The sequence below is a fragment of the Nicotiana attenuata genome, chromosome 12 (assembly GCF_001879085.1).
Source record: "Nicotiana attenuata strain UT chromosome 12, NIATTr2, whole genome shotgun sequence".
Taxonomy (NCBI): Eukaryota; Viridiplantae; Streptophyta; class Magnoliopsida; order Solanales; family Solanaceae; genus Nicotiana; species Nicotiana attenuata.
This window is the reverse complement of record NC_032000.1, coordinates 6,634,886-6,706,974: the sequence shown is the minus strand read 5'-3', so window position 1 is coordinate 6,706,974 and position 72,089 is coordinate 6,634,886. Positions and strand designations below refer to the sequence as shown.

At 35.4% G+C, this 72,089-nt stretch overlaps 6 protein-coding genes and 1 pseudogene across 16 annotated transcripts in view; 3 read left to right on the top strand and 4 right to left on the bottom strand.

Moving 5' to 3' along the window:
• Positions 21,932-30,389, top strand: LOC109235225. Of its 4 annotated transcripts, XR_002069339.1 has the most exons (14): positions 21,932-22,297; positions 23,120-23,264; positions 23,741-23,904; positions 24,244-24,423; positions 25,387-25,462; positions 25,969-26,046; positions 26,358-26,443; positions 26,985-27,058; positions 27,333-27,378; positions 28,254-28,363; positions 28,500-28,674; positions 29,104-29,203; positions 29,484-29,627; positions 29,767-29,857. XR_002069339.1 is itself a non-coding variant. In XM_019401259.1 (12 exons), exons 1-12 carry the CDS (start codon positions 22,031-22,033, stop codon positions 29,959-29,961), a joined length of 1,569 nt encoding a protein of 522 aa, XP_019256804.1. In that variant the 5' UTR covers positions 21,932-22,030; the 3' UTR covers positions 29,962-30,389. The 4 variants fall into 4 exon arrangements, 2 of the variants coding, with proteins under 2 accessions (XP_019256804.1, XP_019256803.1); XR_002069340.1 differs by lacking the exon at positions 29,104-29,203 and having other exon boundaries at positions 29,484-29,603; positions 29,767-30,389; XM_019401259.1 differs by lacking the exons at positions 29,104-29,203; positions 29,484-29,627 and having other exon boundaries at positions 26,385-26,443; positions 29,767-30,389.
• LOC109235226 lies at positions 31,069-33,693 on the top strand. Its single transcript, XM_019401260.1, has 2 exons — positions 31,069-31,701; positions 32,946-33,693. The coding sequence occupies exons 1-2, from the start codon at positions 31,123-31,125 to the stop codon at positions 33,585-33,587; spliced, it is 1,221 nt and encodes a 406-aa protein (XP_019256805.1). The 5' UTR covers positions 31,069-31,122; the 3' UTR covers positions 33,588-33,693.
• Positions 38,403-45,990, top strand: LOC109235224. The gene is made up of 2 exons (XM_019401257.1): positions 38,403-39,064; positions 45,136-45,990. The coding sequence occupies exons 1-2, from the start codon at positions 38,474-38,476 to the stop codon at positions 45,778-45,780; spliced, it is 1,236 nt and encodes a 411-aa protein (XP_019256802.1). The 5' UTR covers positions 38,403-38,473; the 3' UTR covers positions 45,781-45,990.
• Positions 46,448-50,532, bottom strand: LOC109235223 (probable leucine-rich repeat receptor-like protein kinase At1g68400). The gene is made up of 2 exons (XM_019401256.1): positions 49,079-50,532; positions 46,448-47,336 (listed from the first exon to the last, which is right to left on the bottom strand). Exons 1-2 carry the CDS (start codon positions 50,409-50,411, stop codon positions 46,666-46,668), a joined length of 2,004 nt encoding a protein of 667 aa, XP_019256801.1. The 5' UTR covers positions 50,412-50,532; the 3' UTR covers positions 46,448-46,665.
• LOC109235844 (rust resistance kinase Lr10-like) lies at positions 57,891-61,564 on the bottom strand. Its single transcript, XM_019402093.1, has 3 exons — positions 60,838-61,564; positions 59,244-59,318; positions 57,891-59,047 (listed from the first exon to the last, which is right to left on the bottom strand). The coding sequence occupies exons 1-3, from the start codon at positions 61,562-61,564 to the stop codon at positions 57,891-57,893; spliced, it is 1,959 nt and encodes a 652-aa protein (XP_019257638.1).
• LOC109236156 lies at positions 66,709-71,375 on the bottom strand (annotated as a pseudogene).
• Positions 71,891-72,089, bottom strand: part of LOC109235222 (probable protein phosphatase 2C 15) — a 5,068-nt gene continuing 4,869 nt past the window's right edge. For all 8 annotated transcript variants that reach the window (XM_019401255.1, XM_019401252.1, XM_019401249.1 and 5 more), the window contains one exon: positions 71,891-72,089. This exon is cut by the window's right edge and continues 320 nt beyond it. The gene's annotated coding sequence lies outside the window, so the exon portion shown is untranslated.

Here is a 72,089-nt window from a genome sequence, read left to right as displayed (position 1 = left end):
TGACCCATCTCTTATCAAAATAGAATAGAATTGGTGTGAGGACTCAAAAAGATTATTCCCTCCGGTCCACAATAAGTGACTAAAGTACCGTTACTTAAACACTTACTTTTCTTCTCAAATAGGAGGAGTAAATGACTTTTTAGGATACGTACGTAAGGGTAATTTTGGAAAAATAAATTAAATTTATTCGTGATTATATAAATAAACACTTATTTTGAATCAAAATAAAAATAAAACAAATTTGTCACTATATGTTAGTCCCTCTGTTTCAGTTTATGTGAACCTATTTCCTTTTTGGTCTGTTCCAAAAGAATGACCCCTTTCTAAATTTAGAAACAATTTAGCTTAAACTTTCAATTCTACCCTTAATAAAAAGCTTTTATAGCCACACAAATACTCTGGACTCTTTTTTGGCTTGTTTAGAACCATAAATTCTAAAAAATTTATTTTTTTTAAACTTCGTATCCAGACAAATAAATTCACATAAATTGAAACGGGAAGTAGTAATTTATTTTGGGGGTGAAAGCAAGCCGAAAGGCAGAAAGAGTCGAGCACATAGCGAGCACACACACGGAAAAGCCGTGCCAAATTTTGGCTGGCATGTGTCGTCACAAGTCTCAATTGCCCCGTCAAATGAAGGTCCTTTTTTCTCGCGCCTACTTTTTGGACCGCCTCTTAAATGTCTACTCGGGCAGATGATTAATTGACCTTGGACACCTAACCGATTTAATAGTGCTTTTTTTTTTTTTAATTTGAGTGAATTGGACTCAAAGTATTTCAATAGGTTAATATTTGTTTTATAATGTTGGTGTTTGGGGTTATTTGCGCATATCTCGATTAATTTCATCGAATAGTATTTGCTATCTTTCATCAATATAAGTATTACTGTAACTTTATCTACCAAAATTTTAATATATGAAAAGCAATTACCTAGAGTATTTATCTACGTCAGAATATGAATCTAAAATCACAAAATTCTTAACTCACTTTATTAATTACTAGACCACATTCTTAGGTGTAAGTATTTTAGTAGATTATATATTAGATATTTTATTTAATTCCTGACAAATATATACTGACTTAAATTATTTTATTATAATCTCTAATAATTTGAATATATCGAATTTTCATTTCATGCGAAAAAAATATTACTTTTTCTTTGCAAAAGCTAAAATCAAAAGAAAAAAAAACAAATATAATTAATTTTTGTTTTCTTTTAAGTAAAAATCGAACCAAACCAAACCAATTGTATTACTCTTAGCCTACACTTTTTTTTGTTTCCAGCCAATATTTGACACAGGTGTTGGAGTCCTGACTAATTTATTTGCATCAGGTAAAGTCTATTAAAGGGGGAGCGCTCCCACTAATATTTCCTTTTTTTTTTGTTTTCAAAATTCGAACTTGAAACCGTAGTTGAATTGGGAGGGATCTTATCCATCCCGTTAACCCCTGGTGATTCACACATTAAATCAAGACTTTGAAACAATTAACTGAAAACATATGAAAAGTTTGAGCATCTAACCCAAAAAAATAATTAAAATAATAATGAAGTTGTCCAAAAAGTTGTAAATTCATTTGACAACTCTTAAATGTTACTTCTAAATCCTAATCATGTATTGGGCAAGTCTTTGCTTACGCTCTACCATTTTATTAAAATGGAATTATTAGTTCCATAATGAAAACTTGTTCGATATAAAATTAAATATGAGTTGTTGTGTAACAATAGTTATCTTATACTGTATCAAGTTACAATTATGGATGACTTCCCAATTGAGAAGCGACTAATTGTCTTAGACAAATTCCATTAGTCGCTGGACTTTTATGTAATGCTAGTTGGAAAAGAAAATGTTTTCTTATTTGGCTGTGAAGACATCTTATTGCACAAAACTAGTTACATTTATATTAGGCTGGATATGGTGCAGGAGCTTACCGAGGACATGTTCCTGTATAGGAGGATGTGGAGGTCGAGAATTAGGGTAGAAAACTAATAGATAGTTGAGCGTTTTTGCTCGTTCTTTTTCAGACTGATAGCAGTAGTATTAATATGGTATCTCTTTTACTCGTAGATTGTTATCTTTACCTACTGTTTGATACCCTTAAAATCGGATAACCAATTAAACTTATAAGTGATTTTAAGGATACGTAATTTCACCTAGCACCGGTTGATAAATATGATGATTAATAGTAGAAATTAACAGCAAAGTAAAGCAAACCAGTATTGAAATGTGATTCAACCCTCGAACTAGGTCGCTCTCGAACAGATAGAGTTATGAAATAAACTGATGAACAAGAGAGTATAAGAGAAAAAGAGTATTGTAATGCTTTGATATGCGAGAATGAGTCCCTTACAAAATGATTAGGACCCTCTTTATATAGTAGAAGAATCCTATTTATGGCATAATTTTAATTATAGAAGCAAATCCCATGATAGGCTAAATAACCGGTCCTGACTTGATACGTGCCAAGATTTCCGCCACGATCCTTTCCCAATTACGGATATCTCGGTCTTCTATTATTCGGCCTAGCTGGCTCCCCTCGGTCTGCATCTTTTTTGGTCTCGATATTGGTCAACCTCGAGCTTAGTTGGTCTCAGGGTCTCGATAACTTAACCCCGCGCCATAGTTTGATCTAAATCGGAGCCAAACCGCGACCTATCATGCTCCAGCCTTGGTCAGTCGAACAAAAAGAACAAGCCCGATTTTGACCGTATACAGATAGTCCCCTTATTTCTTGGAGAGTAAAGACAAGAAACGATTTGAGCCCTCGATCTTCAACTCGATACATCATGACGTAAGCAACTAATTTAACCCAAACGTCTTGTAGGTACAGTTTCCCAGGCATTTAATGCGTACCAGTCGGCGGTCGACCATTACCGGCAATGAACTGTCGCTGAAAAGTTATAAATACCCCCTCCTTCTATGGCTTTTGAACTTGTTGTCTTTTTGTTAATCTACGTAAGGGTCAAAGCGCCTTAGTATAAAATTATGAAGTTGTATTTGAAGGTCCAAGGTTCGAGACGGTGAGGACCGATAGCAAGTACTGCCCTTGACCGTTTCTGATCGGTAATCCATGAGTGAATGTTCGAACTTGAATTAGAGTAGCCCTTGGGCTTAACAGTCGAGTGAGGATTTGCACGAACTCGAAATTAAAATAGCCCTTAGGCTTTATGGTCGAGTGAGGACTTGCTCGAACTCGAAGTAAAAGTATCCCTTAGGCTTTATGGTCGAGTGAGGACTTGCTCGAACTCAAAGTAAAAGTAGCCCTTAGGCTTTATGGTCGAGCGAGGACTTGCTCGAACTCGAAGTAAAAGTAGCCCTTAGGCTTTATGATCGAGTGAGGACTTGCTCGAACTCGAAGTAAAAGTAGCATTTAGGCTTTATGATCGAGTGAGGACTTGCTCGAACTCGAAGTAAAAGTAGCCCTTCGGCTTTATGGTCGAGTGATGACTTGCTTGAACTCGAGATAAGGTAGCCCTTGGGCTTGATAGGTAGTCCCCGAGTGAGAATTTTCTCGAACTCGGGTTAAGCTAGCCCTTGGATTTTTTGCTCGAAGACGAAGTGAAGTTAGACCTTAGGCTTTATGGTCGAGTGAGTACTTGTTCGAACTCGATATAAGGTAGCCCTTGGGCTTGATAGGTAGTCCCCGAGTGAGAATTTTCTTGAACTCGGGTTAAACTAGCCCTTGGGCTTTTTAGTCGAGTGAGGACTTGCTCGAACTCGAAGTGAAGTTAGCCCTTAGGTCTTTGTATTTGGCCGATCTGGCCTTTAATTTGTAGAACGATCGTTTTAACATATATAAGGCTCTCTACCCTTTTTGGTTATTAAGAATTTTTTCCTTTGCTTTGTCATTCATGTTCGCAAAGGTTGTAATGCCTTAGCATGAAATAGGGAATCGTTCGAGAGTTCGAACAATTTCTTACTCTTTAGAGTTTTACAAGGCTTGATATTATCGAAGCCTTTTATGATTTCGCCGAAAGGTAGTCCCTTTAATCGGTTTATTAAAGAATTCGAAGGCTTGTTTTGTCACGGAATTCGGACGTCTCCGAGCTGTGTTAATTTGGCGTAGCATTTTTAGTTAGGGATGTGCCCCTTGGGCTTATGTTCCCGTTTTACTCCGAGCTTGACCGAAGTGTCAGTCCTCGAGCGGGGCGACCGTAGCCTATAAAAATCGAGAGTTGCCTAAAAGGTCTTGTGATCTCGAAGTTTAAATGATTCGATCTCGTTTATTTTTCGGACGGCAGTCCCCGAGCATAGGGGTAATTATCCGAACTCTGTTTATGATCGGCCCTTGAGCCTGTTTACATAATAGATCAAGAGTATGAAATTGTCAAGTATAAAAACTTTTTCTTTGACACCGATTCGTGGTCGGCCTTCGATTCTAAGTTAGCACGATCCGCTATTGCCTCATTAAAAACCTTGCCGTAAAACCTAGTCGGTACAGAAACGGTTCAAGGGAAAAAGAGTGCAACGCGTGCTTTAAGATCCAAGCTTCATGCCGCTCCTTATCGACAACCTGCAAGTGTTAGTCGAAAAATAGAAAGAATTGAAATGGGGTCGTACCTTCATTTGGATTCGGATGTTTAATGTGACCTTCCTCAGTACCAAGTCCCCGTGAACTTTGACCTCGATCATTTCTCCTCCCATTCCATGCGGAATTTCGCCCAGATCCACTGTCTCTACGGTCTCCATTATATGGTTGATATCAATCTCTATTTAACCTCGGTTCTCGGTCGATATCTCTCTTGATTCTATCTACGGGCCTCATAGGATAAATGGACCCTGTAGGGGCCCCCAATTGATCATCCTCGATCCTGATCTTTGACTGATACCGACTATGTACATCGGCCCAAGTGACAGTTGGATACTCGATCAAACTTTGCTTCAATTGCTCTGAAGCTACGGAACTCCGAACATTGAGACCTTGAGTAAAAGCTTGGACAGCCCAATCGACGGTGACCAGTGGCAAATCCATTCGTTCCATTTGGAATCGAGATACGAATTCCCTGAGCATCTCGTCGTCTTTCTGTCTTACCTTGAAGAGGTCCGACTTTCTGGTAGCGACCTTAATGGCTCCGGCGTGTACCTTTACAAAAGAATCTGCAAGCATAGCAAATGAATCAATAGAGTTATGTGGTAAATTACAGTACCATATCATAGCACACTTCGATAGAGTTTCTCCAAATTTCTTTAGCAATACAGATTCAATTTCGTCATCTCCAAGTCATTTCTCTTAAAGGCATACGTGTACCAAGTAACATGCTCATTCGGATCAGTTGTCCCGTTATACTTAGGAATCTCGGGCATATGGAACTTTTTGGGAATTAGCTTCGGAGCCGCACTTGGGGTGAAAGGTTTTTGTACAAACGTTTTAGAATCTAGTCCTTTCAATATTGGTGGTGCCCCCGGGATTTGGTCAACCATGGAGTTATTGGTTTCCACCTCCTTATCATTTTCCTCGATCTTCCTTTCCCCTGCCTCGATACGCTTCGTCAACTCGTCGAGCATTTTTAGGATAGCGGGATTTGTCTCTGATTCCTTCTCATTCGTTTTTCTTGAAGCTGACTCGACCCTGTGCACGACTTCTTGGGATCTCGAGTTCGACCATGCTCGGTGCACGATTCTGATTTTGGAGTTGCGCTGTTGCAGCTTGTTGAGTCTTCAACATTTCGAATATCATTCGAAGGCTAATTCCACCTTCTTCACTGCTCTGTGCATTCTGATCGGCTGTGCGAGCATCTCTGCGGACGTTATTTTCAGGATGGACGCCCAAATTTCCATTACTGGCAACATGGGAGCTGACGTCAACTAGGTCCACGGCCGGAGCTCCATCTGGGTTGACTGGAGGTACTCTGTTTCCTGGGGCGGCTATATTTTCGTTCTCGCCATGAAGACCAAGGCCATTATCTTTGTGTATGGGTGCTACTTGGAGTTTGACATGTTGATCCTGGAATCAAAGACACTTTAAAGAACAAGCGTAAAATAATGTGTGTTATGAAAATTGTACCAGACAATCACAATTATCCGTAACCCCACGGTGAGCGCCAAACTGTTTACCCTTAAAATTGGATAATAATTAAACTTATAAGTGATTTTAAGGATACGTAATTTCACCTAGCACCAGCTGATAAATATGATGATTAATAGTAGAAATTAATAGCAAAGTAAAGCAAACAGTATTGAAATGTAATTCAGCCCTCGAGCTAGGTCGCCCTCAAACCGATAGAGTTATGAAATAAACTGTTTAACAAGAGAGTATATGAGAAAAAGAGTATTGTATTGCTTTGATATGTGAGAATGGGTCCCTTACAAAATGAATAGGACCCTCTTTATATAGTAAATGAGTCATATTTATGGTATAATTCTAATTATTGAAGCAAATCCCATGATAGGCTAAATAACCGATCCTGACTTGATACATGCCGAGATTTCCGCCATGATCCTTACCCAATCACGGATATCTCTGCCTTCTGTTATTCGACCTAGCTGGCTCCCCTCGATCTCCGTCCTATTTGGTCTCGATCTTGGTCGACCTCGAGCTTAGTCGATCTCAGGGTCTCGATAACTTAACCCCGCGAGGAATAATACTTGATTAAGACAGCTAGTTAATGTTATCTTAAGTTCATACTTTTAAGGGGAAAACGTATTAGGCTTTCTAGAGTCAAAAGGAGCCATTGGTTCGGTACTTTAATTATTACACTTTTGTAAATTGAAACCAGAATGGATGTACATGTCACACTAACACTACAATCTATCTAAAATTGGCATTAATCTTTCCAATGCTAAATTGTTAAATTTAAAGTTAGAAACTAACACCCTCGAATACACCTACACGAGTTGAGAAGTCGTGAAGCATTTCATTTCAAAGCACAAAAAGTAGTTAACAGATTTTTGCAGACAACGACAACCACACCTCAACACTAAATTAGTTGATATCGCCTATATAAATATTCATTATTGTATAATAGATTCATAAGTATTTAAAAAATATTTAGTATTTTTAATACAAAATTAGAGTTTTTAATATAAAGGTAAGAAAACTTTTTAGATATATAAATAAAATAATAATTTGACTTACTTAAAAATGTGTATATGAATAGTTTTCCATATTTTACTCCTTCATTAAAAAATTTCTCTCTTCCTTAATTTATCCAAGTCAATTTTTTTTTTCCAATCTCTTCATATTTCAGAAAATCCTATATATTTTTTGTGTTTCTCTTTGAGATTCTTACTCACTTCTTTCTCCAAATTTTCATTACTCATCTACTTTCATCAAGATTTCTCTAGTTCAAGTGCTCGGCAATATTTTAAGCTTCCGATGGTTATATACTTCTACTGCTTTGTAAAATCTTATCTAAGATTAATAATATCTCAAGAAAGATTAAATAAGTTGGCTATATTATCAATTGAGCAAGAATTATTAGAGAAAATCGATTATAAAAAAATATATGAACAACTTTATATTAAAAAAGGTTAGAAGAATAAACTTCAAATAGAAATATATTTTATAATTTTCTTTAAAATTTTAGGCCTCATACTAAATTTTGGTTTTAGGCCCAGTATGTACTTGAGGCGTCCCTGATTGTGAGGTATTTTAAATCAATTAAAATAGCTTTTTTGATGTGATTTTACGTCTACATTTTTTCCTTTTAACACCTTCCATCATCATGTTTCACATTTGAGAACTCGTGCATCTTCCATAACACGTGGTTGTATCATCTCAAGCATATTCTTTCATTTTATTCTCTATATACTATACTTGCATTTTTTGTTGGATGTGATAAAAAAATTACATCTTAAATTCTTTTTGCAACCATTAAATAATACATCTGAATGTGATAAATATAATGTAATAAGACTCCCAGAATCAAAGACTCATTGAGGAAATGGCAAGATGCACAACTCTAAACCTATAAGCCGGAGAATAATTGACGTCGATCATTGTCAATACAATTAAGAGCTACCAGTTCAATAACTTCTAAAATTTTATATCCATCCTTAAATAAATAGTAGTATGATGTGTGGCAATAATTTCATAGTTTCGTACATTATTTGTATTGCATTTTATATGTTTTAATGATAAATTACACTTTATTTGGGCGTAATAGAGTTTATCTTATGTGTAGGTGAATTGAAGATGAAAGTAGAACAAAAGGGATACTAAAACGTTGAAAGCGTGCTCGAGAACAGTGAAAAGGAGAAAGCTGGCGATGCTAAGCCTTAAGCAGGCTTTATACCTGGCGAGGCCAGGCAAAGGCCAGCTTAACCAGGCGTTAGACCTGGCGAGGCCCGGCAAAGGCCAGGTCCACCAGGCGTTATGCCTGGCGACACCAGGCCTGGGGCAAGATCCATTCCGAGCTTTGAAGGCTTATTTCCTCTCCTGGTTTGACTAGGACTTGGCCTACACATTTAGGGCTTTTCCTACACATATAAATAGACCTAAAAACATCACTTTTAAGGAGGAGACTGACATTAGACCAGAGATTTCGACCAAAGGAGGCAAGAACACATTAGGAGCAAGGTGGAGAATTCTTCGACGAGTTTTTCACTTCCTTCTTCCTATTTTCCATTATTGGTTATGAATTCTAGTAGAGTAGTTTAGCATACTATTATGAATAGCTAATTTGTTATCTAGGGTTTTATGGAACCTATTGGAAGGTGATTTTCCTGTTACGTTAATATAGATTTGCTGTAGCTTTTTCTCTATTTGTTCAACTACGTTTATATTGTGGTTGGTTGAAGAGATCTCAATTGACTGTGCCTATTTAGTGTGTATTACTCGGGAGAGAGTGCATATTTAGGTTGTTGTTGAACAACATCACTCCTAACGTATATGAAGGATCAATACGGAGGGTTTAAAGGTGGGATTAGGGATAACGAAACATTGGTGCGATCCGAGTGAGCCATGCTTAATGCTAGCTAGCGTAATTCGGGAGAATATGTCTAGTAAATTGTGGTAGAGAAAACTTAGGCAAATTTATTAAAAATGTAGCGGAAAGGATTTTGACAATAGGGGAAATCAGAACTCTAGACCTCCTTAATCTTGTCTCTAACCCTTAATATCTTTAGTTGTTAATTTACTATTTTAATTTATTAGTTAATTAGTTAAACACAAGAATCTTAATATCTATAAGTTAGGAATTGTTCGAGCTTGTCTTCTTGGTGATAGTGAACAATTGTAGCTAAACCTTAGTTCTCTGTGGGATTTGACTCCGGACTTTAGACCGAATTATATTTGCAACGACCACTTATTCCTTTTAGGACTAGAGTTGGGCGTGATCAAATTTTGGCGTCGTTACCGGGGAACTAACGGTGTAGTTGTAGGCGTACATATTGTTAGGTTTCAAGTTTGAACTTTTATTTTTTTATTTTTTAATTTTGTTTTATTCTGCTTGTTGATTTGAGAAATATGACATCTTGGAATTATGGGAGTTTAGGTGTTGGTAATTCTACTATTGATCCTCGTATATATTGTGGAGGAAACCACCCAGGGAAAAATTATCAAAATATTCCCGAGAGCGAGTTATGTGCACCAACTTAATCTTATGCGTGGAATGTGTGTGATATGTGTGGTGGTCAAGATGGTCACTTTCATGGTTGTGCTTATATTTCTTATCTTCCCCCAACCCCTTACTTTGATGGTTCTTCTTTTTCTTGTGAAGTTAATAGGAACAAAGTACCCAGGGATGATGACCTGAAAGAGATCAAGATATGCTAAAGCGCCTTGTGGAACAATATGATGAGACACAACTGCGGGTACAAAGGCAAGATGCAACTATTCGCAACTTGTAGGCTCAAGTGAGTCAACCAGTTGAAGCTTTTAATGCTCAATATATCAATATTATGAATAATATCCTGGAGCAGTGTGCACTAGAGATGGAAATTGAGGTGCCAATGGAGGGGTCCAAAGTAGAACCCCAACACTCTAACCAGCTAGAATTTGAGGATGCCGATGTTGAAGAAGTAATACTAGAGTCAACCAGGGACGTTGAATATACAAATTTAGTTGACTCTAGTGTGATTGGTGTTGTTTAAAAATCTTGAAGTTCATGTATTTGAGCGCATTGGACCTCATTCCAAACACTTCTCTACATTATGTTCAGATGGTGAAATGAAAACTGAGCTGTATGAGCCAATGCAAGAGTCAAAGGAAGAGCATGATCATAGAGTAGAATCAACACTTGGGGCCCAATTCATAAGTTAAAAAAGGAGGCAGAAAGTGATTTGCGTCGTGCCGCGACGTTAAATCAAGCGCATGTTGGGAGGCAACCCACCTTTACTGCTTTCTTTTATTTATTTATTTATTATTTTTAATTGTATTATTTTTGTAGTGTCAATTTTTTATTTTCTAGGAGCATGGAAAGCAAATTTATTGGAAGGATGCAACAGCAAACCAGATGGTTGGAACTAAGTGTAACGTACCCGCACGAAGGACCAAACTCGAGAGAAGTCTGAGTACCCCATGAGTTGCTAGTGCTTCGGCCTTTGGCCTACCAGGAAGTTTCTTTTAATCTCTTATTAGCTATGGTGTGCATTGGGGACAAGCACAATTTTAAGTGTGGGGTGAGGAGATTGTTTGGGTGACTTTCTATACTATTTTAGTTGTGTTAGTTTAATTAATTAATTTTTTGTTTCTTGAGGGATTTAAGTCTAAAAAAAGATTTTCTTGGTAGGTAGTGTAGTAATTCCCCTTTGGTTTTTCTTTGTGTCGCGGTTATTTTCTAAGAGTTTTGCTTGAACCAGGTAGTAATTTTTCCTTTTATCTTTTTCTTTGTTATTTTTAGAGTAGAATAGAATTAGAAAATAAATGGAGGAAGAAAGATGAGATTCCTATGCGCCCTTGACTTGTTTGATAGTAGCATATTTATGCTTTGGCATGTGTAGTATCTTCCCTATGAACTAAAATTGCTTATGACGCCTTGGTTATTTGGATAGCATGTTTTGTGATGCCTACGTCTCATTTTCTTGACTTATGTTCACCTTGTGCTTAATGATTAATATCTTGTGGCTCTGTGAATACTTGCATTAGTTTGATAATCGGAATGAGACCGTCCTTAGTGAATCGTGTGCCACATGTAGTGAGATTTTGTGTATTTCATGCATTGTACTTGTGTCTAGAACTTGTCCGGTATGTGAGTTGAAGCGAAATTTTAGGTGAAGCTCGGTGTGAAAAATAATTTTAATCTTTCTTTGATGTCTTTTCGAGCGTTATCGCTATAACAAGTAAAATTTGTCCCTAGATAACCCTTTTGATCCTATAGACTTTTATTTGGCACCCACATTACAAGCCTATACCCTTTTTGTTCTTAATTGATATTTTTGATCCTTTTACCTCTTAAAGCACGTTAATTGTGAAATGAGCGCGAAGTAAGAAGAGACTAAGTGTTGGGTGACTTTTGAGGGGAACCAATGAAAGGAAGAAAGGCTCACTTGTTCTGTAAAGTAATACATTACTAGCGAAAACTACAAGGAAAAAAAAGAGAGAGAGAAAGAAAAATCTGGAAAAAAAAAGAAGAAAAAATAGAGATTAATAAATTGTTGTCTTATTCTTGCTAGTGGATATGAATTAAAGTAGTGCTTACGGAAGAAAAGTACGTTGTTAGGGATAATTTTGTGTGTGAAATTGTAGGGGATTGAGGAATTTGCGTGTCACGACCCAAATTCCACACTAGGTCGTGATGGCGCCCAACACCGTGGTTAGCGAGTTTTTCAATTACTGTATTAAACGTTCCTAACATTTACCTTAACTTATATTCAAAACAGTCTATAATGGACAATTTCATAACAATATAAATACAAACCAAAATGATAGTCTAGTAATGTGTGTGCCAGGAACTAGTGTCACAAGTACTAGGGCAACTAGTAGACTATACAAAAGAATGTAGCTATCCTACTCTTTGAAACAGGATAGACAGTAATAACAAAAGAAGAGACTCTGGTATGCTGCTGCATGGCTCGGAGGGGCAGCTCACCGTGGAATCTCGGTCAAATCAAGAACGTGTGTCGGACTGGTAGCTAGATGTACCTGCCTCAGATCCTGTACATTTAAGTACAGAACCGTAGTATGAGTACATAAACAACATGTACCCAGCAAGTATCCAATCTAGCCTCGAAGAAGTAGTGACGAGGGGTCGACTTGAAATTACTAAGGTCAATATCAATAATATATAAGGTTTACACTAAGCATGGATGGTATGTAGATAATGACATATTCAGAACAAGGAGCAATAATTAATATATATATATATATATATATATATATATATCGAATTCAGTCGCGTCATGCAATAACTTACATTTCAAGGCATTTAAACAGAGTAAATCACGGTGAATTCCACATAAATATCATGCGCACATTATGCCGAGGTCGTACAGCCCGATCCACCATAATAATTGTGCTCTGCTAGAGGGTCGAATGACACGAAACATAGATGCATCTATTTTTACCTAGGTGATCAGCCCGATCCACATATAGCAATTATTATCAAGAAGGCACATAAAGGCGCATTTATAGTCAAATAAGTTCATACAAGTTCTCAAGTAAGTGCGTACATTCATTTATATTTATTGCAATCCCTAACATGTCCTAAATGATCTTAGTAGCAAGCAAGAACGTAAGCAATAGCAAGTATGGCATGATACAGGTCCTAAACTACCCAGACAATTAGCATAATAATTGCTACGCACGGACTCTCGTCACCATGTACGTACGTAGCCTCCACAGACAATCACATACATTTATTTGATTCACATTGGGGTTTATTTCTCTCTTACGAAATTAGAAAGGAGACTCCCCTTGCCCAAAGCTTACTTCCAATATCAAGAACGCGCTCAAACCCTCGATTCGGAGTCGAACGATCCACAACTAATCAAACGGGGTAAGAACTATTCAATACAAACTCAAGAGTTCATATTCTAACTATTAAAGCAATTTCCCAACCCTAAACACAAGTTTCCTAAAATCCATCCCCGGGCCCACGTGCCTATATTCCGGAAATTCTCGAGGGAAGTTGTTACACATAACCTAAGGATTAAGAATATATAATTTTTACTTCATTCCATAATAAATTTTGTGGTAAAATCTTATTTTTATCAAAACCTTAGGTTTTACTCTAATTCCATGATTTCTACAAATCTTTAGGTGTTAATCTACTCAAAAACCAAGTATTAAACTCATAGTATGTGGGAGTAACTTACCTCACAATTGCTAGGTTGAAATCCCCTCTTGGAAGCTCCCAAATCGCCCAAACAATGAGTGAAATGTGTCAAAATGACACATTTTCGTATTAAATGAAGGCACTGCCTTCAGCGATTTTCGCACCTGCGGTTAGGGGACCGCATCTGCGGTCTCGCTTCTGCGAGGAAGTGTCCGTATCTGCAAACTTTGCTTGGGCTGGTTGGGAGCTACATCTGCGGTCTGGGCCGCTTCTGCGAAAAAGGAGCCGCTTCTGCGGTTACTGGGCTCCCTCCCTGCGTCCACATCTGCGATGGATGGACCGCTTTTGCGGTCTCGCACCTGCGGCTGTTCAACCGCAGGTGCGGTTATGACGGCAAATTGTAGCTTAAGCTCTTTTCCAAGTTTTCTAACTCAACTCGAGCCTCGTCCGATTGACGCTTGGGGCCTCGCCCGAACATATCGACAAGTTTGAAATCATAAAACGGACTCGCACGAACTCTCGGAACGCCCGAAATAACGTTAAATCTACGAATCACCCCCTAAAACCAATTGGATCAAACTTATGAACTTCAAGTTCTTCAATTCGCATCCAATGTGACGAAACACACTTATACTGCTCGGATTGACACCAAATTTTGCGTGCAAGTCTTAAATGACAATATGGAACTATTCCCGGCCTAGAAATTTGTTCGAACCTCGATAACACCAAAACCCGCTCCAAACCAAATATTTAAGAACTTGGAAATCCTTAAGGAATCAACTTTCACTATTAGACGCCAAAACGCTCCCGGGTCATCCAAAACCCGATCTGGGCATACGTCCAAATCCGAAATCATCATACGAACCTGTTGGAACGGTCAAATCTGAATTCCGAGGTCGTTTGCTCAAAATATTGACCGAAGTCAAACTTGGCCTTTTAAGCCAACCTTAAGGAACCAAGTGTTCCAATTTCAACTCAAACTCTTCCAAATCCTAACCCAACCATCCCCGCAAGTCATAAATCAGTAAAAGTAAGTACGGAAAGTCTTATTTAGGGAAACGGGGTTTTAGAAAGCAAAACGAGCAGTCGGGTCGTTACATTATGCATAAAGATTATTAAGTGATGTGTAAAGTGCTTAGGAGGGTGAACCACTATTCCTAAATATACCCTACCCGTTCCTTAGCCCACATCACAACCTTGAAAAAGTCCTAATGATTTTAGATCGAGTGAGCTTACATTAGTAGAGATTTACATTATGGGCAAGCCTATGGTACCAATTGCATGAATGTGACTTCTTTTGTGAGAGTGAGCGGTATTCTTTGATATATATGAGTCCTTAAAATATATTTAAGCATTTGATTTGAATATGTGGATTCAACTTACTCTCTTATTCTTATGGTGGGGGAACATGATTTCTCGAGGGATAGGTAATATTATTAGACTCCTCTCTATGATGTTGGGTGTTCAAGCCATAAGTGCATTGTGACATTGAGTTGGTTTTGAGGCTAGGATTGTTAGGAGCATATTGTCTTTGTTGTGAATATTCGTGAAGTATGGCATAAGAAAAGGGAAGTGTATGTGATTGCATATGCTAGAGTTTAATTGTTGCTATAAACCATGGTCATTGGTGTGGTGTGCCTCAATTGTGTAAAAACAAAGTGCTCAAGGTTGTGTCTATCAGTGTAGTTTGATTGCTCGAGGACGAGCAATGTTTAAGTGTGTGTGGTATTGATGTGTGGCTATAATTCCATAGTTTCGCACATTATTTGCCTTGAATTTTATTTGTTTTAATGAGAAATTATACTTTATTCGCTTAATAGAGTTTATTTTATGTGTAGGTAAATTGAAGATGAAAGTAGAGCAAAAGGATACTTAAACGTTGAAAGCGTGCTCGAGAACAGTAAAAACGAGAAAGCTGGCGACGCCAGGCCTTAAGCAGGCTTTATACCTGGCGAGGCCAGGCAAACGCCAGCTTAACCGGGCGTTAGACTTGGCGAGGCCAGGCAAAAGGCCAGGTCCATCAGGCGTTATGCCTGGCGATGCCGGGCCTGGGGCAAGATCCATTCCGAGCTTTGAAGGCTTATTTCGTCTCCTGGTTTGACTAAGACTTGGCCTACACGTTTAGGTCTTTGCCTACACATATTAATAGACCTAAAAACACCACTTTTAAGGAGGAGACTGACATTAGAATAGAGATTTCGACCGAAGGAGGCAAGAACACATTAGGAGCAAGGCGGATAATTCTTCGACGAGTTTTTCACTTTCTTCCTATTTTTCATTATTGGTTATGAATTATAGTATTGTAGTTTTGAATACTAGTATGAATAGCTAATTTCTTATCTAGTGTATTGACGGAACCTATTGGAAGATGATTTTCTTGTTACGTTAATATAGATTTGCTGTAGCTTTTTCTCTATTTATTCAACTATGTTTATATTGTGGTTGGTTGAAGAGCTCTCAATCGAAGTGCATATTTCGTGTGTATTACTTAGGAGAGAGTGCATATTTAGGTAGTTGTTGAACAACATCACTCCTAACGTATATGAGGGATCAATACGGAGTGTTTAAAGATGGGATTAGGGATAACGAAACCTTAGTGCGATCCGAGTGAGCCATGCTTAATGCCCGCTAGCGTAATTTGGGAGAATATGTCTAGTAAATTGTGGTAGTTACTCGGGAGAGAATTACTACACTCAGAGAGATCATGATCGGTATAGAAAACTTAGGCAAATTTATAGAAAATGTAGCGGAAAGGATTCCGACAATAGGGGTAATCAGAACTCTATACCTCCTTAATCTTGTCTCTGACCCTTAGTATCTTTAGTTGTTAATTTACTATTTTAATTTGTAAGTTAATTAGCTAAACACAAGAATCTTAATATCTATAATTTAGGAATTGTTCAAGCTTGTCTTCTTGGTGATAGTGAACAGTTGTAGCTAAACCTTAGTTCTCTATGGGATTCGACTCCGGACTTTTTGACCGGAATATATTTGCAGCGACCGCTTATCCTTTTTAGGACTAGAGTTGGGCGTGATCATAGTAGTAATTAATTTGGGCACTGTCCTGCTATTTGAAAAACTAATAATCTAGCTATGTGTGTCAAATAAGGTGGTTGTGTCGATTTTGGCTGAATCAATAAATAGGCGGGTCAAAATATACTTGGGTTGAGATAAGTTAGGTCGAGATAGACTAGAATTTGGGTCATAGCCCAATCCGCCCAACTTTCATTAAGCTTTAATTAATGTGTATTCTTTTCTTATGAATCGTTTAATTATTAAATACGATTTTTTTCTTTTGTTATGGTCATATATAACATATCAAACAAGAAATTAAAGACTTATTTTAAAGATATTTTAGCAAAGTTACTCATGGATCAATTTTGGCTAAAAATCATCCCAATTTTAAATAGGCTGAAATGTACTGAGTTAAGATTGATCGAGTTTAACAAATGGACGAAGTCAATATTCTGCCCATTCTTGGACAGGTTAAATTGGTTTGGACTCTAATTGTCACCCCTACATATATGCACACAAAATTACATGGAAGCAGGAGCATTGCTCCGAGATAGTTCATTAATTGTTTCCACCTGACAACGATTAATTTACAGTTTAGAATTTGCCTTGTGAACATAGTTCCCAGAATGTCTGTTCAAACTGATTCATTGACAAACACAGGAGGAACTGTCAAAATTCTACCTATAGGCTATAGCTATCTTTTACGTGATTTTGATCATGCAAACAATTTTTTTCTTTTGTATATCATTGAATCAAATCAAGTTAAAGGATATTATTCTAGCCTTTGCTATTTAATTTTATCTATTACACGTCGTTGATATGGTTAATAGAGTCAAGATTTGATTAAGACAACTAAATAAAGTACTATATTGTAGTTAATATTTTAATTTGTATGAATGTTAGGTTTTATTCCCAAAAGCAGCCACGATTTTCGATACATTTGGTTATATTTTTGTTACTTGCTACAAAAATGGATTATACATGTCACATTATCACTACATTTTATCTATAATAATAGTACTTCCTTTGTGATAACAACATTTGCTTATAAGGATAGTGTTGCTTTAAAGTGCTAATTAACTAGTTAAATTAAAAGCACCACCATCTAATACAATATTAGCGCAAAAAATATATTAAAAGTCATTGTATTTACGTGAATTTCATACCAAATATTATAATCCGCTCCCCCTAAGCCCTCATTTGACACTTGTAATTTAATAATTTAGATATATTTTTGTTTTCAGGATCGATCTAAACAACTTTTGAGAAATAAATTAAGAAAAACTTATGTTTTACTTATGTATTTAGACATTTGAGTTTACAAGTGGTGAAGTATTGCAGCTCAAACAAGAAAATTATAGAATTGTATAATGTTCGCCAATAGAATATATAGAGCACTTTTTAGTACCTTTATTTTCTTATTTTTCATAATATTGGCCTAAAAATAATTTAAATAGAGATATATGTTCATTGCGGATTCATATAGTTCATCCCAACTTGTTTAGGAACTGAGATGTAGTCATTATTGTTTGCTATTTTTACAAGTATTAATTCAGATGCCATGCATAATAATAATAATAATAATAAGCAAAAATAAAGAAGAGAATGTCAATTCATGTCCTCAAACTCATATATCTCTTCTGTCTAATCAAATCATGAATTGAAATAAAAAATTTATTTTACAAAAGTCACTTTAATTAGTTGAATGGTGACAAATGACTTAACCAGTGACCAAAGTACGCACTCCCAAATATTTGAATATAGCTGGCGTGTGGTAAACTTGAGCTTTCCCCACTTCTTCATTTAATTAAGTTATTTTAATTTAATTTCCACTTAATTCATTTTTAATTAACCTACCTTAATACCACTCTTGTCATTTTCCTTATTCATACTTTTCACGAAATTGGAGATAGATAATTACATCCACTACCATATTTGAGTTTGTTTAAAATTGATTCATTTTATCTATAAAGAGTAACACAAATTAGGAAATTTTGCTTCCACTATTCTACCTTTCTAAGCTCGTACTTTTTTTATTTATTTATTGGCACTTGCATTATATTGTTGAAGTAGAAGGTTAGCATTATTTTGCAAATACTTTCTGAAAATAGTGTTAGTGTTAGTTTTTTTTTCTCTCGCTTGGTATCCGGTAACCAAATTGGGGCCTCACTAAATTCAGATTCGCGTCGAAAAGTCCCACATTGAGGTAAAACGTTTACTAACAAAAACGACTCCATACCTAAGGCTCAAAATCGAAATCTCTCGTTAAGGACCACTCCAACATAACCCTTATTAGTTTGCTTAAATTCGGAATTTTGAAAACGATGTAATAATTAGAGCAAAGTTCAAAATTACATGACCAAATAATTTTTCTAATATAATGAATTTCACGCCAAAAAATGATAGGAAGTAATTGTTGATATGAGAAAAGAATTATAAATATGTCATATTTTAGATCGTCTTAAAAAAATAATTAACTTTGAGGAGGAATTAAGAAAAAAGATGAATTAAAGCATTAAAGGTTCAATTCATGTGCATGAACTTCTAAGCTCAAAATCCTTAAGAGGACAATTCAACCTTTAATTTTTATAAAAATAAGGTGTAATTCATGCTCTTTTCAAATATAGTCGAATATGGATCTTTGAATCTTTTTGTAATCTCCTTAAATTAACAAAAAAGAAAAGAAACTATATTTGCCTCCACCAGTTAAGTACTGTTTTTATACCGTTAGCAATGGCATTCACACCTAACCTGAAATTGTTTGTCTTAGGAATAAGGCTTAAGATATGCTTTAATCCTTCAATTTGCACGGAAATTCCTTTAATCTCACATCTTGAGCCTACTCAAATCATTAATTTAAATAAATAAATGTATTGTTACACAAATCAAAGTGGCTTTAATTGAGTGGTGCCAAATGACTTAGCCATTGCTTAAGTGCTAACTCCTAACATTTTTAAATAGCAAACGTGTAGTAAGCTTGTCTGTTTCCCACTCAATTCTTAGATTAAATATGAAATAAAAAATAATAAACTGAGTGATTTTCTCTCCCACATAGTTCATTCATATTGTGGCCACTAATATCTCTTAAAATCACTCTTATCCTTTTCCTACTTTTATTTTATCCATTCTTTCCATCTTTTTTTTTTAGTATGGAATGAATTTATAGAAAATCATTTATAAAAGATCATTTTAAAAAGAGCTTTAATTTTTTAAAGTGTATATATACAGATAGATATAAATGGAATTAAAAAAAAATGAAGTGTTAAATCTAAGTGCATTCACTTCTAATTTAGTACACCACCAAAAGATATGGTGTAACGGATGTGGCTGTTGCCTTTACCAAAAGTCTCGGGTTCGAGCCGTGGGTATGGAAAAAGCCTTAGTAGGGAGCTTTTCTCCCCAAATGAGGCCCTACGTAGCGCGAATCCGGATATAGTCGGTCTCTAATACGGGTAACGGACATCGAGTAGGAAAAAAAAACTTCTAATTTAGTACATAACCTAAATAAGAGGACAATTCAATGTTCAAAAAGAAAATAAAATATACTATAAAGCATGCTTTCTTGTCAAATTAGTTGAAAGAGGAATCTTGAAACTTTTTGATGATAATCTCTTTTAATTAATTAATATATAAGTAGTAAGTTTATCTCCACCAACTAATTCTGCAATTGTTATACCATTTAAAAATGGTATCCACACCAACCTTGGAGATTTTTTAATCTTTTAGAGTCAAGGATTCTTCAATTATTCATACTAAATGTCAAAGAAAAATGTAACTAGCTATTTAGCTAGGTGGAAATCTAGAAAGGCATTAATGAAACCAAACATATAGAGTGAAGTTTTATTTAATTTGGGTATTTTTTAAATTTTAATTTTTATAATCATCAGCTATCCAAATACTACCTACTGACTCATCGACTAATCCAGAATCGCGTCGCCTAAAAGGAAAAATCACTCCTTAATATGAATTCGCTTAACATAAGACACAAACTTTGTATTTCAAAAGTAAAACAATCTTTTCCTCAAACTTTCAACTTCAAATGATCAATTCTCCTTTCTTGAATTGATCCAAAGTCCAAACAAACAAATTTTGATACAAAATTCCTCCATTTTATAGAAACTTTCCACATTTTTGTCATGATCAAGCACTATTAGCAGTAACTTGTTTTTCTTTTTATGCATTATCATAAAGACTAATAAAAGTGTATAATCTTTTATATTTTCTCTTATCTATAGAAAAAGCATAAATAGAGTCAAAACATTTTCCAGAACTGTCCAAGCAAAGGAAGGTGAAAGTAGAATATATATGGATATCCTTTTACACCACTAAGGGGACACAATTATTGGACATTGTAGATCCCATAAGAGAATTATCACTGCAAAAATGTGAACTTTCTATTGAAGGATAGTGGACTTTGAGTATTTGCAAATCTAGAATGTAAGAAAGACTTGTCCAAAAGAAGCTATTGTACCACGAAAGAGCGTGGTCGAATGGTAAAGGTTCCTCCAATTCTAATCAGACATATTGTATTCTAGCATTGAAAATGATATTTCTTTTGGTACGGATTGCTAGACTTGTCCAGAAGAAGCTATTGTACCACGAAGGAGCGTGGTTGAATGGTAAAGATTCCTCCTATCTTAACCAGATGTATCATATTCGAGCTCTGGAAATGAAATTTTCTTTGGTAGAAATTGCTAAATCCTCTAATTGTAAAGTTTTTATAACGCGAATTTGAATTAATCAAGCCAGTCGGACACCCGATGGTTAACAAAATATTCCCAAGGATTTTGCTGGAGATGAGAAGGCACTCATTTGGTTCTGATTATTTTGTAAAATATCCTATAGGAGTATAGAATTGCAAAACTTTGTATTTATTTGTAACTTTTCAATCTAGAAATGTAACTTCATTCGATTCTGACCAAACCTTTCTTATCTCATTTCGCTAACTCCTACCGAATCCTACAAAGATTTTTTTTTTCTTCTTTTCTTCAAAAGATAGTCTTTTATTGAAAGATAATTTTGTAAATATGAAACAACCCCTTCTTAGACAAGTGAGGGTTGCACAGTCAGTAAAAGCACCTTCGCCCACGACCGTTAGGTCTTGGGTTCGAGTCACGCTGGAGGGGAAGTATAGAAACACTATAGATACTCCTAATTTGGGAGGAAATCAATACCTTCTGAGAAATTCAAAAATAACTAGATTTACAAGTGGTCATTCAAAAATTGCCACAATTTTAAAAGTAATCGAAATTTAGCCACTTTTCATGTAAAGATAAATCTGTACGAAAACACTGTTCAAAATCCGGAAAAATACTCCTGTATAATACACGGGTCCAGCATAATATACTGGAGATTGGAGCACCGATGCTGGAAGTTCATACATGGGTGCACTGATCTCCAGTATATTATGCTGGAACTTTCCGTGTTGCAGCAAAATAGTGGCTATTTTTCAATGACTTTGCAAACGCTGACTATTTTTTAATGACCAGTTCGGAAACTGGCTAGCCCGTGCTATTTTTACCTTTTAGAAATATCTTTCAAAACTTTATAATTTTGGGGCTAGTATATTTGGGCTGGGTTTAATCTCTACACGTCGAGCAAAAGACTAAAGATCCAGGTGGGCTATTCCTGAAAAGAGTTACGAAGGAATATGGGCTTTGAAGGCCCATGTACTTGGATGGTTCGAGCCTTTGTGGGTCCATCCATCCCAATTAGATGGGGGTGAAGTACACAAATAACCTTAATACTCTGTTTGGTTAGCATCCGCACTAAAACAACCACCCACCAAAACAAAATAAAAATTCCTATTAAAACTTAAAACTATTCAAATTACACTTATACTGAAACTACTTACTTCAATCAATGGCGACTCCTCCCTATAATCTGGCGGTGATAATCAACAACCCTTCAAATGAATCCGAATTTCTACTCGTTAAACAAACCCCACCTCCTAAATTCAACGATCCTGAGTATGACTCTTTCTTGGATTCCCCTCTTTGGGATTTGCCTTCTGCTCCATTAATACCTCTTGATTCTCCTTCTGATAATCAGATTGTAATTCAAGTCCCTGATTCTTGTTCTCATGAGCTTGACTTAACTAAATTTGATCTTAATTCAGCTCTCCATAAGGTACACTGAAAGAATTCTACATAACTTTCTTAATTTATTTGTTTGCTTCAAATTATTAAGGGGAGCGCATAACGTGACCACTAGGTCACGAGTTCGAACCGTGGAAACAGCCTCTAGCAGAAATGCCGGGTAAATCTGCATACAATAGACCCTTGTGGTCCGGCCCTTCCCAGACCCCGCGCATAGCGGGAGCTTAATGCACCGGGCTGCCCTTTGGTTTGCTTCAAATTACTTTTTGCTTATATTTGCTAGGTTATTAGCATAGGCAAGAAACATACTTTCCCTATTCAGTAATTCTCGCTTTGTCCCAATTTATGTAGTACTCTTTCATTTTTTGTCTTTCCCGAAAAGAATGACACCTTTTATATTTAGAAATAATTTAACTTTGAAACTTGTTGTTTAAAACAAGTCATAGCCATTTGTTTGATTATAAAATCATGTCATTAAGGATAAAATATGAAGTTCAAAGTTAAATTGTTTTTTAATATACAAAAGTGTTATTCCTTAATCCTTATTGGACAAACTAAAAAGTAAAGTATGACACATAGAATGGAACAGTAGCGATTAAGCTTTATTGGCAATTAAACAGCTTAAGACCAGTTAATTGAGAAATGATGTACCCAGAGATAACTTGTTATTAATCATGTATCTTTTGCCTTTTTGTTATACTAGCGTTGTCATCATAACTATCATTATCCTTAATTATGATTCATGTTTGCGAGAAATATTCCAAAAGAGACTTATTTCCAGATGCCGTGGTGTATACATATGTACACTTTACGATATGAAGTGGTTAAAGCTTGTAGGTGATGATTATTGTAGGTGCTAAAGCAAGTGGAATTAGAGGACACCACAGTTGAGTGGAAGTTCCTGAAGTATGTACAGGAGCCTGAATTTGGACCAGGATTGCCCGTAAAGACAGTCTACATCACTGGAACTTTGGGTCCTAAAGATGGCAAATTGACGGGTTTGACTGACTTCACTCAGTTTATGTTTATCTCTTTCATGTATTGATATGAATGCTGCTGTTGTGATTCAGCTGGTCTTACATTATAGTCTTACTAAAGAGAATCAGTAGTCTCCCAATTTGAGCTTGCTCTTAGTCCACCTTAAAGAGCTACAAGGGTCGTTAACTTGTTAGATGTAATTTCCATACTTGTGTCTTTATTTTGGAATTAGAAATAGATTTCGAACCACAATTTTTGGTGGTTCGTGTGTAGGCATGGTACTGCCAAGTGGTTTTACTTCTGCAGGACCAGTTATAAAATGATAACTACTCTTCTACATAGTTTCATACTGATAAATCTGCTATTTTGCTTTGCTATTTTCCCCAAATGAGATGGCATCCATAATTGCTAATGAGTTACAAAATACTACATACCATATTTTTTTATTCCTCTCCACGATTGTCAAGAATGTAACATTGTAACTCATATTGAACAGATGTTGAGTTCCGCAAGTGGATGAGCACCGATAAATGCGTTAGTATGCTTGTTGAGGTGAAGCCTTGTAGTGACCGTGTAGGATCATTGGTGGTTGTTGGTCTTCTGAATGATTCAAAGAAATCTAATGAGACTTGGAAAGTTCCGCAGACCTTGCGGTTTCAGGTTTGTTATTTTTTTTTTCCTGTACATGCTTACCTGTCAAAGTGTCATTTAGAAATGAGAAAGAAAGAATAGATTGACAACTATTGGTATCATACACAACTAGGGACTAATCATCCTTAGAAGTATCTTGAAAAACATTAATACCGTTCTTACATGAAATTTCACGAACTGACCAGAGTTTTTTCTAAAGACCTGCAATCAAGAAATAAATTAAGGGATAAGCAACAGATATCAATTGATGTGTGAAAATGTAAACATGGAAAATTCTGTTTCTTTGACTTTTTTATCATCTTAAGGACAAAATACTGCCCACTAATGTTTTTTCCCCTCATGTATCAGGAGTACCCTCCTGGTGTTAAAGTTATACCTATGGAAAGTAGAACAGCTAAGCCTTTTCGCACAACAAACTTAATTGTTTTCCTGCCTGGAGGCAATGATAGTGGTTGCGATGGTAGTTTTGTTGCCCATGGGGAAGCACTCATAGTAGACCCCGGATGCAAGTCTGCTTCATATGAACAGGTTAGAGGTAGTACATAATCTACTTCATAATCTTTTTAAAATTTGCAATGAACAAATGACATTTTTTCGGTCTTAGAAGTTAAACCAGAGAATACAAAAAATAATCCTCTCAAGCAACTGTTTTCGCAAATTTGGTCTTAAGCAGACAGGGTGTAGCAATTTTCCTTTACTAAATATAGATGCACTTGGGTTTTTGTACACTTGTTAATACATTTTTTTTAAGTGTGAGAGTTTCACAGGCCTAAGTGCATCTTTGCAAATTGTATAGCGATTGGTTGACTATAACTCTATAAGGATCATGTAAACAAGCAATGGTGGCAAATACTAGCGTGATACCTGCCTGAGTAAATTCTGACCAATTGCTATAAGAGCTAGGTTCGCTTCTACTGAATAATCTTTGAACAATTTGGCCAAAATGTTTCTAAGGTGACAGTAGATAACAGCTCATTAAAGAGTCCAAATAGCCGTCTTTCAGAGTTCCTGAGCAATTGTCATACTTTATTTCTGTGTTGCTACATTTCTTGTATGTTTGCTTACCACCCCATAGATTATGATAACGCTTTAAGGATTCACCTTTCTGGCCGAAGGCTTTGTTCTTTATCCTATGATCTTCCTTGCTGGTTATCCGGTGCTTACATTTTGGATAAAAAAAAATAGTGTATGTGGTTTGTTAAAAGAAAATGTCAATTATTTCTGGCACTTTCAATTGCAAAAGAAGTAGAGGAGGTAAAACTGAGAATATTCATTCAACGTTAGTACATTTAATGAAATAGATAGCTTTACCTCTGTAAATGGGTCTTTGCACGTGTTTCTCTTTTCGGTATGTGTTGATAATCTATTTAGGAGTGGTTGAGACACTTATTATGCTTCTCTTTTGTTTTCATCTTTTTTTTTTCTTCTGGTAATTGGTTCTGCCTTTTATGCTGTGCTGACATATCGATGCCCTGATGCTTGGATTACTAGCTCAAGGAAATCATTGCTGCTTTGCCGAGAAAGTTAGTCGTCTTTGTGACACATCATCATAACGATCATGTTGATGGTAAGTAGCTGCAGAAAGTTTCACATCCAGACCTGGAAATATTCCTCTGCTTAGTGTTATGCTATCATCTGATTTTCTCAACATTGATGTCATCATATATATTCATCAAAGGTTGAACTTGTGTATTTGCCCTTTGTTTGAAAGTATCTTTCTTGAGCCTTCTGGCCAAAGCCTAGTTTTCATGTAAAGTAAGTCACAAATTTCATTTCCCTTGCATCTGGCCCTTTTTATGGATCAGAAAAAATAGCCTTCTTTTTGCAGTTATGAATTTACAAACAGTTATCTGGCTCGTCAGCGAAGGTTTGTTGACTAATTGCAGCATGGCTTTATTATTGGATGTCTATTTCAATAGAAGCAGGGGAAACTTTATAACACAATGAATAATTTCTTTAGTCTTGTTGTCAAAGGTATATTTTTCTTTCTCTGTCTGCCAGACTAATGTGGAGGTTTTTTAAGTTATTCCTGAAACATAATCTGGTGCTCCATGTGCTTGCTGTTATGCTCAGGTCTTTCAGTAGTCCAGAAGTACAGTCCTGATGCTTGTCTTTTGGCTCATGAAAATACGATTCGTCGCATTAGAAAAGGTCAGAACTTTTTTCAATTCTGTAGAATAGAAAATGTCTATCTTCCCATAATTACATCACCTTAGCAAGTGTTGCAGTTCTCTACCCCTTTTTTTGGGAATCTCTATCTTCCCTTTCAAGCTAACAAGAAGATTGCTAGTTGACTATGACTATATTAGTGTAAATTCAAGTGAGCTTAATAAAAAATATACTCATGAAACTACTTCATGCACCATTTCCATCTTATTAATCTCTCAGTACGTGTGAAAGAGAAATATTCTTCATCAAGTAAATGAACTTAGTAACTTAGAAGTAATTTCCATGTGATGCAGATGATTGGTCTCTTCCATATGTTTCAGTTTCTGGATCTGAGGAAATTTGCATTGGAAGTCAGAGATTAAGAGTTATCTTAGCACCGGTAATCTCCATTTATATCCTGGTTTCCTCTGATGAGAATCAACACTACCCCATGAAATTCTGTTTATGACATTCATTTTGTTTGATTCTCTTCTGATACTTGTTGAGAGAGTCTGTTTCCCATCTACAATTGGCTGTCTGGCATCAGATTGATTCCTTAATGAATCTACCTTGCACTTATCCCTGTTTGTGAATTTGACCTTTCTGCAGAATTGATAAAGGTGTTATTCTCATTATAAGTGAAGTGTTTAAAATTGATGCTACGGGCGAAATTATTTCCTTCTACATTGACACACTAATAGCTAGGACTTATAGGAGGGGGAATCTCTTGACGACTTGGCCATTAAAACATCTTTACTAGAGCATGGTGACGTTTTGATTACATTTAATTCCAGAAGTTGTAAGAAACAAATCAAGTTAAAGTCATCTCCTAGTTTCACTTCCGTTTTAACTTTATCTTCCATGTAACACGTTCACATTTTCCTGTAATCAGTTTTGCGAAACTTTTAACATATTCTTTTGGTGACAATATTGTGATTCAGGGGCATACAGATGGACATATGGGACTGCTTCATGTTAGTACAAACTCGTTGATTGTGGGGGATCATTGTGTGGGGTAAGATTTTTTAGATCAAGAAACTTCACTCCTTTAACAAATTGGCATGTTCACTTGATAAATAATTTAAGGACATGCTTACCAATTTTTATGTAACTTCCTAGTTCTTCTGAACAAGTTTTTAGCCTTTTCAATAATGATATGGCAAACTATCTGTTAAAGAAGTCTGTGATTGTGTTTGGCCAACTTTACATTTGTTTGTCATAGCTTTTATCATTTCTTTTCCTCTTCCTTTCTTGATAATTGCTAATTTGATGTATCCCTTGGTTTTCAGCCAAGGAAGTGCTCTCTTAGATATTGCATCTGGTGGAAATATGAAGGTATGTTTGCATCAAAATCTCTATGTCTTTTTGCCCCTCTTTCATATGTGGAATGCTAGATAGAAGCTGATGATTGGCTGTTTCCTATTTATGCCTACTAAAAAGATCTGACTCTTGAAGCTTAATCAGCCAAAAAATCCTGACATACCTTTTTCCCATATAAAAGCCATTTACTTGTTTTCATATCAACGCCTTTCCATGCGTTCTATAATTTTCTTGAATAGCTTTCTTTTTTTCTCTTTAACTTTTGAAACCTTTTGTGAACTAGTGTCTCTACTCAAAACAGAGGGAATTAAGACTACACCACCAAAGTCCAAACATCTCGTGCAATTTGTTTTCCAATTTTTAGGTTCTTAATTTATATCAAAAGGATCAGCTACACCCATGAGAATGCTCTTAACAGTTTGAGTAAATGGAATGACAATCTAATTCTAGTTTAGTGTTTGTTGTGGGGACTAAAAGGGTGAAACTGGTGGAATCATTGTTTTCCTTATATTGTCTTTCAGAGGTGCTTTTATCTACGCTCAGGTTTCCCCTAGTAAATTTGAAAACGTCCACTCAATAACCACTAAAACTTGTTAAAATAGTGGATATGTGTTTCTTGTAGCTAGTGGTGGGGTGTTCAATAAGAGCGCATATCTGAATTATCTAAAGCTAAATTACTATCTACTTTTACTAGTTTTATTTTTATTTTTCGATAAGGATTTTTGCTCGTTTTTTTTTTTAAATTTTATAATACCCTTGTGAATAAGATAAGGATTTAAGTAAGGAGTGTGTGGTCATATGTATTTTATCATCGGGTTCAACTATGAGTTGGATAAGTTTTTCTTCTTTTCGAAGTTCTCAATAATGAAATTGCAAATTCTTTTATATAGGATTACTTTGAGACAACATACAAATTCATTGAGCTCTCCCCTCATGCTTTGATCCCAATGCACGGAAGAGTTAATATGTGGCCAAAACACATGCTCTGTGGGTATCTCAAGTATGAAACTGATACCTCTTATGACTTATTCCATATTTGTTGTTACCCAGAGTGCCTTTCTTTGGCAAAATCATTGGACACATTAATAGATATTCAGTTGATGCACATCTAATTTAGTGTTAACTGGGATTGTCAGAAACCGGAGATACAGAGAATCAACCATCTTAAAGGCCATAGAGAATGGTGCCAAAACGTTATTTGACATAGTTTCTTACACTTATGCTGAAGTTGACCGAAGCCTCTGGTTTTATGCCTCATCAAATGTGAGACTCCACGTGGATCATCTAGCACTGCAGGACAAGTTACCAAATGTATGTCTTCTTTGCTCCCTTGTGGATTCAACCTCAATTCTTTTTAAGTCTGAGCTCATCTTCATTATCACTTTTGTTTAGCATATGCACATCCAGTTTCAATTATTATCCATCCATCTTCTTATTGTTGTTCTCATTGTTATTTACTACGCTTCTCAATGGAGAACTATTTGCACATTCAATTTTCTGTCTCAATATCCCATGAGTAATCTATTGCTCCCCTCAAGCATTGTTCTCATTGTTAATCGCAAGTATGCAAGATCTGGTGCACTGTCCAGTAGTGAAAAATCAACTCACTGAAGCCTGTTAATCAGGTTAAATATATATAGGAAGAATGGTCTGCAAGAAGGATGTCAAATTAAGGACAAAGAATAAGCTTCTAAAATTAATGCTCCTCATTGAAATCTACATTGCATGGCTATCTTACAGGCTATGAATGAGCGAGCTCAGTTTACTGTCAAAACTATCAGTTTGGTGGAGTTGTGGTCCATGGAATGCGGTATCTTGTAATTTTTGTACCAACTTTCAGGTTGAATGATAACTTATTACAAGTGCTTATGTTTCTTGAATTATTTTATCATGAAGTAAATATGATTGGTAGTCCCTTTTCGTGGAAACTTTTGGTGATCCATAAACTAGATTTGGGCCCCTAGAGAAAATTATCGATGATAGTGTATGCAAACACTTCTGGATGCTGATTTGCTCTGTTTCTAGCTTGAGTGTGGATATAAGTGCAATAGTGGCCATATATTCATATGTCTTTAGAACTTAATTGATTAGGATCCCAAACTTTTCTGTGTCATGTGCAGGACTTCTCTTTAGAAAATTTCAATCGCAGTTGTGCTGAGTTTGCTGACAAGGTGCATAAAAAATAAGGAAACTTTCAGAAAGCTGCCCACTAAGACCTGCAGTTACCTTTATTCCTTTAGGTTGGACGGCTACTTATTTTCCCTGTAATAGTCTGTACTGCCTAAATAAAATTCATCAGATACAGTCTTGAATACAGATCATTTTCTCAAAAGCATTGTATCTGTTTGTGACTTGGTTTCATATTATCAAGGGCCTAAAGTTATTTCCATCATTGATCTGCAGGATTTTTCAATCCAAAATTTTCAAGCAACTTGTGGTTTGCGTTTCCTTTTAAGGTGGCTATTCGAATACTCAAGTAGTGCATTCTCAATAAAGCATCACACGATTAGAGCGGCTTTACTAGTTGGTACTGTGGCCGTGGCCACTGGTTGCTTGGCTGTATCATTCTCCACAAAGAAACAAACTTTTTATAGGTGATGCAAAGAATTCTTTCTCCAGAAAGCAGAGTTTATTAAGGAAGTTAATACTGGCTGGCTCCAGGTCATCCTCTCTCTCAATGTACCAGTAGTTCTAAGAGAAGGGGTAAGACATTTGAATTCCCGGTTTTTAGGAGTAAAATACTCATTGATAATGTTGTATGCATATCTCGCCACACTTGTTCTGCATGTCTGCATCTCTGATATTTCTTTGTGGCTGAAGTATGAGATTGGATTAATTAGACAGTAGACAAGATTATTGTTTATTGATCACAAAACTTCTGAGACAGTTAATACAGAAACCATCTTTTGTTTAGCTGTGCCTGTTATTCCATCGACGAGTGCATTTTTCATTAGCAGTGCTATTATTTTCACGGATGATGAGCATCAAGCTCACTAATTGTATATAGTATCTTCTTTCTCTTTTTACTTTCTAAGATCAATGCCTATTTCTAATGTAATTCTGCACAATATGTTGTTCAACTCCTTGCTTAGCCACTTTTACTGAACCAGTGGATGTGGCTTGCTAGAACATTAGTCATTTTAATCACAGAGAATTTTTACATTTCCTTTCTTTTCACATGTAATCCATGTATGGAGCAGGTCGCGCGGTGTGGATATAGTTTAAAGTGATGGTAAAATATGTAAAAAGGGCAGTAATGAAGTAAATGCTGTGCATAATTTATCATATACTGTTTCTGTGTCAATTTTTTTTTCTTCACGACATGAGTTTAACTTCTGTGCACAGACACTATACGATAACTCGAAAAATAATGTAGTAACATATTATAACAAGTTAAATTATAGTGATAGTATAAAAGTGTCTTTACACTATCAACATATATTTAAACCCATTCCTTTATACTGTCAGTATATACAACTTAAACCCGTTCTTTACCATTCATTTCCTTCACACTCTGTTCTTTCTTGAGACTCATAATTGCAGTTTTACTTTAACTGCAATAAAAACAAAAACCACACCTTACTTCTTTCATTTCACATTTTCTTCTTGCCCTATGCCAACACTTCCCATGCCCCTTTGCATTCATTCCCTTTACACATTTTTTCTGCATTCCTCATTTTCTCACTTTATAGATATCATAAATTGACTGACACCTTATGTTATCATATTTAAACTAAACAAAATAGAAGGTAACAAGAGATGTACATAGCCATGTTTGTTAGAGAACTCTCTATATACATCAAAAGAGAAGTTAGGGAAATGAGTTTCCAAATTATTACCACAATAGTCTTTACTTTGTCTATGGCATTTTTTGTACTACTATTAGGAATGTTTATCAATGACCAATTCAAGAAGATTGTTATTTATGAAGATTTCTACTTCCCTCATCAACTCACCACAAAATTCTCACCAATGTACAATCTCTCTGTCGTCTCGACACATCTTGTTTGTAACTCTTCATCTAATTCTAGTACTTCCAATAGTAGCATGGAGTTGAAAGATTGGCTTTCTCCTAAGGATCTTTGGCACGCGATGAACGACGAAGAACTAATGTGGAGAGCTTCCATGGTGTCTCAAATAAAGGATTACCCTTTTAATAGAACTCCAAAAGTGGCATTCTTGTTCTTAACAAGAGGAAGATTGCCATTGGCACCACTTTGGGACATGTTCTTTAAAGGAAATGAAGATATCTTCTCAATATACCTACATACTTCACCAGATTTCAACTATGAGCCTCCTCCATCATCTGTGTTTTATAAAAGAAGGATACCTAGCCAGGTTCAAATACTTTTTTTTTGTTGGTATTTAGGCAAAATTTTCCTAATTATTTTGGTTTTTACCTATTACATTTTGGGATCTTTACACAAATAGCCGGCCGAATTTACTATTTGCTTTTCTTAACAGGTAAACATAAATTATACACTGATTATACATGATAATATACATATTATATATAGATTATACATATTATACATTCACCGACTATTTTTAATTTAAGCGATTGGGTGGGCGACTATTTAGGTTAATTCTTCTTACTTTTTTTTTTTGTTGATTCCTAGAACTTCATAACTTTATCTATGTGATCATAATGCCACCATGCATAATTAAAATTTCCTATATGCCAAGGAATAAAGTGAACCAAAAATTGGGGAGAAATAAAGAGTCATTTTATCCTAAGTTGGTCGATATGATTTAAGCTAAATTTTCTATAGTTTTCTGAATAATTTATGGGGCATTATCACTTTTAGCTCGCGATAAAAACTATTTACATTTGGTAGCCGAAAAAGTATATATAATTTGTTTAATTTTTGTATATAAAAACATATATTTTTTTGCTATTATTTGAGAGTGGCAATACAGTATCATTATCCCAATAATTTAGCTTCTATATACTGACAGATACTTGTAATTAACTTTTAAGTAACTTTATAGGGGGGGGGGGGGGGGGAAACCCTTCACTTAAGCCTTTGTTTTTGGGATTTTCTATAAAACAACCAACTCAAAAGTACTTTGTATGAAATTTAGGTAATTATTTCTTGTATTTTGGTAACCTTTCAAACCATGTACGACCCATGTTCTATATTATTTATCTATTAAGGTTTTTGTACACTCTTTAAGAAAGATATTTCAATAGCCTTAATCAGAAGAACATTTGCTTAAAATGCCCTTTATCTCTCTTTTAAGCGTCTGACTTGATTAACACTCCACTAATTAAAACTAATTAGGGTTGCTTTAGAAAATAAATAAATGACCTCTCGTTTTTCTAATATTTCTAAAAGAAATTCAGTCAAAGCTTGTCGCACCGGGCATGCCTAGTGCGGTTTACATCTCCTGTGTGGTTTGCGAGTTATTGCACACTGAGCAGGTTACCCAGTGCGCACCCGATTCCCTGAAAATTTTCAAAAAAAATAAATAATAATAACTAATATTTGGGACCGGGGGAGGGATGAGGGAGGGGGGAGTAATTTCTTTTGTATACAAAAGTGCACCTCATAACATCATAAGTACTATCTTTCATGCAGGCAGTACAATGGGGAAGAGCAAGTATGATCGATGCAGAGAGACGACTTTTAGCAAATGCACTCCTCGACATCTCTAATGAAAGATTCATATTACTCTCCGAAACATGCATTCCTTTGTTCAACTTCACTACAATTTATAATTTCCTAACAAAATCCAACCAAAGTTTCCTAGGATTATTCGACGATCCGAGGAAAATAGGTCGCGGGAGGTACAACAAACGTATGTATCCGATCATAACAATTTCAGATTGGCGAAAGGGCTCGCAATGGTTCGAAGTTCATCGCGAACTCGCCCTTAAAATTATCTCCGATGTGACATATTACCCTGTTTTTAAGAACTATTGTACACCACCTTGTTACATGGACGAACATTACTTGCCAACATTAGTGAACAAAGTTTGTCCTAAATTAACGTCGAATTGGAGCGTTATGTGGGCCGACTGGTCAGCTGGCGGTTCGCACCCGACAACATTTTTGAGGAAAGATGTGACGGAGGAGTTTTTGGATAGTGTTAGGTATGGGTTTAATTGTAGTTATAATGGAGAGTTGAGCTCAATTTGTTTTCTTTTTGGGAGGAAGTTTCATCCTAGTACTTTGCAACCTTTACTTAGGATTGGACCAAAGTTGTTTGGTTTTGGTTGACCGATTATTTCCTTGTCTTTTTATAGAGTTTATAAGTATTTTCGAGGGACGGTATAAAAAATATTTACAAAATCAAATCGCTTGTAATAATTGAGTATCATCAACCTTTGCGTTGGTAGTTTCAAAATTGTATGAATTTATTGAAATATTACACATCTCATAGCGTTAATCCGCAATAATTTTTTTAGAGTCAATTACTCAAATGGTCACTCAACTATCTCAATTTATCTGTTAAATTCACTTTTATTTCGTTTATAATTTAGAGGGTAAAATAGGTATTTGGAAATCCAAAATTTGGAAAATCTAGTTGAGTGACCTTCTGAGTGCAATATGCATAGTTCAGTGACTTTGTTGTTACAAACGAAAGTAAAGTAACTTTAGGAGATAATTTGGGATAGTTGAGTAACCATTTGAGTAACGCATTCATTTTTGACTTTTAGAAGTTGAAGACACGAACATCGTATGATCCTACCAAACAATTATTTGAAAATTACCCAAAAAAACAAATCATTAACTGGTAATCACATGCATTGTCATTGATAATTAAAATCCACATTTATTTTTATCGTACAAGACATGGGCAGCTAGCTTGACCATACAACGATGCCAAATGCAACAATCTCCATTATTTTTTTGGGTATTCGAGAAATTCTTGGGAACTAGTAACACACAGTTTGAAACTCGAATTATCTTTTAGTTGATTGGAGTATTATCTCTAGTTGTATAATTACTTTGCTCCTCTTTGTCTGTGATCAACACATGTCTCTAGCTAATTGATCGAATAACGTAGAAGTAACAGTTCAGTCGACTAATAATATTGTCCGCTTTAGGTATAAGTTTGTATGGTTTTAAAATGCGTCACTAAGTTTTAAGGGCTTGTTTATATATATATATATACCCAATATCTCTTCCGTATTTTGTCTCACAGTAGATCTTTGTGTATTTTTATTTGCTATGTTTTGTTTTAATAATTGACTAATTTCTTGTATATAAACATGTTCGATTATGTCATTTTGTATCACACATGTTTGTCTTGCAGTACTATACTTTGCCCCCTCTAAAAGTTGATATAAAAGATTTTGACTTTTAACAAGATTCCTCGTGACGAAATGCAAACTTGTTAAACGCTAGTACATTATTCCAATTGCTACAAATAAACTTTTCTTATACCTTTAATTAATTCTGATCTGATAATATAATACTAAATTATATATTATATACTTATTAGTATTTGACAAAATCTCAGCATCTTTTCGACTTGGTGCGTTGGAACATCTAAAAAACTAGCCAGTCAACCTTAAAAAGAAAAAAGAAGGGTTTGTACGTCGGTAAAAAATTACAAACGCATATTACAAAAAAATAATAACTACTTCTCATTCTCAAATAAATTTGGATCGACTATATGAAACCTCACTGAGCATATGTTCCCCTTTTAAATTAATATGATGCGCAATATTATATAAAAAATAAAAAATCTAGAAGTTCTCTATATTATTTCCTGCTTGCATAATAATAGGGCTAAAAGACTATTAGAGAGCATAGGACTTAAAGTAAACATATTAACAAGTCTAATATATTTTCAACTAAAGTAAACGTATTACGCGCACAAAATATTAGTAATAAACAAAAGCAAAAATTTGTATTAATTAACTATAACTTAGTGATAACCAAATCGGTTGGTGTAAACACTAAACTAAATTTGAATGCAAAAAGTGAAAAATCATGTAATTAATATAGTAGGATTAATGTTGAAGAGGTCAATTGTATGGTCTTTGTGTTTTGGCCACTAGCTTGGAAAACTTTTGAAAAGTCTTGGTTCTTCAATGGCAGCTAGCTAGTTATTAATGCAAAATAAATTGGACTTCTCCTCTTGTTATTTCCTGCAGGCTGCCCTTAGGCCCCTTGACCAACTAACTATAGTCTTTTTGTTGTGGTTTCTCGCCGGGAGTTCGGTATCCTCATTGGAGTCAATTAAATCCGGATTCACGTCGAAAAGTGTCACATTGAGTGTAAACCGCTCTCTAACAACAACGACTTCATACCTAGAGCTCGAACTCGAGACTTCTGGTTAGTTAGTTAGACTAACTAACTATATTTACAATCAGGACCGGCTCTAACGTTATTCCAAGTAAGGCTTTTGCCTTAGGCCCCAAATGTTGGGGCCCTATTTTTCAGAAATAATAGGTTTATAGGTATTTAAAATAATAATATTTAGTACTTTTCATACAAAATTAGAATTTTTCTATAACAATTGCCTCAAAGAAAAGAAGTTTTTTCATATTATAATTGATAAAATCTTACGTGAGATTAACAATGTCTCAAGATAGATTAAACGGGTTGACTATATTATCAATTCAAAAGAAATTATTAAAGAAAATTAAATTAAAAAATTATTAACAACTTTGCATCTTGAAAAGATAGAAAATAGAGTTCAAATTAAAATATATATCATAACTTTCTTTTAAAAATTTAGGCCTCACATCAAACTTTGGATTTAGGCCACATATGTGTTTGAGCCGCCCCTGTTCACTATGATTGTTTTTTTGTTCTTCTTCTCTTTTTCTTTTTACACAATAATATAATAAAAGCTGCAATTTCATAGTAAATGAAAGCTAGTTGCCAACTAAAAAAGAAAATAAAAGAAACAATAATTAGAGGAAGACAAGGTATATACTACATCCAAGGTTTTAATGTTAAAAGATTAATAAAGATTTTGATGAGCTACTAAAACTTATAAAATTATTATTTTGTGAGAATGTTTAAAGGGACAGATGATTGAAACCCATTGTGCAATATTACTAAACTACATTTTCAAAGTTTTTTATCTTTCGTTTTTATGCTCATTTTCAACAAAATCAAAAAGTAAAAAGGAAATAAAAACAGGAAGTATTAGAAATTTAGGATGACCTCAAACAAGGGGCAATTTGCCTAATGCCTATTTAATTTCGAGTACCCCACCCCTAACACCACTATTTAATTATTTTTCTAGATGGAAGGTTTCTTTATATGATTTTTCCATTAGACCCATACCTTATTTAATTAAAGGGCAGCCCGGTGCACTAAGCTTCCGCTATGCGCGGGGTTCAGGGAAGGGCTGAACCACCATACCTTATTTAATTAAAGGGCAACCCGGTGCACTAAGCTTTCGCTATGCGCGGGGTTCAGGGAAGGGCTGAACCACCCTACCTTATTTAATTATATGAAAAGTTTGGCTGGCCAAATTTGTCCATTAATTTAGTACTCCCTCTGGTCTATATAATTTCCCTTTTATTGTTATTGTACACCCTTTTGAAGAAAATATTTTATAGCTTAATCATAACACTTTTTTTTTCTTAAACTATTATTTAATTTTTCCTTAAATGTTTTAATTCAATTAAGACTTTAATATTTTGAGCAGCAAAGGTAGATTTGAAAAACTAAATATCTTCTAATTTTTTCAAATGTTAAATATTTTGAAAGAGATTTATTAGCCAAAATAACTGATATGTGAGAGACGTAACTGTAAAACCTTTTTTGCACTCGATGTTTACATATTAGTTAAGTCATATATATAGGTGAAACTATAGATTAGTTAATTATGATTTTGTGATAAATGAACGTAAAGATACGTATAATCTATACATTAAATTGGTATAAATATTGAGTGCATATAAATTTGTGCCGAAATAAATAGCATTTAAAAGTATATATATTAGGGATCTTAGCATGGTAAAAAAAACTTTTATGAAAGTAATGGGTCCCTAATTCCCCAAAAATTGCCAATTCCACATTCCTCTTTGTCTACTGGCACATGTAATTTCCTTTCCTTTTCCTTCTAATATTTGAAAAAGAAAAAAAATTGACTTTTCATTAATATTTTATTTCCAAAATCCACCTCATTTGAATGATCTAGAGTTTGCAGACCTACTTTTATAGCAGTTTGGTGGCTAATATATAACATGGTTTTAAGTTATACATATGAATAATTAATTTAACTTTTATATAATATATTATATTATATAATTTGATTGCGTAAATATTTTTTATACAATTAATGCCAAAAAGTAAAACTCGAAGATCACCCTTCCCCAAGTCACAAATTACATTAAATTTATAGTACAGTCAAACCTCTCTATAACAGTCTCGTTTGTTTCGAATATTTTTTAATGTTATTGCGAAGTGTTGTTATAGAGAACATATATTATAACATAACATGAAATTTGGTTCCGTAAAAGTTTGGCTTTTATAATGAAGTGTTGTTATATAAGGATACTGTTATAGAGAGGTCTGACTGTACATGCTTAAAATAATTCTTACGATAATCTTTATATAGAAAGTAACACTTACTATAATCTATATCTTCTATATATTATTAAAAGGAGAGGATAAAGCCCTCTCCTTAAGCCAAGTGGCATCATAAAAAAAAGCCACATGACAAAATTAGTTACTAATTAGTTTTTTAGTTAATAATTAATTATTATTTTAAAAAAATCGAAAATATAAATATATAAAAAATAACTACCCATTCAAATTGGGTGGGAGTAGTTTCAAGTTGGAGTTTTAAAATAAAAAATTACAATTTCAAATTGTTTTGTTCGAAAACTAATTATACATGTATTAGTTATGTTGAGATTATTTCTTATCAACGATTTGGCTTGTTATATTATATAGGAGCTTAAATAACCGCTCTCTATATTTAGCACGCTTGGATGACATATATGGAAGGTTAACTTATATTCCAAGTTGTAACAAAAGCATGGGTTTTTTGGGTTTATTTTTGTATATATATTAGACTTTATTTAATACTTGGTTTATAAATATGATTAGTAATAGGTACTTAGTTTGCCACTAGATTTACTATAAGATCTTATTTCTTCATTCAAATATTATTTCTTCTTCTCTCTTCTATGTGTGTTTCTCTTTGTCCAAAGACAATGAAAAATCAAGATCAAAACTCCATAGCAATGGCTATCAAACTATTCAACACCCCATTAAATATTCTAAATCTTCTTTCTTCTTTCTTCTTCTTTGTTTGTGGTTTAACTTGTGGTATTATTTTCACTTTTTATTTCAAGAATTTTTATAGCCTCAATTTACAAGTCATTAATAGCCAAATATTATCATACTCATCTTCTTCAAAACCCTTTTCACCACCACCTCCACCACCACCACCGCCATCACCGCCGTTGTCGCCGCCACCCCGAGTAGGGTTAAATGAGTATATTAAACCACCTAGTTTACTTCAACATGATATGAGTGATGAAGAATTATTATGGAGAGCTTCTATGGTACCAAAAATTCAAGAATTTCCATTTAAAAGAATTCCAAAAGTTGCTTTTATGTTTTTAACAAGAGGGCCAGTTTTATTATCACCACTTTGGGAAATGTTTTTTAAAGGAAATGAAGGGTTTTACTCCATTTATGTGCATTCTGATCCTTCTTATAATCAATCACAACCTGAAAGTTCTATTTTCCATGGCAGGAGAATTCCAAGCAAGGTCAGTTTCTTATTTAGTTTCTTTGTTTTTTTCTTTTTTATTTAAATTTTCTTTCATACTGTTTCAATTAGTAGCTTGTTGTCGAGGGTTTATCGGAAACAGTCACTCTACCTGCGTAAGGTAGGGGTAAGGGCGGCATACACACTACTATTACCAGATTTCACTTATGGGATATACTAGATATATTGTTGTTGCTGTTGTTGTTGTTAATTTGGTGAGATAATAACCTACAGTAATATTTAAGCGGAGAAAGATAGAGGAGATTACTAAAAACGCTAATTTCCAACAAAATTTGTCTCGTCGTCGGAAATTAGCATTTTTTTGGTAGTGATGTGGACTCATTATCTTCCGAGTTTTTTTTTTAACAATGCGCTTTCTGAAACAACTTCTCTACTTGTATAAGGTACAAGTAAGGCTGCGTACTCTCTACTCTTCCGAAACCCACTTATGGAATTACACGGAGCATATTATTGTCGTTGTTGTTGCGGTATTGAACTTCGAGATTATTTGGAGAAATAACTTTTATGGTTAAAACTAGTATTAAATTTTTTGTTAATGGGTGTGCAAAAACTTTAAAGAATAGATAATGTAGAAGAAAAGTAGTATTTTTCTAAACAACTAAGGCTGCTAGAATTCATAAGGTGATAAAATCTTTTTTTGGCTTATAATATTTGTCACTATACTATGGCACGTTGGAATTTATATGCCATTAGTGGGGCAAAACAGTAGACCATTTTGTCACATGAGTAAAGTTTGTGTAGGACTCTGACAAATTAAAAATAAATGGAATTAAAAAAGAATAGTTAATGAAGGATATTTAAGTTGTTGAATTGTAAAGAAAAGAATGGAGTGAAGTCTAAGGGCTATGATTCTTTCTGTTATGAAAAGTCAAGACGAAGTCTAGAATCATTACGTTCTTTACTATTCCAAAAGGACTAAGCTAGTCAATAAAGAAAGGCAAAAATGATGATAAATGGCACCCAATTTAAAAGAAATTATAACAATTTTTAAAAGAATTCGAGGATTAACGGTTCTAAGTTGATTTATTATTACAAACCTAGTATAAACAGTGGCGGACCCAGACTATTATGCAAGCGGGTTCAAATATATATATATATATATTGAAGTTGTTTGGCTCAAAAGTTAACGATGTACTTTGTAAGCGATAAAACAATCAAAAAATAGAGAAGGGGTAAATCGTAATCAAATATAATAAGCCTAGAGATGCAAAGATGATAATATTGTTGTAGATCTAATATTGCAAAGTGACAATGTATGTTAATAAGGTATTTTCGTCAGAAGTAGTGATATAGAGAGAGAAAGACAGAAAATGAGAGAGTTGTATTAGATCAGATGCCCCTTTTTACAATATGGAGGTCTCCTTTATATAATAGGAGACCTTCCTCGAAAGAATCAAAAAGTTACAGAGATAGGTAACGTCTCCCTAGTATAGACACTGAGTTCTAAACGACGTCGCTTTGGTCCTCACGGCCGAGTCGTACCCGCTACGTTGGTCGGCGTACACTCATTGGGCGTACCCACTGGCGTAGAGATACTGAGGGTCAAATTTGACCCTATACAGAAGTCCTAAAAAATAATCGACAGTGAGTTAACAGACAAACGGCTTACCGGGTGCTCATCATTTTGATTCTTAGCAAAACCTTAGAAGAAAATCTGCCCGCAACTTTTTATTTTAATTCCAAGCCACACTATCTTCGATATATATAAATATGTATAAACATATATATTTTCTATTTACTTTCACAATTTATTAAACTTTAGTAAATTTTACTGTAAGAAGCTTCAGTTTGATCCATATTAAAATTCTTAATTCTATTTAGCTATTAATTTGATTAAACTTGCTATAACTGTTCCCAAAAAAACAGCATAAGAGAGGTAAGGTAATTTAATAATTTCATGTAGAAAGTTTTTTTTTTTTTTTTGGTTAAAAATGTAGAAAGTTGTAAAACAATGGAAAGAGACTACATAAATAAACAATAAAAGAAGATAAAGAAGAAGTGGCAGAAGGAGGGCCGGATGAGCTGTCACCATTTTAAAAAGGGAAAACCCGAAAAACAACTAATGCTGAAGTTTGGATTCGAACTTGTGACCGTCGGGTGAAATAGAGCCCGCTTGAACCATCCGGCCAAGGCTGTGTGTTTGTTAAGTGGGTTCAACCGTTTTATATTTTATACAATTTGTTTATTCGAAAAATAGTTTACATATAAAAATAATAAAAATTATTTACGAAGCGAGTTCAGCTGAACCCTCTTGAATCAATGTGGGTCCTCCCCTGAGTACAAACCGGTAATTGTATCTGTCTTTAGAAGTTTATTTAATATGCTATAAATTATTAATTTAGAAGTTAGTATCTCAAAAGGGTTAGAATTTCAAACTTATATATTTCAAATTATGGCTTTGTTTCTGCCTGGTGATTTAGATTTATTATTAAAAAATGACCTGTTTCTTGGTCCAATTGTTGAAACTTTCAGCGTTTATGAAGAAAAAAACTAGTGTTTTACATTTGTACATTGTGACTAATTGATTAGCATGGCCGGCCTTTGGTTTTAAGAAAATAGTACATGCCTAAAAATTGGTTTTGATTGAATTTCTATATTTCTATGTTCTTGACTCTTTCTCCATCATTCTCGCAGACAGTAAGTAACATATATATATATATATATATATATATATATATATATATATATATGTGTGTGTGTGTGTGTGTGTTACTTACAATGTTTATAGTTAACCAATTGGGAATAGTGTGTAGTGTTTTACGAACACGTTATTCACTTTCGTTGAAAAGACAAAAAAAATTCATTTCACATACCAAAATTTCCAACATTAGAAAACTATTTGCGTAATTTACGTGCAACTTATACGCGTTTTGCCATCAAGATTTTTGACAAAACATTAGTATATTTTGTTTTCTATTAGTGAGGATCACTTAGATTTGTATTACTCTCTTTACCATGTAATTGGTTAATGCCAAACATAAAAACTTACTTATAATTACGTTATAAATGATCTGATTTATATACAAGTTTTACATTCTCTTTTTGAAAAATGTGTGGCACTAAGAAAGAAGTAGGGTACGTAATATAGAACATTAGAACCCATGTGTGCTTTAATGAGAAGCAAACTACTCATGGCCTTGTTTCTTGTTGAATATCTCTTTCTTGAAAACCAAAAGTAAGATAATTGTTTAGTCATCTCTAATGCAAATGGTCCTACTCCCAACGAATTCTGGTAACAACAACTTAATGCTTCTAACTACCAAAAAAGATAGATTTTTCTTGCTCATATTCCTTCCTTGTCTGCTAACTATACATCATATTGCTTCATCTTTAGGCTGGCAAATAGGCGAGTTGGGCTGAATTTGGACGGGTCAAGATGGATTACGACAATAAATGGGTCATTGCCCAACCCAGCCCAAAGTGTACCTGGACTAAGATGGGTTGGGTCAAGATGGGCTAAACAATGGGCCATAACCCAACCCGTCCAACGTGACCCATGTTTTAGAACCATGCTCATCTTGCATAAAAAAGCCTTTTACCTTAAAATATGTAAGTTGAAAAATATTTTATGGGAGGGGGTGCGGTGGGAGTCATTCGGCCCAGTGTATTACCTTGGGGTGCTCCTATCTTGTTTGTGAAGCAAAAGGATGGTTCTATGCGTAGTGTATTGATTATTGCTAGTTGAACAAGGTTACAATGAAGAACTGTTATCCTTTGCCTCGTATTAATGACTTGTTTGATCAGTTACAGGGTGCTTGTGTGTTTTCTAAGATTGACTTGCGTTCAGGCTATCATCAGTTGAAGATTCGGAAGCCAGATATCCCGAAGACTGCCTTCAGTACTCGGTATGGTCATTACGAGTTCCTTGTTATGTCATTTGGGCTGACCAATGCCCCAGAAGCCTTCATGCATTTGATACACAGTGTATTCCGGCCATATCTTGACTCATTCATCATTATTTTTATTGATGACATTCTGGTATATTCCCGGAGTCAGGAAGATCATGAGCAGCACCTAAGGACAGTGCTTCATACTTTGAGGGAAAAGANAATTTGAGGGGGTTTGCCGGGGGGGGGGGGTAGGGTGGGTGGTGCAAAACTACAAAAGAACAGAAAATTGAAAATACAAAAAAAAAGAAGTAAAATTAGGGCAACTAAGTAAATTTTTAGATAAGTTGGGTTGAGATCCCTTTATTTTGGGTGAGTTTCATGGATTGTAGTTGGGCTGCTTAATGAGTCAGAATGGGCTATAAAAAATAATGGGTTAACTTGGGCTCAGCCCAAATTGACCCATGAGCTAATATGTTTGTAGCCCAACCCATTAATCTCTGGGCGGGTTGGATGGGTTTGGGCTCAAATTGTCACCCCTACTTTACATCTATAATGGGACTGATACCATAAAAACCAAAAACCTAGATTGTTACACACATCCATATACTCCCTCTGTTTCAATTTAGATGATGTAGTTTGACGCGATACGGAATTTATGGAAAAAAGAAGACTTTTGAAACTTGTGGTCTTAAAAGTTTTGTGGGATCATGACATTTGTGTCGTTATAAAAGCTTCTCATTAAGGGTAAGATTGGTAAAATAAAGAGTTTAAAGTTGAATTATTTTCAAATTTAGAAATATGTCAATTATTTTAGAACAGACTAAAAAGGAAGGTACCTCATCTAATTTGAAACGGAGGGAGTATAATTTAGTGTAAGAAAAAAGAATTTGTTCTTCTCAAGAGAAAATATTATTACTGAAATCCGGTGTTCGCATCAAAACAATCAATTTAACCTTATGATTTGTGAATTAAAGATAAGTATCTTGCATTCATTAACTTGGTGTAAACGTCATATGTGATAAATTTTAATATTTTCTCAAGCATCGACCTAATTTATTTGTTGCATGCATCATTATTATTCCCTAACTACATGTTTGTCTTCCTTTTAATTTAAGTTTCGTTTACCCAACTTATGTTGTAATTCACTAAATTAAAAATTGTATTTATAGTAGTATAAAGTACTATTATGAACGGATTGTGTCGGTGTGATATTTTTCTCTTCTGCCGTAGGGGAAGGGATAGCTAAATTTATAAGAGATTCCCTCAATTGAATGTATAGTTTTTATGTGAAATACAGTTTTCATTCTCCTTATGTATTTAATGTGCTTTTAATGTAATTAAGAGCAAGAAAAAGTTTACCTATCCACGATGTTTACACCAAACCGACATTGATTTACCATAGTTAAGTAAAAGATATTTGAAGCAAAAGTACATATTCACTAACCATGGTTAGCTATAGAAGTAAATATCGAGTGCGAGTAAATTTTTTTTCTGAACGAGCATGCATAGTTGGTTCCGGTATTTAAATGTTTTTAGAACTTGGCAAATACTTTCTCCGGTATATAACAAGTGATTTTTTGGTCTTTTGCACACCCCTTAAGAAAATATTAACTCCTAGAGGAAAAAAAGTATTTTGACTAAATTACCCTTAATTAAGATTTGTATACTATTAACTTGACACATTGGGATGTGCAAATAAAGGTAAATTTTGAAAAAATAAAGTTAATTCCTTCTTGATATATAAGAAGTTACTTATTTTAGACCAAAATAAAGAGGCCAAAAAGTCACGTATTATAGACCGAAGCTAGTAATAATTAGTTTCTTACTTAATTTCTTGCAAAAGTTGAATGAGAAAGTTTCTTGATAGTGTTAGGGGTCGTTTGGTATGAGGTATAAGAAGGTATAAGGGTAGTATAAAAATTTAATACCGCCTTAATACTTTGTTTGGTTAGCAAACCAGGTATAAGTTATTCCGGTGTTAATTTTAATATCGGGGTAACTTATACCTTATAAAAGGTGGGGTAATTAGCACCGGTATAACTTATACCTTCTTCTTAAAAATTATGCAATTGTCATTCTTAATACAACATACCGAACAATGAATAAACAATAATCCCACCATAACTTATCCCAATATAACTTATACCGGTATAAATCGTATTCCAACCAAACGACCCCTTATAGTGTTGCATATTAAACTTTGTTCTATTGACCAATGCAGGAAGTGGAATGGGGCAAAGTAAACATGGTAGAGGCTGAGAAAAGATTACTAGCAAATGCTCTTCTTGATATCTCAAACCAAAGATTTGTTCTCCTTTCAGAGGCTTGCATTCCATTGTTCAATTTCTCCACAATCTACACTTACCTAATGAACTCCACGAAAAATTTCGTGGAGACGTATGATCTTCCCGGCCCAGTGGGCCGGGGCAGATATCGTCATCAAATGAGCTCAACAATAAAGATTCAACAATGGATGAAAGGGTCTCAATGGTTCGAAATGGATAGAGATCTCGCTATCGAGGTCATTTCAGACAAGACGTATTTTCCAGTATTCCAAAAATATTGCACGGGTTCGTGTTATGCTGATGAGCATTACTTGCCGACATTTGTGAGCATGAAATTCGGGAAGAGGAATTCGGGTCGGACCTTGACGTGGGTCGATTGGTCGAAAGGCGGGCCCCACCCGGCCCGATTTCATAGGTCAGATGTTACTGTGGAGTTCTTGGAGAAGTTGAGGAGTGAAAGCCAATGTGTGTACAATGGTGAGAAGACAAATGTGTGTTATTTGTTTGCAAGGAAATTCACCACTCACTCTTTGAGTAGACTCCTGATTTTTGCACCAAAGGTTATGCATTTCAACAGATAATACTAGGATTAATTAACACATTTTTATGTACATGAAAAACCAATTCTTTTGTAACAAGTGATCACATGATCAATAATTTTTCATTTTTTATGCATTGTTTGATTTTTTTCTCCATCAGTTCAACAAGAATAAATAAACCATAGTCATAGGAAAAGAAAAGTGAAGATAAGTAAACAATTTCAGTTTTTTATAAAGGACATTTTGAGCTCATTCATTAAAGGTTGTAACTTGTTCAATTAGGAGCTTTTGGTTTGAAGACACGTTATGCGCATTTTGATACTATTTCTTATTGAATGTTTAGTATGTTGTATTAATCCTGGAATTGTCAATTTTATTGCTCATCCTGGAATAACTTATTCTGGATGACTATTCCACCCTCTGGCAGGTATAAGTTATCCCGGTGCTATTTTTAATCCTAGGATAACTTATCCCAAAATTAATAACCAAACAAGGAACAAGACGACACTAAATCTTTATCCCGAAATTATTTTTGCTTATCCATCATACCAAACGACCCCTTAGTGTTCTTCAAAGCGAGACGCCGCTTAAGTTAGTGGTATCAAGTATAAACCAGATTTAGCAATTACTTGTTGGTATGTTCTTTGGATATGGTGAGTTCTTAATGGCGGCAAAATAAAATATATAAAGCTTAATTTATAGAAAAATAAACTAAAAAATGACAGTAGAATAATTTCAGCTTGTAAACATTCTCCTAATTTCTCTGTTATAGGAAAAGGATCAAGACTAAAAGGTTAATTTACAGAACTCAGAACAATAAACCAAAAACTTTTACTACTTGTGGCCCGGCCTTTCCCTGACCCCGCGCATAACGGGAGCTTAGTGTACGGGCATCCCTTTTTACTAGCTAAGAGCCTAAGTTAAGGGTCACTGACTAGCACCACATGTATTATCTTCAGAAACAGCAGGAGAGTCAGAAACAGAATCAGCAGTGTCATGAGAAGGTGAAACCTCAACCCCTCTCAACTCTTCTATCATTTTCACAACATAATTTATCTTTGGCCTTTGATCTGGTGATGCTGCAGTACATGCCATTGCTATCTGCAATAACCCCACCATTTCTTCCTCAATGTCCTTGTACCTCATCAACTCCAAATCAAACACCTCCGCCGTCCACTCTTCCCTCACCACGGATTGCACCCACCTCGGCAAGTCCACGACGCCTCCATAGCCGGTCCCGATGCCACCGTTCTCCACGACCGAGGGGCATTTCCCGGTTAGCAGCTCGAGGAGTAGGACCCCGAACGAGTAGACGTCGGATTTTTGAGTTAATTTTCGACCATCCAATGCAACTTCAGGGGCTCTGTAGCCATTGGTTTTTGGGACGGAAGATGGCGTGGCAAAGATGGCTAGACCGAAGTCGGAGACACGTGCATTGCCACCTTTGTCAATGAGGATGTTAGTTGATTTGATATTTCCATGAGTTAGTTTCAAGGATTTGCATGAGTTGTGGATGAAGGCTAACCCTCGAGCCGCTCCGGCTGCAATCTTTAACCTTGTGGTCCAGTCTAAAGGAGTTCTTCCCGGCCCTCTGTTTCCTGTAGCAATAAAGACATTCCCATCAAAATTAAAGGGTAGCCCGGTCCACTAAGCTCCCACTATGCGCGAGATCGGAGAAGAGCTAGACCACACAAGAGTCTATTGTACGCAGCCTTACCTTGCATTTCTGCAAGAGGCTGTTTCCACGGCTCGAACCCGCACGGCTCGAACCCGTGACCTCCTGGTCACGTGGCAACAACTTTACTAGTTACGCCAAGGCTCCCCATCAAAATATTTACCCAAACTACTACAAAGATCAAATATTTCCATTTTTCTGTTTTTTTGCCTAATGCAGTACTAGTAATTGTTATTGAAAGATGAAAGGGCAACTTTAACCAGACAAAAGAACAAAAACATGAGAAGAGAGGACAGGAGTATGAAGTTGACATAACCAACTTTTTGATGGAATAGTACATAACAGTTCCTATTCCTAAGATGAGAAAACTAAAATCTGAAGCAGCTGTCTACTGTTACATGAGTGATAGGTACAATTCAACAAGAAGTTGATTCTGTATCATTTGAAGCAGAAACAAACAAGAGCTTATTTCATTATCTACCTACCCAACAGATGCAAGATTTCCAGCATTGGCACTTTAGTGAGAACTTGTGAGGTCAAAAAGACAAGCAAAAGCTGTAGAGTTAAATGGGACAGTAGGGCATCCCTTGCCTAAAAAGGTGGAATTTTGCTTCTTTTGCTTTAGCCCAAAGAAGAGAGAAAAACACATTATATACAGCTGGTAAGAGACTTCCTTTGATCTAATCTTCTCACTTTAGGACCATTTTGAGTAAATTAGATTCTTTTAAAAACTTTTCCAAAATAAGATAACTAACAGAAAGTTTGAATTTAAATAGCTCCCTGCTTTTGACTATCAAGATTAGCTTATGTTACAAACATAGGCAAAGCCAAAATTTGAAGTTTATGGGTTCGGGATTTTAGCCCGTTTAATTTATTGGGTTCTAAACTAACAATTTGTATATATTCAATAGATTTCTTAAGACAAATATAGGGTTTGGATTAAAGCTATGGGGTTCCGCCGAACCCGTAACATGTGTTCTAGGTCCGCCCCCGGTTACAAAGAATGTAAATTACTAACATACCTTGCCAAAAAAACTCTAAAACTTGAAAAGACTATGTAAGTCATATCTTGTACTGAACAATATAATCACAATTGCAATGTAAATGCAAATCTGGTATCAATTCTACTCTAATCACATTTGCCTATACCAAAAGCAACTTGAATAACTGGTCAATCACCAGCATTCAGTTTGAAGCTCCAATTGGATAAAAAGAAACTTGAAAACATGACTATAATAATATTATATTGAGTTTCAGTGCTACCATTTTCAGTAATCCCACATGGCTTGCTTCAAATTATGCAACTTTTTCTTTAGAAACATTAACTAAACCAACCATAACCAAAGCTCTCAGTAGTGGCCACCCCCTTCCCCACCCCCCAGAAGACCAAAACTAGTGTCTAGTATTGACAATCATACATCCCATCTCAATTCCTATTATGCATCAGAGGCTAGTCCTGATTAACTGTTGCAGAGCAAAAAGCAATTAAAGACAAAAAGCCAGACTCAAGCCCCATGTGATTTATGCTACTACTTGCCAGACTCAATCAATATTCATTTCAACAACACAATCCTAAAGATCACATTTTCATTAAAAAATAAACCATTTGTAAATATTTTAGTACTATCAATTTCTTGAAGAACAAAAGGTTGAAAAAATATTTACCATGAAGAAGCCAAAACAAGTTGCCATTAGTCATGAAATCATAGACCAACAACTTCTCATCTCTAGCAAAATAATATGCTTTTAAACCAACCAAATTTGGGTGTCTTAGTCTTCCCAATACTTCCATTTGTTGCTCAAATTCCCTTTTCTCACAAACATTCAATTCCTTCAATCTCTTCACAGCCACCACATTTCCATCATCCAACACTGCCTTATAAGCAGTACCAAATCCACCTTTCCCCAACATCTCAGCTGACGCTCTCAACAAATCCTCGAGCTCAAACCTCTTCGCCCCCTCGAAAAACACCATCTTCCCTCTCTCAAACCCGCCAGTTTGGCCCTGACCCGAGCCCGTATTCGGATACGGGCTCGACGAGTACACAATTTTCTCCCCTTCAAGAATCTGTGACCCATGTTTCTGAGATGCCATTTTCCGAGTGCAGAAGAAACAGTACAGTAATAAACAAACAACAACAAGAACAAACACATCCCCAAGTATAATCGCAATTATTGCTAATGAACTCATCTTACTTCCACTGCTACGGCGCGTTGTTTTTGGACTAGCGGATGTTGTGGTCACAGGCAATACACTAGGAGAAGACGCCACAGTACTTTTTGGACTCACCGGAGCTGCCATTGTCGGGTCACGAGGAATATTCACCGCGCATTTCGGCAACGGAGAACCGCAAAGAACCCGGTTTTTCAAAAATGCAGAAACCGGAAAACCAGAAAGCGAAATGGGTATTTCACCAACAAGTTTATTACCCGAAACATTAAATTCCTGAAGATTAGAGAGCTTAACACCCGAAATCTCCCCGGAAAAACCATTTTCTTCTAAACGAAGAGTGAGTAAATGAGTTAAACGATTCACACTCGCCGGAATCTCACCGGAAAAGTTATTATACGACAGATCAAGCCGGTATAGCTTAAAAAGAGACGTTAAAGACACAGGAAAATCCCCAGAAAACTCATTATGAGAAAGGAACAGTAGTTTAAGAGCACTAAGGTTAGAAAGATTTGGAACTGGACCTGAAAATTGGTTGTTTTTTAAGCTAAGTACGCGAAGTTCTTTCAAAAATGAAAGGTTTTGAAAAGACCCTTTAAGGTTAAGATTTTCAAGAACAAGTCGAGAGACTCGGTTGTTAAGACAAGAAACTCCAGTCCATGTACATGGGTTAGTGCTAGAGTTCCAGTTTGAAAGTGAGTTGGTTGAATCACAAGCTGATTTGAAAGCTAGTAATGGTTGAATATCTGGGTTTAGAGAAGAAGAAGATTGGAGAAAAGAGAAGAGGAAGAAGAAGGAGAGAAAAGTGTAATGGAGTTTTGTAGCCATTGAAGAGAGAGTGAAGGAGAGAGAGAGTGGAGAGTGTAGAATGTGAAGAAGTAGGGAAAGAGAGAAGGTGGTAACGGGAAGAAGGAGTTGAGTGTAATTAATGTATGAAAATAATGTCACATTTCAGGATAATTAATGCTGGCTCGTATTTTAGTACTAATATAGTCTTTAGTCTTTTTTTATGTTTAAAAATATTATTATAATCACTAATCAAATAATATAAAAATATTAATTTATCGATTAATATTTTAGGGGCGTCTATATTGTTTAAAACTTCCAAAATAATAACACTCCATTAGGTCTATTGTTTTATCACACAAAAAAACTATTTAATAAATTTGTTGCACATATTATTTGACTAAGTTATTTTTTACATTTCCTCAAATTATTCTTTATCCCTATTTATGTTTTTCAGATCATTTATTGAAATAGGAATTTTTCTAAAAAAATAATTAATATCTTTTTATTTTTAAAATAATACTTATTTTTTACCAAACTCGAAACGCTAAAATGATACTCTACTACTCAATCTTATTCTATTTTCAATTTATAATCTCTTTTAACTTGTGGAACTAAGCTCATACTTCTATCAATTCAGTAGACCAAGCTCCTTACAACTTGTTTGTACGGTTGTTACTTATCGTTTTATAATATATCGTATTGTATTGTATTATATTATACTGTATCATTTGATAAATATAATATTTGAAGAAATTGTATCGTTTGTCATCGTTTTATAATATCACGCACTAGAAATAAAGAATAAACTTGCAATATTATAAAGAAAAATTATGATACGAGGTAGAATTATTATATAAAAAGACATGAGAAACGATAAAATAAGATTATTTATTAATAATGAAGGGTAAGATGAGAACAAAAAAAACGACGCGACCACACCAGATCGGTTGTTACGTAAAGTGACACTTTTAGTCGTTATGTAATGAAAGATTTAACGATACGATATAATAACATTTAAGTAACAATCAATACAAATATTATATTTAAAATAATAATACGATATAATACAATAGGTAACAATCATCCAAAATAATACTATATTAATACATTTGAGCTTAAATAATTTTACACTAGTTATGTGTCACTTACCATCTCATTTTTTCATTGGCTTTAAAATTAATGAAGAGGTTTTATCCCGTTCATAAGGTGAATAACGTATTTCTAGAAAATTTAAAAAGTTACTACTAATAAATTATAGAAATTACTACAAAACTATACTTTTTCTCGAAAACTAAAATTTATTAGTTGGATTTGGCTTTTGTTCGAGTCAAAGCTACTAGACTTTCTTTTTTAGAACAACAGCAAATATAAGAAGTGACAGTGTAGTGCGTAATGCATTTCGTGTTCACGCATACTATGCTATTGCAAATGTAGCTATATATCCTGTTCTTCCATTCAGCAGAGGTATCAGGTTCGAGCCCTTAGTAGAGAGCCCTTCTTTCCGAATGGGACCCTATGCAACGTGAATTTGGATATAGTCGAGTTCCAACACGGGTACCGGACACCAAATAGGAAACCAAATATATATATATATATATAGATATATGCAATTGTTTGTCCGTTGATGCATATTTTCCTTTCTTATTCATATATAATAATTTTGATATTAACAAAAATAAAGGAAAAAAGATATAGGAAGTGCATGCTAGGGCTTAGCTTTAGTGGTAGATGTGTCCTGAAAATGAGAAAAAAGCTTCATAAAGAAACAAAGCAACGTTCTTTTGGTCTCCTTGAAATTCTCCATTTTTTACTTTTGCTTTTTGGGTACAAACCCATCCATCTTTCAGAAGAAACTCAGATTTCTTGCCTTTTGGAACATCATTTGTCACTTCTACAGTTCTATTAACTAGTGTCACCTAACCATGAATGTAGTGCAGTGGATGAGACTGCTCTTTAATCAGAGGTCTTGGATTTGTGTCCTGGGTATGGAAAAATCCTTGATAGGGAGCGTTTTCCCCCGATGGGCCCTACGCGGCGCGTAACCGAATATAGTCGAGCTCCAATGCGGGTACCGAACACTAAATGAAAAACCAAAAAAAAAAACTACTGTCACCTAAGAACGAACCCTTTTTTCTCTATTTTATGAGCCCGTTTGGACATAAGAAATTTTTTTTAAAAAAAAAACAAAAATTCAAACGATGTTCGGTTACGATTTTTTTTTTCAAATTCAACTTGAAAATGCATTTTTAAATTTGAAAAACTGTTGAGAACTAGTTTTTCAATTGAAAAATTGGAAAGTTGGTATTTTTAAGTGTTACAAATTTACCCTATATTTTTGAAATTTATAAAAGAACTCCAATCAGTTATTAAACCTAGGTAACACCTACAACTATCCACTATCTGATTGAGTGGCCTTGGAATATATTTTGACATCTACTATATTGAGATCTACAATTTATACTTTTACCTGAAGGAGCCACTGCAACTTCTATTAGAGATTGTTCGTATCGTTAAACGATCAGCATGTTTGATTGTTTGTTTCAAGTAGGATAATCAAGTCGGGATGATTTTGATATGTTTTACAGATTATGGGGTATAAATCATGTTTCACGGTTTTGAAAGAAGTACATCCAGATATGTTGTAAGAATTATAGCCAAACACAACTTCATTTTCAAATCAAATTTTAGTAAAATTCCAAAAAAATCTTGGAATTTCACGTACATGTAGTTATCTCCTAACTATAGTTAAATGATACTATGTATTGTTACTTTAATTTTTAACTTTTAAGGTTACAGTTTGATATTAACACTCGATGAAGGTAAATATTGAAAGTGTTAACATATGGAATGTATTATCTGCTAAAGATCATTTTGCAATTACTCTTGATTAGGGGCGGCAAATGGACGGGTCCAGTGGGATATGGACGTATCGACAACGTGTAATGGATAAATTATCCGATCTAACCTGTCCCATATTTGATGCTTTACAAATATAAAAGTTAAATTCATTGGTTATCTATTTTCTAAGTGGATAATATGGTTCTTATCCATATTTGAACCGGTTTTAAAAAGTTCATTATTCAACTCATTTTTAATGGATAATATAGGTGGATAAATATATTTTTTTAACCATTTTGCCACCACTACTCTTGAATATTGTGGTAAAGAAAAAAAAACGAAGAGAAGTACAATTAATCAAAAGTGAAAAGGTAAGCGCTCTTGTTAGGAAGTGCAAGTTGTGTTTAAAAGGAAGAAGATTAATGATTTGGTCTAACGACAAAAGGCAAAGTTTGGGACTTTGATTAGCTATATGATTTGTTTAATTTGTCTTTCACACTTTACTAAGAATATAAATAATGACCTTCTGTTTCTCTTCTTGTCTCCAACGTGGGGCCAAATCAATGCTATAATTTGCTTGATTTCATGCAACATTTCCCATGTATCACTTTATTTTAATAGTATATGCTATACTTTTTCTTTACTTCTTTTGAATATAAAGAAACCTTTAATTCTAATGGAGCCTTCAATTTTGATGGGGACTGTTCAAGAATTTAGCTCCATAAAGTTAAAGGGGAGCGTCAAAAGCAATTGAAAGGGAAATATTTATTGATATTTAGGAAAATATAAAATTTCATGAATATGCTATGTATAAATTTAAAAAAAAAAAAGTTATATGAAGTGAAAAAAGTTTGGTTTTTTTATTGAACAAATATAGAAAAGAAAGATTTGCAACTGCTATAACTTTTGCCAAGGAATTTGCATCTGAAATGAATATCCAAACCGAATTTCGTAAGAAACATGTGATATATAGGAAGTAATAATTTGATGAGAATGTTGATAATGAAATTTCAAAATCTTTCGAAGAGTCCTTTAGAGGACGGGTTATTCGCATTTCATTTTATGGTCAGAGGCGAATTGAAAGCTAAGCTGTGGGAATTCTAAAGATTATTCCCCTAAGAAAAAATAAAGATGTCCCCTACGTTATCCATTGATTACTTTTATACATAGTAGACAAGGCTGTTTTTTAACTTCAAAATAGATGTGAACAATTCGAAGCATATAAAAATATTTTTGATTTTCTATTTAGCGGTAAAAACTAAGATCACTAGATGATGAAAATTTTAAAAAATATTGTCTTAATCTTGAATGTTCCTTAAAGCATAATAATCAATTCGATATTGATGGTTTATATTTATTTTCTGAATTAAAAGTATTAAGAAAAAATAGTACAGTTAGAAGATAGCAGTTTAATTGATACACTTAATCAAATAAAAAGAACTTATTTTTTTTTTCAAATGCCTATTTTGCTTATAGAATAATGTTGATAACCCTTGTTACCGTTGCTTCAGTGGAAAGAAGTTATCAAAATAAAAATTGATAAAATCTTACCTAAGATCAACAATGTCACAAGAAAGATTAAGTGGATTAGTTATATTGTCAATTGAGAAATGCTTATTAGGAATTATTGATTATAAGAAAATTATTAATAACCATATATCTAAGAAAAATTAGAAAAATAGACTTCAAATAAATAAATAAATAAATCTTAAAAAAAAGTTATCGGGCCGCCCCTGTAATTAGCCATGAGAGATTATTTTCTCGTAGTAAATAAAGTTGTATTTAACCTATCCAAGTAAAATGATGAGATCATTAAATTCCTAGTTGATAGCAAGAAAATATTCTGGAGAACTTAAGAAAACAACCAAAATTTCACGGTATAGCCAGTTTTCGGACTGGTCAATCAAAAATAGCCAGCGTTTACCAAGTCAATGAAAAATAGCCACCGTTTTGCTGCAATAAAGACCGGTCCAGCATAATATACTGGAGTTCGGTGCACTTGTGTATGAACTCCAGCATATTATGCTGGACCAGTATACTTTGCTGGCTCCAGTATAATATACTGGAGACTGGAGCACTAGTGCTCCAAACTCCAGTATATTATACTGGACCATTATACTTGCTGGAACTCCAGTATATTATGCTGGAGTTCTAGTGTATTTATGATGGAACTCCATCATATTATGCTGGAGTTCCAGCATACTATCCTGGAACTCCAGTATAATATGCGGGAGTTCAAGTATACTTATGCTGGAACTCCAGCATAATATACTGGAGTATTTTTCGGGTTTTGAACAGTGTTTTCGCTCAGATTTATCTTTACATAAAAAGTGGCTAAAATTCGATTACTTTTGAAATTATGGTTATTTTTGAACGACCAGTTGTAAATCTGGCTATTTTAAAAAATCACCCAAGAAAACACCATAACTTGGACAACAGTATTAATGGGCCTCAACTAGCCCAATTATACCCGTTCTTGGACAAAATACTTGCCTTTGGGCCTGAGATTTTACAAAAGAAGAATGAACCCAAATAGCCGCCCACCTAATCTTTTAGAAAAATAATAGCTGGCAGATGCATAATATATGTGTAATTCATGTATAATATGTGTATAACTGTGTATAATCGATGTATAATCTATGTATACCGGCTAGAAAAAGTAAACAATGAATCTAACAGGCTATTTGTGTAACAATCCCTGAGGCTTTCATGGTAATTTGTTGTTGCCTTGGGGGTTGTTTGGTATAATAGTAGAAATATCATATGGGATTAGTTATTCCACCTTTTATATGAGATAACTAGTCCCACTATTTAGTATAAAAGTTATCCATAGGATAAAGTTAATCCCAAATTTATCCCGTGATTATTATCCTTACCACATGCACCAAACGCCCATTAATTTGTATTGGTGCTGGCTCCGCGAGGGGCTGGTCATAGCCGAATGTTCCAAAAATTGATGGCATTGACCCGCACACAATTCTTCAAGGATTTACCGGCTTAAGTTGTTCATCGAAGTCTACCCAATTGTCATACTTTTGCTCTTCAGGATTTTTCTACAGAATTGGTAGAGTTGATTTTATTATTAACTCTACCTATTAAGTTGTTCATCAAAGTCTATCCAATTGTCATGGTTTTTCTCTTCAGGGATTTCTATATCGGGTTGGTAGAGTTGAAACTATGTTTACTCTACCTATATATCAAGTTGTTTTGACGTCTATTTGATTGATATACCTTTTTTTTGGGTTATTTTAATAAATATTTTCGAATTTGCAACTTCAGTTTCGATCAAACCACCCAAAATTTGCTACAAATGATCTCAAATTTGAAACAAAACTTCCAAATACCAAACACAAGTAATCCCTTATCACCAATTTACTCAAATAACACCAAATCAAAAGATCCATCTAAATAGAAAAGAAGGTTAATTACACTAAATACCCTTGTAATTTGATTTAATTTTTTATATATCCTTTGAATTTTAAAATAAAATAAAAATTCTGTACTTGCACTCCTTATGCGATATATTTTCCATATTAAATTATTGCAAGAAAATTAAAATTATGGCTCATAAGGGTATATTTGAAGGATTTCTATAATATAGTGTTTAATTTAAAAAACAAGGAACATAAGATCTTTCCAATTTTATTCACCAATCTCATGTGTTATATCTTAGCATCTCGAGTAAAGAAAATCACTTAACTAAAGATCTTACATTTAACTAGCTCGAAAGTCTGAAACTTCACAGCTGGTTTCAAGGTAAACTACCCTCACATTGGAAGAGAATTAAAATTGGAAGATATTTTGTCCTTTTTTTTTTTATGACGGTGGTGTCGTGGCCTGCCTGTGCACACCTCGACTCTTCCATCAGGTATCTGTTTCCTCCCGTCAGCACAAGTATCGAGTAACTCAAATCACCAAAAGACTTAGGTAGATGAGAAGAAATCACCTAGTGTCTTTTGCCTCCAAGATTTAGGCAAATGTGAATATTTTGTCCTTTTCATATTTATTTATTAGGAAGAATAGTATTATATAGCTGCTCTTAAAATAATAGCCGAAAAATGTATGTATATATATATATACAAAAAATATATAATTTTATGCACTTTTCTTTGGCTAGTTTCGGCGCGGTTAAAAGTGATCTTTGCCCTATTAATTATTTTGGGGAGGGGGTTGAATTGCCCTTATAATTTTGTGATATGTGAAGACTTGCTTCTTGATCAATCAGTTCTTAGATCTTCTTAATGGCACTATGCAGTTACATCCTTTGCATGAGACGATCCTTAAATCCTCAAATTATTTCCATAGGGTATTACAATTAGACCCCTCTATAACACTATACTTATATAACAACACTTTTCTATAAAAGTCAATTTTTTTCAGAACCAACTCTCATAATCTATTATAAAATATATGTTTTCTATAACAACAATTCGCTATAACATCCAAAAATATCCGGAACAAACGAGGTGCTTATAGAGAGGTTTGGCTGTACATAACTATGGTAATTTAGAACGGCTGAAGATTTGTAGAATCATGCGATTTTCTCATCTAAAAGTTTAAGTTTTTACTTGAAAGTTGGAGTTTTTAGTTATAAACAGCACCAAGCTGGTATTGAATCAAAGTACATAAACAACAGGACTTGTTGTACATCACAAATTCAAAGACTCTATCAACTTTTACTTAAATTTCATACAAAATATTAGCTGACATATCAACAAATAAAGATTGGGCCGGTTCTATTACTACTGATGAATTTACCTCTGATCTTGAGGCAGGATATAGGTAAGGCTTGGGAGGTATTTGCAAAGAGTAGTCTTGGTTTCCTTCTAACATTTCCACAACTTTAGTCATAGATGGTCGATTCGAGGGATCAGTCTGTATGCACCATAAACTCACTAACATCATCTTTCTTGCGCATTCTTTCTCCGATTCATTCATTATCCCGATTAGTTGGAGCTCTTCGTCTAGTTCAATTCGTCGATAGAGCCAATGTGGGAAGTAGATTTCACTTGTACGGTCAACTTCAACATCAACATTTTTTCTTCCTCCAACCATCTCTAGGACCATCATTCCGTAGCTATAGACATCAGACTTGTGAGAGACACCTCCCAAGTTTCTGCAAACAATTTCTGGAGCTATATAACCAATAGTCCCTCGTGCACCTAACATTGACACGACACTCTCCTTTTTCATGCAAAGTTTGGCTAAACCAAAGTCGGAAATCTTAGGACAAAAATCGTCATCAAGTAGGATGTTGTGAGGCTTTATATCGAAATGCAATATCCGAGTGGTACAACCACGATGCAAGTACTCCAATCCTCGAGCAATGCCTAGTGCAATTTGGTACAATATTGGCCAGCCCAATTGGCGAACTCTGTTGGATCTTTCCTCATAGATAAACTTTTCAAGAGATCCATTTGGCATGAATTCATAAACGAGAGCTCTTCTGCGACCCTCAAAACAAAATCCCACGAGGCTCACGATGTTAACATGTGATGTCTTGCTAATACTTGCAACCTCGTTAATGAATTCTTCACCACTAGTGCCTTTTCGATTTGTTAGCTTCACTGCTACATGCTTCCCGTTATGCAATCTTCCTTTGTATACATTACCACATCCTCCTTGGCCTAGTTTGTTTTTGAAGTGATTGGTGATTCTTTTGACTTCTGAATAGCTGTATCTCCTTGGAGCATACGACCCATAATTCATTAAAAATGCTTCGATATTTTGGTGATCCTCAGCATTAGAATCCCAAAATCTTAGGTATTTGTACCAAAAAATCTTTTCCCTGAAGTAGAAGAGTAAAACCAACAGTCCAATACAAGAGAACAATGTACCTGTGGACAAAAATGAAGTCATGACCATAAGAGAATATAGATTCATTCATAAACTCCTTTAGCACTCTTTGGGAAATATATAGTCTGTGTTATAGACATGTTCAAAAAAGAAAAAAGATTCAAAACAGCAAAAGGGAGAAAAAGGTGTCTGAGAAAATATCGCGGTCACTCTTCGAGAGAAGAAAAGATGACTTACCTGTGGCTACCACGAACCAGGGTGTCCGGAGGTGACCCCTTTTTGATGTACCTGCTGCTGTTATATTGCTAACATCTGCAACACTAACACTTGTGAGTTTCAGATTATTAAACTTCTGTCTGGTTAAGCGAAAAGAGTATTAATGATAGAAAAAGAATGAGCATTTAATAGGAAAATAGATAGTTTGAAGTCTGGAAGTATATTTGATCCAGAAACAGTGGTTGAAGCTTTGAATCATGTTTCGGTGTACGTTCTCTACTTTTTTGGTATACGGATTTTTATAGGTAGCCGAGCTTTGTCCTTATTTGTAACAGTAGCTTTAGTACATTACTTAGCGTCATTTGTGTATTTTCGTACTCCTTGACTTCTGTTATTACTTGTTGTTACTTTGGTTTCGGTTTTCTGATTGCATTACCTAGTGTTAGTTTTGTATTTTAGCTTCAGTTTTTTGATTGGTTTGCTTGTTGTTGTCCTTCTTTTATCTTTCCTAAGCCGATGGTCCACCAGAAACAACCTCTCTGCCTTCTTAAAGGCAGGGGTAAGGTCTTCGTATGCACTACCCTCCCCAGAACCCACTTGTGGAATTACACTGAGTTTGTTGTTGTTTTTGGCTTTGTATACGGGGTTTTCCCCATTATGAATAAAATTATTACTTTATCCACAAAAAAAAAAAAAAAAAAAAAACAGTGGTTGAAGCTTTGGTCCCTATGCAGTTGTAATCAAACATGGATATCAGTGTGTAGAAAGACAGCTCAGGTCAGTAAGATTTTCCACATAAAAAAGACTTTGGACAAGTAAATCCAGGTGTGGCCTGAACTAAGATGGGGCAAGCAAGGGTTGTCTATTTTCTCCCGCTTATTACTCAGTGGCGGAGCCAGAATTTTCGCTAAGGGGTGTCAAAATATATAAAAGTAAACATACTACAAAATTAAGGGGAGTCAATACATAGTATATATATATATATAAACTTTTTTTACCTACCTACACAGTGTATTTTTCCCGCAAAGTGGTGTCATTTGACACCCCTTCCTATAAGGTGGCTCCGCCAGTGTTATCCCTCTCTTATACAATCCGATTACTTAGTTTCGCTGTTATTACTTTCTACTATCTAATACAGGGATAATACATCAACATCATCAACGTCAATATACCCAGTATAATCCCACATAGTGAGGTCGGGGGAGGGTATTGTGTACGCAGACCTTACCCCTACCTTGTGGAGGTAGAGAGACTGTTTCCAATAGACCCTCAGCTCAGGCAAGCATAGGTACCCCAATAATAACAAGAAAACAAGACGGTACAAAACCGAAAACCATGTTAAAGCAGCATACGTAACAAGATAGTAAGATGATCGAAATGCAAGGAAAAAAAAATCGACAAGTATTCAAATGAGCCTACTACCAACCAAATACGAGATAACGTACTAACACTACCCATATGAATAATCTAGACTACCTAACCTACTATCCTAATCTTCAACCTCCACATCTTCTTAATACAGGGATAATGTTATGACATATTATGGATTTGTTTATATAGAATAAGAAAGGGCCTTAAGAAATGTTAACTTGACCTTGAAAATGGAGATGTCTACCTGTGTGACAAAGAAATTTGTTGGTAATATCAGTCTGGCATTGACCTCCACTATAGTGACAGCCGTAACACTCATCAGACAGTTTCCATTCTACTTGAAATTCAGGACTTAACATTGTGAACACATTACCATTATTTGATACTGATACAATTGGCAATCTGACAAGTGAACAGGTGGTAGTAAGATTGCCTGCTGGAATGTCGTCGCGATCATCATGATCATCTCCATGAAGCTTGTAGTATATGCTGAAGGCATCACATCGGTCGTACATTTCATAACCAGTAAAATGATCTTTCATCTTCAGCGTAACGTTTAGGGTATTATTACTACTCTTGTTGCATTTGAAGAAGTTCTGAAGGTTAAGTATATTGAAAGAAATAGAAGGAGAGTTTGGAAGGGAGAAATTTTCGTCGAAAACCTGGCACTTGTGTTGCCTTAAATTTGCTTCAAGTTTGGTGTCCCGAAGCCAAACTGTATAATTATACGGCTTTCCTAAAGCATAATACCAATCTCCTCCAGGAAGCAGTTGGATTCTTGGAAATGGTTTAGCATCACAAACAGACATGGACAGAAATCCACAGTCAGATAGTGTGGAAAGAGTGAATGGAAAGCTCAGGTCAGTAAGATTTCCACATGAAAATGACTTTGGACAAGTTGAATCACTTCTGCCTTTTGTCTGAACTAAGTAACAGATCAGAATAAAGCATACAAAAGAAGTGAAAGTCATATTAAATCTTCCCACTGGCCACTGATCAAACAAACAAATTCCCATCTCAAGAAAATGAAGACAAGATATGAACTCAGTTGTTCACTGCTTTTAATTGTTAGTGGAGTTGGAAAAATTGTGATGAACGTATATTAAGTGCGGTGAGGTTAATCACCTTCCTGTTAATGGAAAGACTTAGAGTCTTGCAGCAATAATTAGACTTCATTGTCAAGACTTGTGAAGAGACTGTTTTGATATTCCTTTTATTTAATGTAAGATAAATTGCAACTTATATAGCTAATCAGAGAATGGGAGCCTTGGAGTAATTGGTAAAGTTGCTGCCATGTGACCAGGAGGTCACGGATTCAAGCCGTGGAAACAGCCTCTTGCAGAAATGCCGGGTAAGGCTGCGTACAATAGACCCTTGTCGTCCGGCCCTTCTCCGGACCCCGCGCATAACGGGAGCTTAGTGCATCGGGTTGCCCTTTTATAGCTAATCAGACTAAATAAATTAAGTTACAAGCTAATTGGGATGAAGGACGGTCTTGATTCTTGGAACTTCAATTGGATACAGTACAAAACAGAGAATGTCACCTACATAAAGGTTAATGCCCAAGATTCAGGGTCCTTAATTTGGGAAAAGGGCAGCCCCAGTGCACTAAGCTCCCGCTATGCGTGGGGTCCGGGGAAGGGCCGGATCAAAAGGGTCTATTGTACGCAGTCTTACCCTGTATTTCTGCAAGAGACTGTTTTCACGGCTCGAACCTGTGACCTGTCACATGGCAACAACTTTACTAGTTACGCCAAGGCTCCCCTTCAGAGTCCTTAATTTGCAAAATGAATTTAACATTTTGCTCTTACTCACATACCCGGGTTTGAATGAGGGATTAGGGACTGAAAGCTTCCCACCAGAGAGTACGATAAGAAGAATCTTCGTAACAACCCGACGCCATGGGCAATTGAATCATTGAAGAGCTAGTAGAAAGAGTAAATCCCGGAAAAGAGATGGATGGCCAAGAATTGTACGACTAAGACTTGACATTGGAATAGTCTCCCCCACACACTCAGGACTTAATGCGTGAGTAACGGTGGCCTGACATTGACAAACACAACGCTGGGGACCAATGAGTCTGGCTCTGATACCATGTGAAGATATTACGACCATGTATGAGGGCTCATGCCTGTCCAGTGCCGGAAGGTCAAGGAAGTTGGAGACCAGATGACAGGGGAGCCAACATACGACGATTCTTTCACGAATTGGGGTGTTAATTTACCTACTAAATACTATCTAATTTCTAAGTATTAATTAGTAAATGCAAGTCTTAACAATTTTCAATTATTTTCTGCATTTACCCGTCTTTCTTAGGTGATGGGCAGCGTCTAAGGACTTCAGTCTTTTTCCATATATTTGACCTATAATGTTGTTAGTGGATTTTGGAAATTTCTCAGAAGGCAAGACTAAGAGAAAAAAAGCATTTAAAACACTGAGTGAATTTTCCAAATCAGGAACTTCTATGTATGTTGGAAGTAGAAGTCATTATAGCAACAGCTTAAATTCAACCCATAAAAATATATTTTCTTTGATCCAAAATGATGGTTATATTTCCCTTTCTGGTAGTCTTTTCTCTTTTGATATGACACACTTACAACTTGTGACACATTGACTAACTTGTAATATATTTATTGAATTTTTATATTTTAATTTAAATTTTGATATAATTATTTAATATTATCTCTCAAAATGCAAAGAATCCAACAAATGGGACAACTGGAGTACTTGATTCTTGGAGCTTCAATTGAATACAGTACAAAACCGAGAAGTGCAACCAGCTACCACCTGTCCTATATCACCTATGTATGTTTCAGTATGCAAGATAATGAGTGTGATCATATCAGTTGATCAAATGTGAGCATTTCCTTTCTGTTTGAGCTTTGTTATAACGGATCTATTGTCTCTGAGCCGAGGGTTTCCCGGGAACAGCCTCTCTATAGTCTATCCCTTCGGGGTAGGGGGTAAGGTATGCGTACACTCTACCCTCCCCAGACCCCACTAGTGGGATCCTAGTGGACTGTTGTTGTTGTTTGAGCTTTGTTATGTTGTAACATGATCACATATATATGGAAGATGATAGTTTCTTGAGACAAGTTTAATGGATACTCTTGGTGTGGATGGCAGATTTAGCTAAAGTTGACCTAGTTATGGTGAACTTAAAGAGTTTTACTCATCCAACATAGATCAGAGTCAGTCAGGAAATACCTCAAAGCTATATCTGGAATTCACTCCTTTTGATCGTCTGAAGGGGAGCCTTGGCGTAATTGGTAAAGTTGCTGTCATGTGACCAGGAGGTCACGGGTTTGAGGGTGGAAATAGCCTCTTGCAGAAATGCAAAGTAAGGCTGCACGATAGACCCTTGTGGTCCGGCTTTCCCGGGACCCGGCGCATAGTGGGAGCTTAGTGCACCGGGCTGCCCTTTTACTCATTTGATTGTTTTGGGCCATCATCATATCACCAGGAAAGAGGCAAAAACATGACTTTGCCTAAAGAAATGCATTGACGTACAAATGGCAGATGTATAGAGCCTTTCAACGAGGTAGCAGCTAGCGCTCTCTCAAAGTAGAGTCTAACCTTCCAATGAACCATGTATAGCATGAGCTTAGTGCATCGGGCTACCCTATATGTCTTGATCTCTCTCACGCTTTATCATTCTTGACATACAATGCAATAACATGCAGCAGCAAGAACTGAAGTCAGACTATATTAGCTGCAGTACCAACTGAGATCCCAAGCACATTTTCCTTCACTATCTGTAAGTACAAAATAAATCCTCTTTGTGTACATTTCATGTCTCTATCACAGTTCTTCATTTGATGGAACCTACTCAAATTATTGGCTGACATATAGTATGCTCTAATGCCAAAAAAAAAGGGCAGCCCGGTGCACTAAGTTGCTGTACGAGGAAGGGCCGGACCACAAGGGTCCATTGTATGCAGTCTTACCATGCATTTTTGCAAGAGGCTGTTTCCACGGCTCGAACCATGGTCACATGGCAGCAACTTTACCAGTTATGCCAAGGCTCCCCTTCCTGCTCCGATGCCAATGTTAGTAAATCACCTTAACTAAGAATCTAAGATATGAGTCAGATATGAGAAAGCACTATGAAACATTGTTGACATACTTGGTAATGATGCATGAGTTAGCTAAGTGAAAGGCTTTTTATCTTTATTTCCTTCCCACAGAAATTTTCTTCTAATTCTGTCTAAGGTCTTAGTCACCTTAGCTGGAATAGGAAATGCAGACATCACATAAGTAGGCATTAGGCAAAGAATGCAAACACTGTTTATTAATACTACTCTGCCACCCAAATATAAATATCTAATAGTTCTCCACTTTCTCTGTTATTTCTTGCAGATATAAGTACTCCATGCATCCCAATCTCTTTCTTAAACCCAATACCAGTCAAACAACATCACATAAATTGGAATGGAGAGAGTACTAAATAAGTAAATATTAAAAGGTGTCATTCTTTTTGGAATAAACTAAAAACGAAAGTGTCTCATAAAACGGGACAGAGGGAGTAATAAATTGAACAGTCGAAGAAAAATAGGGGCAACAGTACCAGCCTTTGCTAAAAGTTCACAACAATATAAGACTAAGCAAATAACAACTGACAGATCAACAAAGAAAGACTAGGTCAATTCTACTATTGATGAATCTACCTCTGATCTTGAGGGAGAATATAGGTAAGGCTTGGGAGGAATCTGCAAAAGCTCTAGGTTCCCTTCTAACATTTCCACAACCTTAGTCATAGATGGTCGGCTTGAGCAGAGGCGGAGTCAGTATTTGAAGCTTGTGGGTTCAGTATTGTAATCCTTTTAAGTTACTGAGTTCCTAATTAATAATTTGTATATATTGAATGATTTTTTTAAGACAAATATAGAGTATGAACAAAAACTACTGGGTTCGGCCAAACCCACATTCCACACTCTGGCTCCGCCCCTGGGCTTGAGGGATCAGTTTGTATGCACCATAAACTTGCTGTCACCATCTTTCTTCTTTGATTCAAACTGTCTTTTTCTTTCTCCCTTTGGTCATATCATTTGCAGTTAAAATCATATCTATTCGGTCATTGAAAATTTATGTGCAAATAAAAGACGTGTACTTTTTTTCCTTCCTGTTTCTGTTAGCGAGAGTAGTGTTGCATTTGAAGAAATTGGAGGTATTGAGGAAGCAAACAAAAGAGGAAGAATTGAGGAATGCAAACAAAATAAGAAGACATATGGAATCATCCCATGCTCAAACAAAAATTTTCCTACCTCAAGAAAAGGAAGACTAGATATTAACTTAATTGTTCACTGGGATTATTTTATGTGGTCATTATTTTCCAGTCAATCTTATGCTGCATATTTTATGTCAAGGTTGTTAATGGATTTAGGTATTTCTCAGAAACACATTCAAAACACTGTGAAGAAATTTTCCAGGTGAGGTACTTTCCTGAATACAACAACAACAAACCCAGTATAATCCCACAAGTGGGATTTGGGGAGGGTAGTATGTACGCAGATCTTACCCCTACCTTGAGGGTAGAGAGGTGGTTTCCAATAGACCCCCGGAATGTGAAAATTCTTGTAGCAACAGCTGAAATTCAACTTGTGAAGATATATTTCCTAAAATCATTTGATCATTTCAATTTTCATGCAATAAATTTACATCCCTGACAACTAATGATAATTGCAATACAATCTTAAATCTTCTACATTAAATATGTTCTTCCCTCTGAAGTTTTAGACAGATTATTACTACTACATTGGTTGAACCAAATCTTTCTTCTCTTTACTAGTTTAGTGTCAGCATATACTTTTCCTGGTAAAAAAATGGCTTTATGTTTGATCTATTCCACCAAAATACTTATGCAAATTGTTAGTAGCTATAGAATGCCATTAAATTCATGTAGGATCATTAAAGGACAATCTGCTTAGATCCTATCAGTCATTGTGGCGAAGCTAACAATTTCTCCAAGGGTGTTCAAGTTTTAAAAAAGTGAAAATTTTCCAATAAAGGGTGTTCAATATGTGCTATATACCTCTAATACGTAATATTGTACCTATATACATAGTGTAATTTTTCGACGAAGGGTGGTCACTTTTGACCATGTGGCTTTGCCCATGCTACCAGCACTTCTAAAATTCCCTCATTACGCAAATCGCTGATCTTTTTTAGTGATAAATCACTAAGAAAAACATGAAAATTACAGCTTCCCACACTCAAGGACATCTAAACACATTGGATACCAGCTTTTGCTAAAATTCCATAACAAAATGGACTACATGGATAATAACTGACATATCGACAAATAAACACTAGGCCAGTTCTACTACTGATGAATCTACCTCTGATCTTGAGGGAGAATATAGGTAAGGCTTGGGAGGAATCTGCAAAAGCTCTAGGTTCCCTTCTAACATTTCTACAACCTTAGTCATAGATGGTCGATTCGAGGGATCAGTCTGTATGCACCATAAACTCACCATCACCATCTTTCTTGCACATTCTTTCTCCTCTTCATTCATTATCCCAATTAACTGAAGCTCTTCGTCTAGTTCAATTCGTTGATAGAGCCAGTGTGGAAAGTAGATTTCACTTGTGCGATCTACTCCAGCATCAACATTTTTTCTTCCTCCAACCATCTCTAGGACCATCATTCCGTAGCTATAGACGTCTGACTTGTGAGATACACCTCCCAAGTTTCTGCAAACTATTTCTGGAGCGATATAACCGATAGTCCCTCGTGCACCTAACATTGACACAATGCTTTCCTTTTTCATGCACAGTTTGGCAAGACCAAAATCAGAGATCTTAGGACAAAAGTCTTCATCAAGCAGGATATTATGAGGCTTTATATCAAAATGCAAAATCCGAGTGGTACAACCGCGATGCAAATACTCCAATCCTCGAGCAATGCCTAGTGCAATTTGGTACAATATTGGCCAGCCCAATTGGCGAACTCTGTCGGATCTTTCCTCATAGATAAACTTTTCAAGAGATCCATTTGACATGAATTCATAAATGAGTGCTCTTTTGCGACCCTCAAAACAAAATCCCACAAGGTTCACGATGTTAACGTGTGATGTCCTGCTAATACTTGCCACCTCGTTAATGAATTCTTCACCACTTCCTTTTAGTATATTTAGGACCTTCACAGCCACATGACTTCCATTATGCAGACTCCCTTTGTATACAGAATCAAATCCACCTTGACCTAGTTTGTTTTTGAAGCCACTTGTGATACTTTTGACCTCTGAATAGCTGTATCTCTTTGGAGTATATGACCCATAGTTACTTAAAAATGCTTCAATATTTTTGTGATCCTCAGCATTAGATTCCCAAAACCTGATGTACTTGTACCACGCAATCTTTTTTCTGAAACAGAAGAGCAAAATAAAGATTCCAGTGGAAGAGAAAACTGCAACTGTGGATTAAAAAAATGATGTCACGCACAGGGAAGAGTCTGTTTTTTCAGACAATGCTGCTTGTACAATTTCACAAAAGAGAAACTTGGGAAGAGCAAAGGGGGAAAAGAATCTAACAAAATTTCAGGGAAGTCACAGATTTCAGAGTATAAGAAAGAAGGTGTAGTTGCCTGTGGCTATGACGATCCAGGTTGTTCGAAGATGGCGCTTTTTCAATGTTCCTGCAACACTAACAGGAATAAATAAATGAATCATAGATGAAGGAATCAGGTATTTTACTTCATTGATGCCTTTTAGCTTATTTGTCTAGATCTCTCAAAGTTGTCCATCCTCATAACACAGATTCAGAGATTGCTCTTGCGCGTAAATATATAGTTTGTCTTAGTTACCTTTGCCTTCAACTATAAAGTACAATTTTTTTTTTTTTGGAGTATTAAATCTCAGTGAAGAAATTTGTCTTGAATACCTTTGCCATCACCAGCAGAACAAAGAAATTTGTCTTTACTGTCAATTTGACACTGTCCTCCACTTGAATAACACTGGTTACACTTATTAGACACAGTCCATCCTAGTGAAACATCAGCAGCTAACAGATCAAACAGGTCACTATTGTTCGATTTTGATTCAAAACCTGACGCCATAGGAAATTGAATCATTGAACAGCTAGTAGGAAGAGAAATTCCTGTAAAAGAAAAAATAGATGAGTGGTTATAGTATAATGTGAAACTTTTGCAGCCATTGTAGCTTTGAAAACCGCGGTAAGAGAAAACTTCTTGATATCTCCTCTTGCTACTAGCATTGCATCTGATCAAAGTGAGGAAGGGGTAGACTCTATATGTGATTATAGGAGATATTGGGAGAGAGAGACTTCTATCGAAAGACTGACAACTCTTTGTTTTCAAGAAATTTTCAAGAATAGGGTCCTTAATAGTGATAAAAACATTCTGCTTTGAAAGAACTTGATACTTCACCCCTTCCAAGTCAATCATGGGATGTGGAGTAGCATCACAATCCACCTTGCACAACCCGCAACCAGGTTGAGTGGGTTTGAAGAAAGGAAAGCTCAGAATTTCCGAACTTCCACATTGGAATTCCTCTGGACAGCTTGAATAGGGCGTTTTCTGTCCTTGAACCGAATCAAAGCACCCCAGAAGAAACAAAAGGAACAAAGAAACTAATAACATGGTGAATCCTTTTGTTTAAAAGAAAAAACATCAACAGCAGCAACAGATATAATATATACAGCATATATATAACTGCGTTTATCTGCAATACTATAGTAAAATCTTCAATCTCCTGTCAAATTAGTACTAATGCATGCAAACGTCTAAAGATGGTACTGTAAAGACTTGGACTTTGAAATTGTCCAGTGACCAGCAACTAAGGACTTCACTCCTGTGGAAAAAGTCTCTGCTTTAAAATATAACATACATCCAAAACAAGGGATATCAAAAGTCTTTGCCTTAAATTTAGTAGTATAATATATTTCCAAAATATTTCAGTGTTTACCGGTCATTCTGTTGCGTTCATTGGTCCTTTAATTTTTGCATATGTTTGACTTCGAGGTTAGTGGATTTTGGAAATTTCTAAGAAAGCAAGACTAAAAGAAGAAACGCAGTCAAAACTCTGTGAGAGAATTTTCCAAGTTAGGAATTTCTCTGTATGTTAGAAGTAGAATTCATCATAGCAATAGCTGATATTCAACCTTTAAAGATATTTTCCTTGATCCAAAATGGTTATCATATTTCCCTTTCTGGTAATCTTTTCTGTCTGATATGACATAGTTACCAACTTGTAATATAATTATTTAATAGTAGCTCTGAAAATGCAAAGAATCGCACAAATTGGGACGACTGGAGTACTTGATTCAATTGAATACACTACAAAACCGAAAAATGGCAACCAGCTACCTCCTATCCTAAATCACCTACGCATGTTTCAGTATGCAAGATAATTAGTGTGATCATATAATTTTACAAGCAGTAATATTACTTAATGAAAAAAACTTTGGACAAGTAGATTCCGTTCTGCGGCCTGAACTAAGATTAGAAATACTGACACAGAAAGAGGCAAATAAAGTTTAAATAACCAAAGTCATATTGACTCCTACTGCAGATGAGGCAAGCTAGCTGAAGGTTTGTCAATTTTTGGTCCAGCTCTCTAGACTATCTCATACTATCAAGTCCCATAAGTTAGAACATTTTCTGTGTTATTTCTACTATTTAAAAACAGGGAATAATGTTATCTACTTATGACATATTATGGATATGTGATATGGAATTAGAAAGTGCGTCAAGAAATGTTAGCTTAATTTGAGAATGGAGTATATTATATGGAAATGTCTTACCTTTCTGACAATAAAATCTGTTGGTTTTAGCAGCCTGGCATTGACCTCCACCATAGTGGCATCGGTTACAGTCCTCAGAGAGTTTCCATTCTACATGAATTTAGGGACCTAACAAGTCAAACAAATCACCATCTCTTGATACTGAGTGAAATGGCAATCTGATAAGTGAACAGTTGGTAGGAAGATTGTCTGCTGGAATGTCTTTAACATTATCATCTCCGGGAAGCTTGTAGTATATGCTAAAGCCTTTACAGCCATTGTACATTTTATAACCAGCAAAAATGATCGTTCTTCTTCTGGGTAATGTTCGGGGTATTATTATTGGTGCTGTTGCATTTGAAGAAGTAGTAAAGATTAAGCATAGTGAAAGAAACAGAAGGAGAGATTGGAAGGGAGAAATCTTTGTTAAAAGCCTGGCACTTGTGTTGCCTCAATATCGTTTGAAACTTCGCGTCCCCAAGCCAAACTGATGAATATTGCTTCTGTAAAGCATCGTACCAATCATCTCGGGGAAGCAGTCGGATTCTTGGATAAAGTTTAGCATCACAACCAGATATAGGGATTATTCCACAATCAGGTTGTGTGGAAAGAGAGAAAGGAAAGCTCAGGTCAGTAAGATTTCCACATGAAAATGACTTTGGACAAGTTGAATCATTTCTGCCTTTTGCCTGGACTAAGATGAGAAGAAGAGATAGAAGGAGGCTTACAAATGAAGTGATAGCCATATAGAATCTTCCTACTGATCAAACAAACAATTTCCTATCTCAAGAAGAGGAAGACTAGATATGAACTCAGTTGTTAATTACACTTGTGTTTAAAAGTACAGTGTCTTTGGAAAAATTGGCAGAAACGTATATTATGTGCTGTTAGGGAATTTTCAAAGCACTTACTTTTCAATGGAAAGACTTGGAAGTTTTCCATCAATAATTAGACTTCATTGTGAAGCCTAGTGAAGAGACTGACTTGATATTTCTGGGATGACTTCATTTTAAGATATTTCTTCGTCGCAAACAAGACAAGTTAACAGGGATGAAGGAGTTGATATCAACTTAATTGTTCAGTGGAATTCTCTTTTGTGATTTGTATTTTCCAGTCAATTTACGCCGCTTATTCGGGGTCAAGGTTGTTAGTAGATATGGAAATGTTCTCACAAAGCTAGACTAATAAAGATACAAATTCAAAACACCGTGAAATGATGTTATTTCCCTTTCTGGTAGTAATTTCTTTGTCTGATATGACATATTACAACTTGTAGTATATTCATTGAGCTTGTAATATTGGATGAGCACCTCCCTCCCTCTCTCTCCATAAAGGGTAGCCTGGTGCACTAAGCTCCCGCTATGCGCGGGGTCAGGGGAATGGCCGGACCACAAGGGTCTATAGTACGCAGCTTTACCCTGCATTTCTGCAAGAGGCTGTTTCCACGGCTTGAACCCGTGACCTCCTGGTCACATGGCAACAACTTCACCAGTTACGCCAAGGCTCCCCTTCTCTCTCTCTCTCTACATAAAAAGCAATAAATACAGAGGCAAGAATTGAACTCAAAAGACTAAAGTTGCTTCAGTACCAACTGAGATTCCAAGCACATTTTCCTCCACTATCTTTAAGTACAAAATAAGTAGTTCTTGTGCACATTTAATGTCTCTTAGAATCCCAGAACTACTAATGAAAGAGGGATCATACTTCTTCATTTAATAGAACCTATTTACATTATTGGCTGACATACAGTATGCT

Coding starts and splice junctions, on each gene's coding strand:
- LOC109235225 (XM_019401258.1), top strand. CDS start 22,031: ATGGCGACTCCTCCCTATAATCTGGCGGTGATAATCAACAACCCTTCA. Junction 24,424..25,386: donor AGTCTGCTTCATATGAACAG/GTTAGAGGTAGT, acceptor TTGGATTACTAG/CTCAAGGAAATCATTGCTGC. Junction 25,463..25,968: donor TCATAACGATCATGTTGATG/GTAAGTAGCTGC, acceptor TGTTATGCTCAG/GTCTTTCAGTAGTCCAGAAG.
- LOC109235224 (XM_019401257.1), top strand. CDS start 38,474: ATGTGTGTTTCTCTTTGTCCAAAGACAATGAAAAATCAAGATCAAAAC. Junction 39,065..45,135: donor GCAGGAGAATTCCAAGCAAG/GTCAGTTTCTTA, acceptor TGACCAATGCAG/GAAGTGGAATGGGGCAAAGT.
- LOC109235226 (XM_019401260.1), top strand. CDS start 31,123: ATGTACATAGCCATGTTTGTTAGAGAACTCTCTATATACATCAAAAGA. Junction 31,702..32,945: donor AAAGAAGGATACCTAGCCAG/GTTCAAATACTT, acceptor TCTTTCATGCAG/GCAGTACAATGGGGAAGAGC.
- LOC109235844 (XM_019402093.1), bottom strand. CDS start 61,564: ATGACTTTCACTTCTTTTGTATGCTTTATTCTGATCTGTTACTTAGTT. Junction 59,319..60,837: donor CAAATTTCTTTGTCACACAG/GTAGACATCTCC, acceptor TTAGTGTTGCAG/ATGTTAGCAATATAACAGCA. Junction 59,048..59,243: donor CTGGTTCGTGGTAGCCACAG/GTAAGTCATCTT, acceptor TTTTGTCCACAG/GTACATTGTTCTCTTGTATT.
- LOC109235223 (XM_019401256.1), bottom strand. CDS start 50,411: ATGGCTACAAAACTCCATTACACTTTTCTCTCCTTCTTCTTCCTCTTC. Junction 47,337..49,078: donor CTTGTTTTGGCTTCTTCATG/GTAAATATTTTT, acceptor TTATTGCTACAG/GAAACAGAGGGCCGGGAAGA.